Source organism: Dioscorea cayenensis, chromosome 9 (genome assembly GCF_009730915.1).
Source record: "Dioscorea cayenensis subsp. rotundata cultivar TDr96_F1 chromosome 9, TDr96_F1_v2_PseudoChromosome.rev07_lg8_w22 25.fasta, whole genome shotgun sequence".
Classification (NCBI taxonomy): domain Eukaryota; kingdom Viridiplantae; phylum Streptophyta; class Magnoliopsida; order Dioscoreales; family Dioscoreaceae; genus Dioscorea; species Dioscorea cayenensis.
Genome location: NC_052479.1, coordinates 14,793,671 through 14,865,759, shown reverse-complemented (window position 1 = coordinate 14,865,759; position 72,089 = coordinate 14,793,671). Strand labels below are relative to the sequence as shown.

At 42.2% G+C, this 72,089-nt stretch overlaps 2 non-coding genes across 2 annotated transcripts; both read left to right on the top strand.

Moving 5' to 3' along the window:
• The first annotated feature begins 22,798 nt into the window (after window positions 1-22,798).
• On the top strand, window positions 22,799-22,906 carry LOC120269580. Its single transcript, XR_005539229.1, has one exon. It is a non-coding gene; the product is annotated as a small nucleolar RNA R71 (small nucleolar RNA).
• Window positions 22,907-45,571: 22,665 nt separating this feature from the next.
• LOC120269722 lies at window positions 45,572-45,678 on the top strand. The gene has a single exon (XR_005539362.1). It is a non-coding gene; the product is annotated as a small nucleolar RNA R71 (small nucleolar RNA).
• Window positions 45,679-72,089: the final 26,411 nt, after the last annotated feature.

The following is a 72,089-nucleotide window of genomic DNA, read 5'->3' as shown; positions in this document are numbered from 1 at the left end:
AAGTCCAAAAGATAGTACTGAAACTGAAAGATGAAAAATATAAACACAAAGTAAAGCAAAGACGCATCAAGCATCAGTGTCCTCTATGACTGGCACTACTGCTGTAGCTAAATCAATTGGTGCCGGTGGATCTACTGGTGGTGCTGGAGATGCCGAAGTGATCCGAGGTCTGATAATGAACAGTGACATCATATCTCGCTCTAATAACTGCTATAGAATGGCAAGATGGGACATCACCTCTGCTTGGTTCGTGGCTTGTAGTGTATGAACCTTAGTCAAATGACTCTGGAATACCCCATACCCCCACAACACTCTCGAGCCTTTCAAAATGATCATGGGCTCGAGGTGGAGAGAAAATGTGCACTGGAGGTGGCTCCTGTGCTGGGGGAGGCAAATCTGCATCCATCGGCATAGGATGAGGCTTGGGGGTCAGCTAAAGAAGTCAGTTAAGCATGAATTTGATGAGTATAGGGTTCTACACAGGCGTGGAGGGCAAGCCAAGCTCTTATTTGGCCTTATTGGGTACTCTTCCAGCCCACACGGGCATGTGAACAAGCCATGCGCCCGTGTGGGCCCATTCTGAGCTGGGAAAAGGTGCCACGCGGCCGTGTGGGCCGGCCACACGCCCGCGTGGAAGCATGGCCGCGCTGCTGGCCAGCCCATGCGGCCGCGTGGGTGGCCAACCATTGCCAAAAAGCCATTGTTAGGCTCCAACACTTCCAAATATTTGCCATCCATGCATTCTAGACTGTTTATACAAGATTTTCCATGAAAAACAACACTTATAAACAAATAAAACTCCATGGATTGGTACAATAAGGGCATGGAGAAGATAGGAGAAAATGAAGTTTACCGGAGCAAATCGGTGAAGGAAACTTGATACAAATGCCGGCAAAATACGTCAAAACCTCCAAAAAGTTGAAGAAAATTAGTTTGTGTGCTCAAAAGTTCAGATTCTTGAAGATGGAGAAGTGGAAGATGAAGGATTTTGGTGATGATGATAATGAACAGTGACCCCTCACGTTCTTATAAGCCACATGGGGGTGAGGAAATTCCACATCCCCGCGTGGGTACTGTACACGGCCACGTGGAAATTACACGTGACCGTGTAAGCTACAAATTTCTGTGAATAGGCCACGCAAGGCTCCAAACTTCAAATTAACACTAATTCTTCAACTATAAACATGAATTACACCCTAAACCATGCCACATACACGAAAATCAATTTAAATCACCAAAAATTTTCATGAAAACTCCAATACCAACAAAAATTCATCAAAGCACCCACTCATGAATTTATTACTGCATAAATGAAAATCTAAACTTGAAAACATTTTAAAACTTGGGTTGCCTCCAAAAAAGCGTTTGTTTTACGTCACTGAGCTTGACGTACCTTTTCCTTACCTTATGGAGGCTTGAAAAGAGTGTGTTCCTCCCGACTAGTTATTGCATAGCTACTTCCTTTAAAACAAAAATCTAGTTGTCGGGGTGGAATATTAATTGGAGAGTCCAATCATCTTATTTCTGACCTCTAAGGAAACAATTTGGGTTGGGAATTGTCCAAGCTTAGCACAGGTGGGCCTATTGGATGGTTTCAATCTCCTGCCCACATCTTTTCCCTTCCCAAAACCTCTTTCTTGCGTTGTATTAGTTGATCAGTCCCAAAGAGAGATGCTTATTCCATTACCTTATTATTTGCTTCTTCTTGTATATTTTCAACTTGAGAAGAGCATGACACTAGCAAATCCCCTTGAAAATTTTCTCACTCACATGCACAATCTTCATTCACACAATACAAAATCTCAAAATTGTATTCAACTTCTTTCTTTTCAATTTCTGCACCAATGTACTCCATACGCCAAACTTCTTCAATTTTTTCCATCATCTCATCATGTCCCAGAGGCACTTGCCTTGCTTGTTCAAATCCTTCTTTTTCCTTAGCAAGCATGTCCAAGATCTCTCCTAATTGACGCTCAAGGTTTTTGATGGAGATCTTGTGACAACTTAATGTGGCCTCAATATTTTGGAAATGAGCATTAGTTGATTTAATAAATCTCAGTAACTCTCTTTCCAACCGAAGTACATCCTCTTCAACTTTCTCATCCCATTGAAGTTCTTCTTGAGGTGCTTCCCATTATTGTCCATCAATATCCCATAAGAGATTTGGGTAGCTCCTTCGAGTTGGATGATATGTGGTGCGACATAGATTGTATTATTGATGAACACTAACAAGTCAATCAATTTTTTTCTAGTAGCGACATCAACTTTGTCAACATAATTCTATAAGTGAATCAATCATCATTCAAGTTCCATGCTAGAAAACGTAAATAAGACAAAAATAAAAACAAAAATAGAACGATTGGAAGAAGATAGAGTGAAATACATAAAAACAAAATAAAAATTGATGAGAATGATGGAAGATAAATAAAGTGTTGAATAGACAAAATACAAAAAAAAGATAAGTGGCTAGAGCAACAAAGTCTTAGCGTTCCTAGTATCCTGTTCACCGGCAACAGCGCCCAAAACTTGAGATGTCCAAATATGTGTGTAAACCACAAGTGCACGGGTGTCGAAGTAATAAAATACCCTGTTAGTAGGATAGTTGAATCCACAGGGAACAGGGCTACTAGTACTAACTTCTTCTCTACTTTCTAGCCTAATGATAAATGGAAAGGTGTGGTGATTTAATGTGTGAAGAAATGAATACGGGAGACGAATATGGAAGGGTGAAATGGAGGTAGAATCTCAATCAATAAAGATGAGGTACCCGGGCAATGCTCCCCCTAGGATATAACATGAAATTCAAGATTCACTAAATGCTTCTAAGCCTAGTCTAATGAGTCGAGGTAATCCAAGAACAACTGGCCCATACCTCCAAGCCACTGGTACTAGTCCCCTACAAGGTCCCGGTGGAGAAATCACTCAATCTTAACACCTCACACCCCATATGATCGCAGTACGCTGTAGGGACACCTAATAGTAAAACTAATTCCTAAAAATAGATCCAACCCTAATTCCCGGTGAAAAATCCCTAACCCCCTACAAGGTCCCTATGCAGAAATCTCTCAAACTCACGCCTCACACCAAATATGGTTGCATAGAGTCTAGGGAATACGGAGATAGGAAACACTCAATCGAAAGGGAAAGGGGACTCTCCACTATCTCATGACTCACCCTCTCAACCCTCTTTAACATTGAAGTTCTAACTCTAATGGAGACCTCTCTCTCATCAAAGTAACAAATCATGCATATACAATCAACCACAAGGATCAATAAAACATGAAAGCAATGCGAACATAAGATTAAAACTCAAATCAACTAGGGTTAACTAGAAACATAAAGCAAATCAATACAAAATAATAGATACTGGGGTTCACATGGCCAAGTACTTTTCACAAAACGCGGTCCTTGAATTGAACTAGAACTCCCAACGTTGTGTCTTTATAGCCTATCTTTGCTTCCTTTTTACTCTTCAAGGCATTCACAACCTATATGCATAAAAGAACACCAAATACACAATATGAGACATAAACCATGGTAAAAATGATAGTCAATGCTTGTAAAACATATATAAAAATATGCCTACTCAAGCACTTATCAATCATCTCCATGAGTCTCATCATCTCTAGGCCTAGGGGTGATGGTACAATCATCTTCTCTGCCCCTCTGATTGCGTCCAACAGACCCATCCCAATGATGAACATAGTGATGTACGGACTTTAGAAGTGGACTCTAACCCAGTGAGAATGCACCTTGCATGTGACCCGCAAGTGCACGGGTTTGTCAAAGTGATAAATCCCAATTGAGTGGGGTATCGTATCCACATGGAGTAGGGAGTAAAAATACTAAAATTGTTACTTAACCAAGCAAAAATGAATAATGATTGGTTCAATAAAGTGTAATGTAAGCAAAACCAAAAGAAACAAGAACGAGTGGCCCAAGTAAGTGAGAGGAAAGACAATTGATAGAAGTGGGGTATTCTGATAATGCTCTCCCTAGGACTAATGTTTCAAGTGCAAGACCTACTATCATGCTTCCTAACTAATGCTTAATGAGTCATGGGAATCCTGAAGTACACGGTGCCAAATCTAAGGTCAACCGTGACTAGCTCTACACTATGTCCTGGCGGAGAAATCTCTTAGTCTAAATACCTCACACTATGCAAAGTTGCATGGAGTTCTAGGGATTCCAAGTGATAAACCCTATTCCTATGTGTAGATCTAACCCTTTGGTCCAGGCGAAAGACACCTAGTCACAATTAAGCCCAAGATACTAAAGTCGCTTCAATGCTTCACTCTATTGCTTGCGTAACAAAGCCCCAACGGAGTTCATCCTTTAGTTCTTTACTCTATTATAACCGCAAAGAACTCTAGGTATTAGAGGCATAATAAATCACACTAGAGGGGAAAAGGGACGCTTCACTACCTCTCGACTCACCCTCTCAACCCTCTCCAATCTAGCTTTGTCTAACACTCATGGCGTGTCACCCATCCACAAAGGTTACTAAGATGAACTCTCAACCTTAGTGTCACTCTAAGAGAGAAACCATTCAACAAGCATTCAGGATTGAAACTCAATTAAAAACATCAATTTAGGAAGGCATAATAAAAGGACAAAGAAACATTAACATCCTAGGGTTTACAAAATCTAAGTACCCACTAGGAGGTTTAGCTCTTCATGGAGCAAGATACAATCAATAATGAAATCAAAAGTAAAAATAATTAATCCATAGGAAAACCCCCTTGGTATTTGTATCGATGGTTTTGTGGAGTAGTCTCTTCTTCTCCAAAGGTTCCCTTATCCGGCTGACAACACCCCTTGCATGTTACCCACAAGTGCAAGAGTTTGTCGAGTAATAAATTGACCGGTGAGTGGGGTATCGTATCCACAGGGAGTAGGGAGTAAAAATATTTAAATTACTACTTAACCAAGTGAAAATGAACAATGATTGTGTTGATAAGGTGTGGTGTAAACAAAGAGAAAAAAATAAATAAGAAAAAAAGAAGCACAAGTATGTGAGACATAAGGTAATCGATAGAAGTGGGAATTTCACGGATCTTGTTCAAAAGCTTAAGATAATCATTTCAAGTGCTAAACCAACTATTATGCTTCCTAACTAATGCATTAATGAGTCGTGGAGATCCTAAGATAGATGGTCCCCAATTCTAAGGTCAACCATGACTAACTCTACACCAAGTTCCGGTGGAGAAATCGACCAATCTCATAACCTCACACTATGTACAGTTTCAAGACGCTCTAGGGATTCAAAGTGATAAACCGCATTCCTATGTATAGACCTAAAACTTTGGTCTAGGCAGAAGGTCCCTAGTCACAATTAAGCCCTAGGTGCTAAAATCACTTCAACACTTCACTCCGTTGCCTTTGCAACTAAGCCCTAGTGGAAGGTTATACCTTAGCCCGTTCACTCTACTATGACCACAAAGAACTCTTGGAATGTGGAGGTAGAGTAAATCAAATCGAAGATGAAAGGGGATGCTCCGCTACATCTCGACTCACCCTCTCAATCCTCCCCAATCTAGCATTGTCTAATCCCTCATCTTTGTGTTACCCATCCACAAAGGTTACTAATATAGACTCTCAACCCTAGTGTCACTCTAAAGGGAGAAATCATTCAACAAGCATTAAAGGATGGAACTCAATTAAACCATCAATTAAAGGAAAGCATAATAAAAGGTTTCAAGAAAACAATAGCATCCTAAGGTTCACAAATTAAAGTACAAACTAGGGGTTTAGCTCTCCATGGAGCTAGTTACAATCAATAATGAAATCGAATGTAAAAATAAGTAATCCATAGAAAAAGCCCCTTCGATTGTTTGTGTCGATGTTCTTGTGGACTTGTTGAGTCTTCTTGATGGGTTCACTTGTCCGGCCTAGGGCACACATCGCCCGCATCTATCTTTGGCGAGCTCCACCAATAACCTTCTTCCAAGCGAATCATGATATTGAATCATTCAAACCACTCCTAATATGTGCCAAAAGCCTCTAAAAACCCTAGCTGACGGGCTCCAAAAGATGGAGAAAAGTGGAAGAGAAGAGGTGAAAAAGATCCCTAAAATCCAGTTGAATCAGTTTGCTTAAATAGGGCTGAAATCGAGCACCCACATGCCCTTGTGGATGTTTCCCATGGGCACTGTGGAATATCCCACGGGCATGGGGAATTTCCACACACCGTGTGGATTCTCTGGAAATCTCATTTTTTTGGGTGGTACGTGAACAATCTTGCTATAGTAGTCGGCCGAGCGGCTCCCCAATTCCACACTCTTCATCGAGGCAGACATAAGCGGGCACTGCGTTTATGCTTTGTAGATCCTGCGTCTTCTTCAATCAAAAAGCTTCATTGGTGGAGATCTTGTCACCAATGCACGAGTTAGGATATGCAAATGTGATTGCCTTTGTGCCCCTCAATCCATTGTAATGACTTGAATTCATGGAGGTTGGCACACATTCACGTATCTTTGAGTCCCACTTGTGTCTTCATGTTTGTTCCTTCCAATCCTTTGTCTTCTTTCTTCAATACATAGCTTCACAACCTTATATGCATCAAAATTAACAAAATTGCAAAAGTATTAACACTAAAACCTGATAAAAGTAATGCTCATCATAAGGAAAGAACACTTCGCATTCTTATCACACAAGCATTTATCACCGACCTAGGGCACACCTCACGGATCGGTGCCGAGAAAAACTCCCCAACAACCTTCTTCCAAGAAAAGTGCGGTTAGTCGAATCCGTAGGACCACTCTAAAGACTTGCCTAAAAGCCTCACGAAAACCCCAAGCCGATGACTTCTCAAAAGATGGAGAAAGAGTTGGAAGAAGGGTGAAAGATTCTTTCAAAAAATTGGGCTAAATCGCGGCTTAAATAGGGCTAGAATAGTGCATCTACACGCAAGTGGATTCTCAACATGGGCCTGTATAATTTCCGCATGAGCATGGGGAATTTCCACACGGCCGTGTGGATTCTCTTGAAACCCAGATTTTTCTTCGGCTATGAGCGATGGCTAGCTGCAGTATATTACCACAATGATTTACTGCAGTACCCTACTATAGTACTCTGCCAAGACACTCCCAATTCCACACTTTTCATTGGGGCAACATACCGAGCACATGTTTATGTCATAGATCGCAGCCCTTATTCAATCAAAGGCCTCATTGGTGAAGATCTTGCTATCAATGCACAAGTCGGGATACGCAAATGTGACTACCTTCGTGCCCCTTCAACTCATTGTAATGACTTCAACACCTGGAGGTTGGCACACATTCACGTATCTTAGTCCCCCACTTGTGTCTTGTGCCTTGCTGTCAGATCCTTCAACTTCCACTTCAGCTAGATTCGGTGGTTCTTACACAGGTTCTTTACCCCTTCTTCTAAGTGTACGTTCAAGTTCCGGATCACCTTCAATTAGTATCGAAGGGTTCCCTCGGGTCATAACCTGGAGCTGTGCCAAAAGAAAGAAAACAAAATTAGAATGATAATAGGATAAGAAGATATGAAATAGAATGAATGAATAGCTAAGATAGCAAAGTGCAAAGTATCTCTAAACCCCTATTCCCTGGCAATGATGCCAAAAACTTGACAACACCCATTACGTGTGACCCACAAGAGAGCAGGGTTTATCGAGTAATAAATCCCGGTGAGTGGGGTATCGTATCCACGAGGGGAGTAAAGAGTAAAAAAATTCTTAAATTGCTACTTAACCACGTGAAAGTGAACAATGATAGTGTTGATAAAATGTAAAGAAAACAAAGATTAAAAGAAACAGAATTGAGAGGCAAAAGTAAGTGAGAGGTAAGGCAATTGATAGAGGTGGGGTACTCGGGCAATGCTCCCCCTAAATTAATGTTTGCAATGCTCAATGAGTCGTCAAAATATTTAAGCACATGGTCCTAAATCTATGGTCAACCGTGACTAACTCTACACTATGTTCCGGCGGAGAAATTACTCAGTCTTAACACCTCACATAGTGTAAAGTTGCATGGAGTTCTAGGAATCAAGTGATAAACCCTCTTCCTATGTATAGACCTAACCCTTTGTCGAGTGAAAGGCCTCTTGTTACATCTAAGCCCTAGAAACTAGACTCACTTCAATGCTTCACTTTGTTGCTTGTACAACTAAGCCCCAGGAGTTCATCCTCTAGAACTTCATTCTATTGTGACTGCCAAAAAAACTCAAGAAAATGGAGGTAGGATAAATCACACAGGAGAGGGAAAGGGGATGCTTCGCTGCTTCTCGACTCACCCTCTCAACCTTCTCCAATCAAGCAATGTCTAACCCTTGTCTTTGTGTCACTCATCTACAATGGTCACCAAGATGGAGTGTTAACCCTAGTGTCACTCTGGGGAGAAATCACTCCACAAGCACTCAAGCTTGGAACTCAATTGAAACATCAATTAAGGAAAGTATAATAAAAGATCAATGAAATAATAACATCCTAGGGTTTACAAAATCCAAGTACCCTATACGGGATTTAGCCCTCCATGGAGCACAATACAATCAACAATGAAATCAAAAGTAAAAACAAGTGTTCCATAAGAAAACCCCCTCGGTAGTCGTGTCGATAGTCTTGTAGAGTAGCCAAGTCTTCTCCAAAGGTCCCCTTGTCCAACCTAGGGACACTTCGCCGGATCTATGACAATGAAAGCTCCCCCAATAACCTTCTTCCAAGTGAATCGTGGTGTCAAATCCCTCAAACCACTCCAAAGACTCACCAAAAGCCTCTCCAAACCCCTAGCGGACTGACCTTCGCAAGCGATGGAGAAAAGTAGAGAGAAGAGGGAAAAAAATAAGCATCAAAAATCGGGGATCTGAATCACAGCTTAAATATAGTTAGAATCGGGTATCCACACACCCCTGTTGATTCTCTGGAAATCTTGTTTTCAACCGCCTATAAATAATTCTTTGCTACAATGCTTACTACAATTTTTGTTCACGGTACCACCTCTACTGATTACTCGGCCAGAGACACTCCCAATTTCACACTTTTTCATCAAGGCAACATAAAGCGGGCACATGTTTATGTCGTAGATCACACCTCTTCTTCAATTAAAGGTTTCGATGATGAAGATCTTGTTATCAATGCACAGGTTGGGATATACAAATGTGATTGCCTTTGTGCCCCTCAACTCATTATAATGATTTGAATTCATGGAGGTTGGCACATATTCATGTATCCTGGAGTCCCATTTGTGTCTTCGTGCTTGTTCTTTACAAGATTCAACCAAATAGTGTGTTTATGATCTAATTTTGGCTTCTTTTCTCAATACTTAGCTTCACAACTCTACATGCACAGAAGAACACAAATACACATGTATTAGCGCTCAAACACTGCTAAAAAGTAATGCTCATCATAAGGAAAAGAATACTTAGCATTCTTATCACACAAGAACTTATCATACTCCAATACACTTAAGCTTTTTGGTTGTCCTTAAGCAAAAGAAATACACATTAAAATATAGAAGAAGGAAATATTGAAAGTGCTCGGCCTTAGGGTTCACTAAAACATGCAAGGAGAGCATTCTACAAGTAAGGAAAATTTTAACACTAAATACGAAAAATCAATGCTCAAGCAAAAACTCAAATAAAAAAAGACAACAAACTCGAAATCGTGTAAGTGTGTGTAAATTCACTCAATTAAACCCAAAGTATACTCCTCAAAGTCCTAGGTATAATTGACTTATTTAGATATAAAACATAACAAAATACAAAGATGGTAGTAGCTTCACATCCTCTAAAGGTAGCCCTTTTCCCCAATGCCGCTTAAGGTGGCTTTCACACTTTCAAGATGGTAGCTCTTTCTACGGGTGGTAGCTTTCACTCATCCTATGAGATAGACTCTTTCTCTCATTAGAGCATAACTAGTATCCGACTTATGAGAGTAGTCTGGATACAACATAGGGTGGTAGCTCTTTCCACCCCTAATGCACAAATAAAAAAATCAGCGGAATTAATAAAAGAAGTAACTCTAATTATTCCCTTTAACATTAATCTTGAGTTTCCAAAAGATTTTAAAGAGCGAGTAGTGCAACAAGTGTCATTCAGGCAAAATTTCCTAGAAATTCAAGTAAAAATTAGAGCATGGGAATATTCAATGTTAAAAATTTCTCCTAAACTCAAGAATACAATCATTACAATAAGGGTGAACCGCCATTGGCTATGTGAGCATGTATGTAAATCAAAACTTATGTAAAAGATATGTGCAACGTGAACTCTGACCCACACTTAAGTTGTACATTGTCCCCAATGTACACATGGAAGCTCACTAATAGTGTATATCAATCAAGAATATATGTAGGGAGAAGCAATCGAACAATACTCCTTTTGACTCCTAGTATTGAATTTGATTAGAGCTAAATCATTAGGGATTAATGTTCCAATGGGTTATGAAGGACACTGACGCCAAGTGCCAATACACCTTGGCCATGTCCATGACTAGTTCTCGATTCCTATACTGACAAGACCATATGCACACTACACAAGGGGGTTCAGTGAAGCTCAAGAAAATAAAAATAACTCGAGTATATAAAAGATAGAGCAATGAATACAACTCGAGAGAGAACATAAAAGACATACTGAGAGGAAAATCCTTTCTAAGTAGTGCAAGTCTAACAACAATACAAACTAAGATAATAAGAAAAAAATAAAGAACAACACATCAAACCTTGGTATCATGATACAGCTCTACTATTGGATAATCAAAAGGTGCGAGTGGATCTAGTGATGGTGATTTTGGTGGGGCCGTAGAGGGTCGAGTTCTCGAGAACAAATGATGAGAGCAACGTCTCGCTCAAGAATCTGTTGTAGTGTATCAAAACATGCCATAAACTCTTTTGTCCCTCTTGGGCACTGTGTATCCTACCTCAGTGATATTTGTCTATAGCATCCCCACCGTACTATCAAGCCCTCTTAAAATGATCATAGGCTCGAGATGATGAAAACATGAATAATGGGGGTGGCTCCTCTACCACAGGAGGTACCTCGGTCTCCATCGGTGTCGGGTGAGGGCTTGGGAGTAGGTGAGAACTCTCAACAATATCATCTTCTCCCTCTGCTACATCTAAGGTAGGTGTAATCGAGCATACACTACGGGCTGGAGTCTGCGAACCATCCTCATCACCCTCAGCGTCACTATAACCGAGGGAGGCAGGGTATACTCACCTTCTCGATGCCTCGATTCGCGTCCGAGGAGGCCCATAGCCATAACGATGATCGTGATGTAGGGGCCAGAAAATCACTCGTAATCTGCCATACTTCCCCTAATATCGTATATACTCTACGATGATATGTCCCAGATGGATCAGTGTGCTATGAACCATCAAATAAAAGATCTGAGCTCGCGCACCTCGTGAGCAATCTCGTCACCCACGGCCGTCCACCGACTGCTCATAACCGCGTGCGAAATATCGATATCTTTGGTTGCGAAAAGCACGTGCCCTTGGACACTTGGTTCATACTGGCCCTAACCGCATAGTAGTCCATACGCTCTTTGGGGGGTCAAGGTGCTCGGATAATCAATAGGCAGCCCGAGGCGTACTCCTTAGTATACAGTGAATGCCTCCTCATACAATCCCAGCCGGGTCAAAAACTATATCACACTAGTGATCCCCAGTGCTCTGAACTGTACAGCGTCGCTGATCAGTGCTTGTGCGATAAGAATACCAAGTGTTCTTTCCTTGTGTTGAGCATTACTTTTCTTGGATTTTAACACTAATATATGTGTATTTATATTACTTTCATGCAAGTAGGGTTGTGAGGGCGAATATGAAAGAAAAAGAAGCTAATGTGGGTACGTAAATGCACAAATTTTTGAGTAAATCTTATTTAAGTTCAAGCATAAAGACATAGGTCGGGTTCAAGATGCTTTGGAATGTGTGCCAACCTTCTTAGTATTCAAGCTAGTACAACTATTTGGAGAGTACAAGGACAGTCAGCATTCAAGCATTCCGACTTGTGCATATAGAACAAGATCTCCACCAACATGTCTATTATTGAAGAAAGCAAAGCGATCCATGATCTAAGCGATGCCCCGTTTAGTTACCTCGATGAAAGCATGGATTCGGGAGTATTTTTGGGCTAGTATTGTAGTAGGTACTATAGCAAAAATTGTAGCAAGAATCTTGTCACCGACTTGTTCATGCTGGCCGAGAAAAATAGGAAAATAGAGAATCCACACGGGCATGTGGAAATTCCACAAGCCCGAGTATGAAAATTCACAGGGCGCTGCAGGGCGTGTGGATTCCTAATTCTAGCCCTTTAAAAGCTGATTTCAGCCTTGATTTGAGTATTCCTTTCTCCATCTTTTTCCCCAACTTAAGAGGGAGCTGAGGCTAGGGTTTTGAGAGGTATTGGCTAGGGCTTTGGAGAGGTTTTACGGCTCCGACATTGTGGGCTGTTTGGAGGAAGGTTAGTGGGAGAGCTTTCGTTGGCACCGATCCGGTGAGGTATATCCTAGGCCAGACAAAGGGACCATTGTCATGAGTAGAAGACTCTCCACAATACCATCGCCATGACTAATGAGGGGTTTTTTTTTATGGATTCTTTGTTTTTACATTTGATTTCATTGATTGTATCTAGCTCCATGGAGAGCTAAACCCCTAGTGGGTACTTGGGTATTTGTGAACCCTAGGATGTATTTGTTTCATTGAATCTCTTTATTATGCTTTTAATTAATTGATGTTATTGTGAGTTCCAATCTTGTATGCTTGATTGTATGAATACTCCCCTAGAGAGAAACTACGGTTGAGGAGTTCTTCTTGGTAAGTCTTGTGAGTGGTGACACACCATGAGAGTTAGACAAAGCTAGATTGGAGGGGTGAGTCGAGAGGTAGCGGAGTGTCCCATTTCCCCTCCGGTGTGATCGATCCCTACCTCCACATTCCAAGAGTTCTTTATGGCCATAGTAGGTGAGCGGGCTGAGGGATGACCTTCCAGCTGTGAGCTTAGTTGCGGTCTATGCAGTGAAGCCCGAAGTGATTTTAGCATCTAGGGCTTAACTGTGGCTAGGGATCTTTCACCTAGACCAAAGGTTAGGTCTATACATAGGAATAGGATTTATCATTTGGGATCACTAGAGCTCATTGTAATTCTATATGAGTGCGAGGTGTTGAGATTGTTCGATTTCTCCTCGGGGACATGTATAGAGTTAGGCATGGTTAACTTTAGATTTGGGACTATGGAATTAAGGATTTCCATGGCTCACTATTGCATTAATTAGGAAGCATAATAGAGGTTTCTTGCACTTGAAATGATTGTCCTAGGCGGAACAATATCCGGGTACCCCATCTTTATCGATTGCCTTACCTTCTCCTTTACTTATGCTCTATTTCTCGTTATTTTTACGTTTGAGAATTGAATATTGTCACACATATCACTATTCATCTTCCACATTAGTTAAGAAACACTTAAGTATCTTTATTTCCCTACTCTCTCGGGGATCACGATACCCACTCATACGGGATTATTTCTTCGACACCCGTGCACTTTCGCTATTCGCGCATATTCGGACGTGTCAAGTTTTTAGGCGCCCAGTTACCGGGGAGTAGGCGTTCGAGAGATACTTTACACTTTGTTTTTCTTAGCTATTTGACAAGGTCCCCTTCGTATGTCACTATCCTGCAAGTACGGGTTTGTCGAAGTAATAATCCCGGGTGGCGGGGTCGAATCCACAGGGAGTAGGGAGTGAAAGTACTTAATTTGGTTCTTAGCTATATGGAAGATCAATAGTGATTAGTGTGAAATTTATTCAATTCTCAACAATCAAAAAGCAACAAGTGAGAGAGCAAGAATAAAGAAGAGGGCAAGGCAATGCGATAAAGATGGGGATCCTCGGATGATGCTTCACCTAGGATAATCGTTTCAAGTGCAAGAACTCTCTATTATACTTCTAATCAATGCCATGGTGAGTCATGGAAATCACTTACATACATAGTCCCAAATCTAAGGGGCAACTATGCCTAACTTTATACATGTCCGGAGGAGAAATCGAACAATCTTAACACCTCGCACTTTGCATAGAGTTGCAATGAGCTCTAGGGATTCCAATGGATAAATCTCTTCCTAAAAGTAGACCTAACCCTTTGAGTGCGGGCGGAAGATCACTAGCCACAATTAAAGCCCTAGATACTAAGATCCTCTCAATGCTTCACTCCATAGCGCAGCTGTAAGTAGGCCCCAGTGAGGAGGTTCATCCCTTAGACCATTCACTCTATTATGGCTGCAAAGAACTCGAGGAGCGGAGGTAGAATCTATCACGTCGAAGGGAAGGGGGACGCACTGCCTCTTGACTCACCCTCTCAACCCCTCTCAGACCTAGCTTTGTTTAATCGGCTCATGGTGTGTCACTCGCTCATAAGGTTACCAACAAGAACTCTCAACCCCTAGTGTCACTCTGGGGAAATGTTCGCTACAATCAAGCATTCAAGGTTGGAACTCACAATAAACTATCAATTTATTGAAAGCATAATAAAAGAAGTTCATTAAAGCGAATACATGCTGGGGTTCTGATACCAAGTACCCACTAGAGGTTTAGCTCTCTGTGAAGCTTAGTGCAATCAAAGAAAGTGAATGTAAAAGCAATGAATCCATAAAGAAAAACCCCTCGATGAGTGCGTGTCGATGGTCTTGTGGAGAGTCCTCTACTCGTCGTCCAAGGATTCCCTTCGTCCCGGGTATAGGGATCACGCCTCGAGCGAAGCTCCCCTACCAACCTTCTTCCTAATGGAATAGCGATGTCGAGCCATAGAACTTCTCCAAAAACCTTGGCCAATACCACTCGAAACCCTAGCCAAAAGCCCTCTACGCAAAGTTGGGGAAAAAGATGGAGAAAAGAATACCAAAATCAGAGCTGAATCGGCTTTAAATAGAGTGGAATCCGAGCAAGTCCATGGGCGTGTATGATGTCTGCACGCCTCTATAGAATTTCCACCGCAGGCGTGGATAATTTCCACACGCCCGTGTGGATTCTCATTCTCGATTTCTCGGCGGTCGTGAACAATCTTTGCTACGATGAATTGCTATGTTTTCTCTGGGTGCTCTGCTCTGACCTTCAACTGAATGACTTCCCAATTCCATACTTTCATTGGGAGTAGCATCAAACAAGCACCGCGTTTCGTCAGTGAATCACTTGCTTCTTAAATGATGTACATGTTGGTGGATCTCTTGTTCTTATATGCATAAGTCGAATGCTCGAGTGTGGCTGCCTTTGTGCCCCTCAAATAAATGTGCTCACTCGAATCACGAGGGAGGTTGGCACACACCCTAGCATCTCACACCTAACCTATGTCTTCGTGTTTTGAACCTTAGCAAGATTTCCTCCAAAATAGGTGTATTATGATCCACATTGGCCTATTTCCTTCATACTCGGCCTCACAACCCTACCTGCATTAAAGTAACATAAAAACACACATATTAATGGAAAAACCTGAGAAAACTAATGCTCAACATAAGGAACGAACGCTTCGCATTCATATCACACAAGCACTTATCAAACTCCCCCACACTTAAGCTTTTTGCTTGTCCTCAAGCAAACATTAAAACGATACGATGCCTCAATGAAGAAAATATTGAGAAGTGCTTGGCCTTAGGGATTTCACCAAAAGTATACAAAGATAGCATTCTACAAGTAAGGAAAATTTCAACACTAAATACGAAAAATCAATGCTCTAGCTAAAAACTTGAATCAAAAAGGATAACAAATCCAAATTTTGTGTAAGTGTGTGAACTCACTCAAAACACCCCAAGTTATACTCCTCAAAGTTCTAAGTGCAAGGGACTTGTTATCTACACAAGTGATAAAAATTATAAAAAGATGGTAGTAGCTTCACACATCCTCTAAAGGTAGCCCTTTTCCAGCGGCGGCGGGTGGCTTTTCACACTTTCGGGGTGGTAGCTCTTTCTGCCGGGTGGTAGCTTTTCACTCATCCTATGAGATAGCTCTTTCTCTCATTAGGGCATAACTAGTATCCGACTTGTGAGTAGCTTCATACTTCATAGGTGGTAGCTCTTTCCACCCAACAAATACAAATAAACAAAAACTATTTTTGTTCCTTCTTTTTCATTTTTCCATTTTTATTTTTTTATTTTTATTTTTATTATTATTTTTTATTTTTTTCCAAAAGTAAACCTAACTAGTCCCTTTAACATCAAACATGAGTTTCCAATAGAGTTCAAAGAGTGAGTAGCTAAGTGTAAATCGGGCAAAAATTCCTAAAAATTCAAGCAAGAACTAGAGCATGAAAAACATTCAATGTTAACAATTCTCCTAGACTTAAGAATACAAACATTGCAACAAAAGGTGAACCGCCATTGGCTATGTGAGCATATATCAATCAAGAACAATAGACAAAGATGATCGCATAATGAAACTCCCCCACACTTAAGTTGTACATTGTCCTCGATGTACGCGTGCAAACTTCACTCAAAATGCGCTATGAACTCTCATGTGGGGTGCCTAAAAGAGTCCTCGATTTTGTAGGACGAATGATGAGGCAACGTCTTGCTCTAGGATCTCGTTTGTAATATGTCAAAAGCAGCGCCATGAACTCTATGTCTTGAGTGGCTGCGTAGCCCTAATCTCGGCAACCTCAGCTCGGACCACTTCTATAGCATTCTCGAGCCTCTCAAAGTGATCATTGGCTCGAGAAGGTGAAAAAGCTTATCTGCCCTGGGGGGTGGTTCTTCGGCCGTTGGAGGTGCCTCGGGTCTCCATCGATGTGTCTTTGAGGCTCGGGGGGCGGGCTGAGATGCTCCGGCGTCATCACCCTCATCCTCAGCTATCTCTGAGGTTGGTAGAACTAATGCAAAAACCCATGTCAGAACCCTGTGGACCATACCATCAACCGCATCGTCTCTAGACCCAGGGGAGCAGGTACACTCGTCTTCTCGGTCCCGCGAATCGAATCCAAGAGACCCATGCCCAGTACTAATCTCGTAATGTAAGGACCCGAGAAGATCGCTCCCAGTCTAGTGTACTGTCCCTGGTGTCTGATGTAATCAGCTAAGATGTGTCCTAAGTAGATCAGTACGCACTCTACCATCAAGTACAAGTACAGCAGCTCCTGGCGGCTCAAGACACCAGTACTATCGCCATGGCCATTTACCGACCTACTCATGATTGCGTCCAAATATCTGTAGGCAGGTCGGGAAAGCCATGTGGCCTTGGAGACCCCCGGCTCGTACTGACCCTGACTACATATCACTCTGTAAGCTCTCTGCGGGGTTAAGGTTCAAGGATAATCAGTAGGCAACTGTGCATACACCTCTGAATCTGTAAATGCCTCCTCGTATAAGCCAAAATAGTATGGAAAATTGCGTAATGCTCAAACTATGGTGGCATCCAAACAGTCTGAACTAAATGGTGCCCAAACTGTAGAAGCTCGCATATGCTCTATCAAACTCAAACGAGGAGAGCACCCCTAGTGCAAACTCTCGGATAGCTGGCTCTCTAATAGTCAACAACTGCCGCCAACCACCATCTGAAACAAGGTCCTCAACCTCATCAGTGAACTCATCTCCCTGCTGAAGATCTCGTAATATAGTCATGTCTAGGAATCGAGTATGTCCGAAGCGGAGACTCGATAAGCGCTCATAACGGGCCTGATGTTTGGGAATCGCAAATCGCATGCCCTCGGCCTCAGAGGATGACTCACGTGGCCTCTTATCAGCTTGCTTCTTTGTCCTAGTTGCCATGATCTGCCAAATTTAAACAAAATTAGTCAAACAAGTTGATAACACAATACTGCAGAAATCCACACGGTAGTGTGTAATTTCTACACGTCCGTGTGGATTAACGGAGCGTGAGAAACGCATGGCCAGGTATCAACAATCCAAAAATACAACTCAATAATATCTCTAACTTCGTTCTAAAGATAAATCATTGTTCCAATTGAAGAAACGAAGCATTGTTAACCAGATTAATCAATAGAAATCATGAATTGACGAAGAAGATGAAGAAAAAAAATTTACCGATGAGAAGAAGTGATAAATAGAGAGCCGGCCGGAAAACTTGCTAAAATCCCACCAAATTGGCGCAATGGACTCAGAGAATGTTGTGACGGTGTTTTTCAAGTGAAAAAGTCGTGAAGAAGGAGAGAAATTATCCCTTTTTAAAAGCAGGAACTCGCGATTTTTGGCGTTACGTGCATCCACGAGCGTATGGAAATTCCCCACGCCCGTGTGCCTCACTCAAAAAAACTCCACGAGGGACTTATGCACGCACTGCGCTCTCGGGAAAAAAACTCTCAGCGACTTAGAATGATCTCCCACGGGCGTCGAGAAATTATCACGCCCAGTGTGCGGACCCATAGGGGTAGAGCCTTGCGCCCACAGTGGCTTCCACGGACATCCGAGAAAGATATCAAGTCTTCCACATGCCCTGCGGAAATTCCCCACTGGTGTGGACATTCACAAGCCCAATTCACGAGGCGACCTGCGCCCCTATGTTTTTCTCGGGATGGAGGGAACAACACTGCAAGGCTTCGCAGGCGTGTGGAAATTACCCCATGCCCGTGTGTGGTTCCTAAAAGGTCGCCCACGGGGTGAGTCGCAGCGCCTTTGTGCTCTCGGGAAAAAAATTACCCCAACTCTGCGGGGAATTCCCTGCGCCCGTGCGAAAATTACCGCAGTGCGCTAGTCGCATGTGTCATCCACGAGGCGCAGCCACCGCCCCTGTGCCTTCTGGATGAGCTTGCGGTGCACATCCAGGCGTATGGAATTTCCACCGCCCTTGTGTTTTTCTCGGATGACTTAGAAAAACACTGCGAGCTCTGCGAGAACTAGTTTGAACTATGTCTACACTCTCGAGCACTGCCCTATTATGCAAAATTTACCAGATAAAAACACAAAATAGAACACAAATGACCAAACTTCGCCAATTTGTAACAAAACACACAATGAATTCTTTTAAAAACCCACAATAAAATCGTGACACAAATAGTCAAAAATTTCAACACCAACACTTAACAATTTATTCATGCAAACAAACTAAACTAAAATTTATGAAAATAGTAAACACTTGGGTTGCCTCCCAAGAAGCGCTTGTTTAACGTCACTAAAGCTTGGCGTATCTTTCTTACCCTCAGCGGGTTCATGAATGAAAGTTACCCTCTTACCCATAACTTGGAAGCATGATGAGCAAAGTCTCTTCAGGGTAGAGGGTGTACTATCGAGCTTCAGAACCACCTAACAATGGTTACGTCCAACTTTCTTGGCTCATGTACATCTCCAGCAGTCTTGGGGGCATTTTTGGTTGCATCTTGAGCCCTCTTCATTTTTCAGAAGCACCTTCTTCAAGATTCCAGGGGTAGATGTTTCCTCTCCGAGTCGAACAAAAGCATCATTACTTCCTCATTGCTCTCCTCTTGGTTGAACAAACCTTCATACTGAGATCCGGGTTGAACATTTCACGTATATGTTCATCAACAATCTCATCGAGTAGTGTCTAGAAAATACAAAGTGTCATCAAAATCGAGAGAATGCCGCATGGCTACAGCAAGGCGGTAAATGAGCTTATCATCTCCGACTCACAATGTGAGCTCTCCGCCGTCCATGTTAATCAATTCTTTGGAAGTCCATAAGAACAGTGTCCCAAGTATCAAGGGTACATCTGCATCCTCATCGACATCTAGCACTACAAAGTCAACATAAAAAATGTACTTGTCCATCTTGACAAGCACGTCTTCAATGATGCCTCTTGGATGTCGTACAGTTTGGTCCACCAATTGTAAAGTCATCCGAGTAGGCCTAGGTTCTCCCAAGCCTAGCTTTTGGAAGAAAGTGTATGGCATGACGTTGATACTTTGATAAGTGCATGTGTGATATGAATAAGAAGCGTTCATTCCTTATGTTGAGCATTACTTTTCTCAGGTTTTACATTAATATCTGTGTTTTTATGTTACTTTGATGCAGGTAGGGTTGTGAGGCCGAGTATGAAGGAAATAGGCCAATGTGGATCATAATGCACCTATTTTGGAGGAGATCTTGATAAGGTTCAAACGCGAAGACATAGGTCAGGTGTGAGATGCTAGAGTGTGTGCCAACCTCCTCGTATTCGAGTGAGCACATTCATTTGGAGGGACACAAAGGCAGTCACACTCGAACATTCTGATTTATGCTTATAAGAATAAGAGATCCACCAACATGTACATCATTGAAGAAGCAAGTGATTCACGACGTAAACGTGTGCCCGTTTGTGTTACCCCAATGAAAGTATGGAATTCGGGCGTGTGGAAATTATCCACGCCCGTGTGGAAATTCCACAGGGGCGTGTGACATCATACACGCCCGTCCAGTCGCCCGATTCCATCCCTATTTAAAGCCAATTTCAGCCCCGATTTCAGCATTCTTTTCTCCATCTGTTCCCCAACTTGTGAGAGGGTTTCGGCTAGGGTTTCGAGGGGTATTAGCCAAGGTTTTAGAGAGGTTCTATGGTTCCAACATCATGATTCCATTAGGAAGAAGGTTGGTAGGGAAGCTTCGATCGAGGCGTATCCTATAAAGGACGAAGGAATCCTTGGACGACGAGTAGAGGACTTTCCACAAGACCATCGACATGACCATCGAGGGGGTTTTTTTATGGATTCATCGCTTTTACATTCGATTTCTTTGATTGTACTTAGCTCCATGGAGAGCTAAAACCCTAGTGGGTACTTGGGTGATTGTGAACCCTAGGATGTACTCGTTTCATTGAACTTCTTTATTATGCTTTCTATAAATTGATGTTTACTGTGAGTTCCAACCTTAAATGCTTGATTGTATGAACATTTCCCCTAGAGTGACACTAGGGTTGAGAGTTCTTGTTGGTAACATTGTGAGTGAGTGACACACCACGGCGTTAGACAAAAAGCTAGGTTGGAGAGGTTGAGAGGGTGAGTCAGAGAGTGCAGGGGCGTCCCTTTCCCCTCCGGCGTGATAGATTATACCTCCGTTCCTTGAGTTCTTTGCGGCCATAATAGAGTGAATGGTCTAAGGGATGAACCTCCGCTGGGGCGTAGTTACGCGTGGAATGGAGTGAGGTGTTGAGAGGATCTTAGTATCTAAGGCTTAATTGTGGCTAGGGACCTTCTGCCTGGACCAAAGGGTTAGGTTTATAATTAGGAAGGGATTTATCACTTGGAATCCGTAGAGCCCATTGAAACTTTATTCGAGTGCGAGGTTGAGAGGTTACTTAATCTCTCCTCCGGGACATGAAAAGAGTTAGGCAAAGTTGACCTTAGATTTGGGACTATGTATGTAAGGATTTCCACGACTCACCATTGCATCGATTAGGAAGCATAATAGAGAGTTCACGCACTTGAAGCTTGATTTTCCTAGGTGAAGCATCATCCAGTACCCCATCTTTATCGATTGCCTTACCGTTTTCTTTATTCTTGCTCTCTCACTTGTTTCTTTTATTATTGAGAATTGAATCAATTTCACACCAATAATTATTGATCTTCCACATAGCTAAGAACCAAATTAAGTATTTTCATTCCCTACTCCTTGTGGATTGAAACAGCTCACCCGGGATTATTACTTGACAAACCCGTGCACTTGCGGTATATAAGCAAAGGGGTACTTGTCATACTTGCTCTGAATCCTCAATGCCATCTCCTCGGCTAAAGGTGCCGATGTTACGAGAATAATGAAGCTTCACGGGTCTTTCTTTTTTTGTTCGGCATGTTCTTTTGCAACTACCGCCCGAGCATGAAGCATGAAGCACCACTAAAGCACTCTCCTCCAATTTCCTCTTGTTGGTCAATAGGTTTTTCAGGAACTTTGCATACTTAGGCATTTGAGCCAATGCCTCAACAAAAGGGATGTTGATGTGGAGTTGTTTGAACAAACTCAGGAACTTCTTATACTGTTCATCCCCTTGGTCATTCTTCAATCTAGAGGGATAAGGGATTCTTGGCTTGAAAGGTGGGGGTGCCACCTCTTTCTCTTTGTTTGCTCCCTTCTCAACCTCTACAACCTCGGGTGCGTGTTCTTTCGGCTTCTCACTTGGAAGCCTCCCTTCAATCTCACGACCGCTTCTCAAAGCGATCACCTTCACATGTTCTCTCGGGTTGGTTTCCGTGTTACTTGGTAAACTTCCATGTGGCCTTTCGGAAAGAGATTTCGCAATTTGCCCCACTTGATTTTCAAGGTTGTGCAAGAAGGCGGTGTGATTGTGAAGTGTAGCTTCGACAGATTCAAAACCTTGTATTTGCCGATTGGACAAATCTAGCCAAGTGCTTCTCTAAATCCATCATTCGGGTTTCCAAGCCTGAAATTCTGTTTTCCACTTGAGGGGCTTGTTGTTGTTGTTGGAGCCCCGATGGCCACATGGTCTTTTGTGGTCCTTGATTACTCCATGAAAACTTGGGATGATTCTTCCAACCTGAATTATAGGTGTTGGTGTATGGATTTCCTTGAGGTCTCATTCCATTACCTACAAAGTCAACATTCTCAACTGAAGAAACATCACCTATGATGATTGGGCAATCGGAAGGAGAATGTCCTTCACCACAACCGGTACAATTTGTCACGGTCGCAACTCTATTCGAAGCTATAAGGTCTAGCTTCTTACTCAAACTCTCCACAGGGTCGCCAATGAAGTTACGCATCAATTTCATTGAGACCCGGCCACCTTTTTCTTTTTCCCTAGCATTCCCTTTGGTAGCTATTTAACCCCATTTCCTCAATCAATTGGCGAGCCTCGTCGGGGGTCTTGCTACCTAAGGTACCTCCTGCCCGCCGCATCCAAGAGTTGCCTTATACTCGGGTTCAAACCATTGTAGAAGGTTTGAACAATCATCCCTCCGGGAATCCGTGTTGCGGACACTTGCAGGGGAGTTCCTTGAACCTTTCCCATGTCTCAAATAGAGACTCCAATTCCAAGCTGCATAAAGGATGAGATCTCATTCCTAAGCTTTGTTGATTTTCCGGGAGGGAAATAACGGGCTAGAAAAGCTTCTACCATCTCCTCCCATGTAGTGATTGATGCATTAGGTAATGAGTGTAGCCCTTTGCTTTGCTTTCCCCTTTAAGGAAAATGGGAAGGCTCTCAATTTGATGGCATCATCCGTCACACCATTTATCTTCGACATGTCACACACCTCGAGGAAGCTCTCTATGTATTTGTTTGGATCCTCATCGGCCAAACCGTTGAATTGTGCTGGGGACTAGCTGCGACATATGGATGAATGCCAGGCTTTTAGCTCGAAAGTACGAGATGTGATTGGGGGCGCTACAATACTCGATTGTGTCCCCAACACTGAAAGTCTGCCAAAATCGGATAGTGTCCGTTGTTGCTCATTTTGTTCTGCTATTTTGTTAGATCCTTCTACTTCCAAATCAGCTAGATTAGAGTACGTTCTTGTACTGGGGTTCTTTCTCTTTCCTTCGAAGTGTACATTCAAGCTCAGGGTCTCCTTTAATCAATATTGATGGATTCCCATGGGTCATAACCTAGAGCTGCACCAAAAGTAAAGAAAAAGAAAATTAGAATGATGATAGAATAAGAAGATATGAAATAGAATGTGTAGTGAAATAGCTAAGAAAACAAAGTACAAAGTATCTCTAAACGCCTAACTCCCGACAGCGGCGCCAAAAACTTGACAAGGTCCCTTTGCGTATATCCCTAAGTGCGGGTTTGTCGAGTAATAATCCCGGGTGAGCGGGTCGAATCCACGAGGGAGTAGGGGTGAAAATACTTAATTTTTGTTCTTAGCTATGTGGAAGATCAATAATGATTAGTGTGAGAAATTGATTCAATTCTCAACAATAAAAAGCAACAAGTGAGAGAGCAAGAATAAAGAAGAGGGCGAGGCAATCGATAAAGATGGGGTACTCGGATGATGCTTCACCTAGGATAATCATTTCAAGTGCAAGAACTCTCTATTATACTTCCTAATTAATGCCATGGTGAGTCGTGGAAATCCTTACATACATAGTCCGAAATCTAAGGTCAACTTTGCCTAACTCTATACATGTCCCGGAGGAGAAATCGAACAATCTGAACACCTCGCACTGGCATAGAGTTGCAATGAGCTCTAGGGATTCCAAGTGATAAATCTCTTCCTAAAAGTAGACCTAACCATTTGGTCCAGGCGGAAGGTCGCTAGCCACAATTAAGCCCTAGGTACTAAGATCCTCTCAACGCTTCACTCCATTGCACGCGCAACTAGGCCCCAGCGGAGGTTTATCCCTTAGACCACTCACTCTATTATGGGTGCAAAGAACTCGAGGAACCGAGGTAGAATCTATCACGCCGGAGGGGAAAGGGGACGCTCCTGTACCTCTCTACTCATCCTCTCAACCCTCTCCAACCTAGCTTTGTCTAACGCTCGTGGTGTGTCATTCACTCACAAGGTTACCAACAAGAACTCTCAACCCTAGTGTCACTCTAGGGGAAATGTTTATACAATTAAACATTCAAGGTTGGAACTCACAATAAACATCAATTTATTGAAAGCATAATAAAGAAGTTCAATGAAACGAATACATCCTAGGGTTCACAATCATCCAAGCACCCACTAGGGGTTTAGCTCTCCATGGATCTTAGTATAATCAAAGAAATCGAATGTAAAAGCAATGAATCCATAAAGAAACACCCTTGATGGTCGTGTCGATAGTCTTGTGGAGAGTCCTCTACTCGTCGTCCAAGGATTCCTTCGTCCGGTATAGGATACGCCTCGATCGAAGCTCCCCTACCAACCTTCTTCCTAATGGAATCACGATGTCAGAGCCATAGAACTTCTCCAAAACCTTGCCCAATACCCCTCGAAACCCTAGCTAAAGCCCTCTCGCAAGTTGGGGAAAGATGGAGAAAAGAATACCAAAATCGGGGCTGAATTGGCTTTAAATAGGGTTGGAATCGGGCAACTCCACGGGCGTGTATGATGTCACATGCCCCTGTGGAATTTCCACATGGCCATGGATAATTTCCACACGCCCGTGTGGTCATTATTTCCCTCCCGAAAAATCTACAAAGCTTAGGAATGAGATCTCATCCTGTGTAGAATTGGAATTGGAGTCTCTATTTGAGATGTGGGAAAGGTTCAAGGAACTCCTAAGAAAGTGCCCGCAAAGAGGATTCCTGGATTGGATGATTGTTCATACCTTTTACAACGGTCTGAATCTGAGTGCAAGGCAACTCTTGGATGCGACAGTAGGAGGTACCTTAAGTAGCAAGACCCCGGTGAGGCCCGTCAATTAATTGAAAAAATAGGTTTAAACAACTACCAATGGAATGCCAGGGAGAAGAAAAAGGTGGCCGGTCTCCATGAGATAAATGCAGTGACTTCATTGGCTGCTCAAGTGGAATCATTGAGTAAGAAGTTAGATCTTCTAACTTCAAACAGAGTAGTGGCCGTGATTACTTGCACCGGGTGTGGTGGAGGACATGCTCCCTCTGATTGCCCGATATCTATTGTTGATGCATCTTCGGTTGAGAACGTCGATTTTGTAGGTAATAGCATGAGGACTTAAGGGAACCCATACAACAACACCTACAATACTGGTGGGAAGAATAATTCCAATTTCTCGTGGATCAACTAAAGTCAACAAAAGGCCATGGGTCCACTGGGGTTCCAACAACAAGGCCCAAATGCGGAAAACAGAGTTTCAGGTTTGCAGACCCGAATGACCGATTTGGAGAAGGCCTTAACTAGGTTGTGTAATCGTCAAATACAAGGTTTAAATCAGTTGAGGCTACACTTCGCAACCATACCACCTCCTTACATAATCCTGAAAATCAAGTTGGGCAGATTCTGAAATCCTTATCAGAAAGGACATATGGAAGTTTATCGAGCAATATCAAGACCAACCCTAGAGAGCATGTGAAGGCGATCACTTTGAGAAGTGGTCGTGAGGACGATGATAGGCTTTTGAGTAAGAAGCCAAATGAACACACACCCGAGGCTATATAGGTTGAAGCGGGAACAAGCAAAGGGAAGGAGGTGGCACCTCCTGCTTTCAAGCCAAGGATCCCTTATCCCTCTAGACTGAAGAATGGCCAAGGGGATGAACAGTAAAAGAAGTTCCTGAGTTTGTTCAAGCAACACCACATCAATATTCCTTTTGTTGAGGCATTGGCCCAAATGCCTAAGTATGCCAAATTCTTGAAGGACTTGTTGACCAACAAGAGGAAGTTGGAGGAGAGTGCTTCAATGATCTTAGATGCGTCTTGCTCGGCGGTCTTACAAAAGAACATGCCGAACAAGAAGAAAGACCCGGGAAGCTTCATCATTCCATGTAATATCAGCAATCTAGGTGAAAAAATGACATTGGCGGATTCAGGGGCTAGCATCAACGTCATTCCATACACCTTCTTTCAAAGCCTAGGCTTGGACGAGCCTAAACCTACTCGGATGACTTTGCAACTAGCAGACCGAACGGTGAGACATCCGAGAGGCATCATCGAGGACGTGCTTGTCAAGGTGGACAAGTACATTTTTTTGGTTCACTTCTTAGTGCTAGACGTCGATGAGGATGCGGATGTACACTTGATACTTGGGAGGCTGTTTTTGCAGACTTCTAAGGTATTGATTGACATGGACGGCGGAGAGCTAACTTTGAGAGTTGGAGATGACAAGCTCACATACCGCCTTCCTGAACCCATGTGGCATTCTATTGATTTGGATGATGCTTTGTATTTTCTAGATGCTACTGATGACATTGTTGATGAATACATATAGGAAATGCTCAATCCGGATCCATACGAAGGCTTGTTCGACCAAGAGGAGGACAATGATGAGATCATTATGCTTGGTTCGATGGAAGAAGTACCATCTACACCGGCGATCTTGAAGAAGGTGCTTTGGAAATTGAAAAGTCTAGAAGACTTTGGAAATTGAAAAGGGCTAGAAGACGCCACTGAAAACACTCCAAGGCTGTTGGAGACGTGCGTGAACCGAACAATTTTAGTGAACCATTTGAAGGCAGTCTCAAGCAAGACAATTCGCCCTCTACCCTCAAGAGATTTTGCTCATCATGTTTCAAAAACATGGGTAAGAGGGAAACTTTCATCTATGAGCCCCCGTGAGGTAGACAAGGTAAGTTAAGGTAAGTGACGTTAAACAAGCACTTCATGGGAGACAACCCAAATGTTTACTGTTTTCTTATTTTTGTATTTTAGTGTTGCTTGAATAAATTGTTAAGTGTTGGTGTCTTGATGTTTTATGTTTCTGTTGTGTTTTTATCGTGGGTTTTCAAGTTCATTGGTGTTTTCATGTGAATTTGGCGAAGTTTTGGTCATTTGACCTATTTCTCATTTTTTTTCACTCGAATAAAGTTGCAATGAGCTCTAGGGATTCCAAGTGATAAATCTCTTCCTAATTATAAACCTAACCCTTTGGTCCAGGTGGAAGGTCCATAACCATGATTAAGCCCTAGATACTAAGATCAACTCAACACTTCACTCTGTTGCACGCGCAACTAAGCCCCAGCGGAAGGTCATACCTTAAACCATTCACTCTATTATGGCCACAAAGAACTCAAGAAACAGAGGTAGAATCTATCACATCGGAAGGGAAAGGGGACGCTCTTGTACCTCTCGACTCACCCTCTTAACCCTCTCCAACCTAGCTTTGTCTAATGCTCGTGGTGTGTCACTCACTCACAAGGTTACCAACAAGAACTCTCAACCCTAGTGTCAATCTAGGGGAAATGTTCATACAATCAAGCATTCAAGGTTGGAACTCACAACAAACACTAATTAATTGAAAGCATAATAAAGAGATTCAATGAAACAAATACATCCTAGGGTTCACAAATACCCAAGTACCCACTAGGGGTTTAGCTCTCCATGGAGCTAAGTACAATCAAAGAAATAGAATATAAAAGCAATGAATCCATAGAGAAACCCTCTCGATAGTCATGTCGATGGTCTTGTGGAAAGACCTCTACTCGTCGTCTAAAGATTCCCTTGTCCGGTATAGAATACGCCTCGACGGAAGCTCCCCTACCAACCTTCTTCCTAAGGAATGACGATGTTGGAGCCGTAGAACCTCTCCAAAACCTTAGCCAATACCTCTCAAAACCCTAGCCGAAACCCTCTCTCAAGTTGGGGAAAATATGGAGAAAAGAATGCTGAAATCGGGGCTGAATCGGCTTTAAATAGGGCTGAAATCAGGTAAACACATGGGCCTGTGGATTTTACACACGGCCATGTGGAATTTCCACACGGGCGTGTATAATTTCCACATGCCCGTGTGGATTCTCTGAATTCCTATTTTCTCGGCCGGCTGTGAACAGTGCTACTATAGTACTTTAGCTGCAGTGTTTTGCTATAGTAGCTGGCCTAAAATACTTTCCGAGTCCATACTTTTCATCGAGGTAACATAAACGGGCACACGTTTATGCCGTGGATCGCTTTGCTTCTTCAATGATGGATAAGTTGATGGAGATCTTGTTCTATGTGCATAAGTCGGAATGCTTGAGTGTGACTGCCCTTGTGCCCCTCCAAATGGTTGTGCTAACTCAAATACGGGGAGGTTGGCACACACTCTACCATCTCGCACCCGACTCATATCTTCGCGTTTGAACTTTAGCAAGATTTCCTCCAAAATTGGTGTATTGTGATCCACATTGGCTTCTTTCCTTCATAATTGGTTTCACAACCCAACCTGCATAGAAGTAACATAAAAACACACATATTAGTGTAAAAACCCAAGAAAAGTAATGCTCAACATAAGGAAAGAACGCTTCGCATTCATATCGCACAAGCACTTATCAATAATAATGAAGTACTAAGGGGCTCTGGTGATTGTGGATAGAGAACCTCCAAGACGAGAGGATGAAAATGAGGTTGACTCCGAATATGGGAGCCCTGAGGAGTTGAATTCATGCTCCTCAATAGATGATGATGAGTTGGGTCTTATTAGATCTAGGTATTCAGAATTCAATGAGGAATTTTACATGAACAACGTATGAAATGAACTTTAAGCCCAACAGAAAAGATGCAAGGCATTGTGTGAGAGGGGATGTCCTTTTTATCTTTAAGCCTCATTGATAAACATCTAAATGTATGTATTTTATACATATGTGTTTATGACTATTTATGTGTATTAGGATGAATCGATGCCCTTTGTGTGGTTTAATCATTTATATTTTTTTTAGAGGCTCAGAAGAAGCCTAGATGAGCACAAGAATGCATTCGAGAAGAAATCTACACCAAAAACTACGTTTTAGGGCCTCAAGCACTGTAACAACATTGTAACAAGCATTATCACACAAAGGAGTTTGGAAATGGTAAAGCCTTAGGTTTTGTTGATTGGTTTTTTGATGGCTGTGAAGATGCCTGTGATCTGGCTGAAGAACTTTACAGAATTTTTAGTAATATCCCTAAGCTTTTACAGGTTCCTTCACGCCCATGAACAAGGCCGTGAGACTAACCAAAGAATGTCTTTAAAGAGGGGTTAAGACATCATTGAAGGGTCTTTGGTCACCTTTTCTCCACCATCATCATCTAGGGCTTCAACTGGCTCGAGAAGGCAGATATGAGGAGTAAGATCAAAGGTGAGAAGAAGGGTGCTATCAAGGAGATCATCTAGGAGTTCGTTAGTGTCATTCCACCAGATTCACATCACTACCTAGTAGTCAACACATATAAGGGATTTTGTCTATAACTTTGCTCATACTCACTTTATATATTGAGATCTCTTTTTTATTCATGTTGAACTAGACTTCCAAGGTCACCAGGTATCTGGTGAACCTTGGGATGAACTTGCTTGTATGGATATTTGACACACCCCTTGCGTGTGCATACCGCAAGTGCATGGGTTGTCAAAATAATAAAGTACCCTAGTGAGTGGATAGTCGTATCCATATGGAATAGTGCTCAGAAACACAAGTAGTGCTATTTAGCTATAGTGAAGATGATTTAAGAGTAGTGTGAACAATATCAATACAAATAGAAATAAAGTAAAGAAGAAAGAGACACACTAGAATAACTAGAGAGGCAATCGATAGAAAATCGGGCACCCAGGCATTGCTTATCCTAGGACTATTGTTTCAAGTGTAGGATCAATCATTATGTCTCCTATATGATGTCTAATGAGTCATGAAAATCCTAAGATACACGATCCCAAACTTAAGGTAAACCTGACTAACCCTCACACTATGCCCCATCGAAAAAGGATACTCACGACACCTTGCACTTTGTGGAGTTGCATGAAGGTTTAGGGATTCCAAGTGATAAACCCTATTCCCTAATACAGATCTAACCCTTTGGTCCAAGTGAAAGACTCCTAGTCACAATTAAGCTCCAGCACTAACGATTACTTCAACACTTTACTCCGTTGCTCACGCAACTAAGCCCAAGTGGAGTTTGTCTCTTAGCACTTTACTCTATTGTGACACCAAAGAACACTTGAAATGTGGAGGTAGGATAAATTACATCAGAAGGGAAAGGGGACGTTTCGCTATCTCTTGACTCACCCTCTCGATCCTCTCCAACCTAGCTTTGTCTAACACTCATTGTGTGTCACTTATCCACAAGGATTACCAAAATAAATTCTCAACCCTATTGTCACTCTAAGGGAAAATCAATTGAACAAGCATTCAAGGTTGAAACTCAATTAAAAAATCAAATAAAAAAACATAATGAAAGATCAATGAAACAAAATTATCCTAAGGTTTACAAGTCCAAGCACCCACTAGGAGTTTAGCTCTCCATGAAGCAAGATACAATCAATAATGAAATTGATTGTAAAAGCATGGAATTCATAAGTAAAATCCCCTCTTAGTCCGTATTGATGGTCTTGTTGAGTTGCCTCATCCTCCATAAGGGTTCCCTCGTCATGCCTAGGGCACATCTCAACGAATCGATGCTGATGAAAGCTCCCCCAATAACTATTTTCCGAACAAATGTGGTGTTAAAGGCCGTAGAACCACTCCAAAGATCTAGTCAAAGCCTTTCTGTACCCTGGCCGTGTGCACCTCCAAAGATTGGGAAAAGATGAGAAAAAGATCCCTTAAAACGTCTGAAATCACGGCTTTTATAGGAGCTAGAATCGGGCATCCACACGTGCATGTGGAATTTCCACACGCCTGTGCGAATTTCTAGAAGTCGATTTCCTACGAGCTGTGAACAATAACTTCTACAGTACTTTTTCTAGCCAACTTTGCTGTAATAAACTGCTACAATATTTCACCAAAATACTCCGGAATCAACACTTTTCATCAAGGCCACATGAATGGGCACACATCCAAGTTGTAGATCGCGTTGCTTCTTCAATGAAATTACATTAACGAAGATCTTGCTTGTATTACACAAGCCAGAACACATGAGTATGAATGCCTTTGTGCCCCTCCAATTTGTATTATTTCTTGAACACAGTGGAGGTTGGCACACACCCAAATGTCATTGAGCACAACTTGTGTCTTCACGTTTGTTCAATCAAAGAACTTCATCGAAAACTGCATCCACGATCTACTTTTGGTTCCTTTCTTCCACAATTATCTCCACAACTCTAAACGCACAAACAAACACATATACACAAGAATAAGTGATAAAATCTAAGAAAAGTAACGCTGAATGTAAGAAAAAGAATACTTTGTATTACTTATGCACAAGCACTTATCAAACTCTAACACACTTAAGCTTTTGCTTGTCCTCAAGTAAAAATAAAACATTAAAGCATATAAGAAGGAAAACTGGAAGTGCTTGGCCTTAAGGTTATGAAAAGCATGCAAGGGAAGCATTCTACAAGTGAAAAAAAAATTTCAACACCGACTAAGAAAAATCAATGCTCTTGCTAAAAACTTGAATCAAAAAAGGACAACAACCCGATATCGTGTAACTGTGTCTAAACTCACTCAAGACAATTCAACGTATACTCCTCAAAGCTCTAAATAAGAGGGACTTATTTATTTACAAAAAGGAAAGTAAAGGTAGTAGCTTCACACATCATCTAAGATAGCCTTTCCTAAGTGGCCGCTAAGGTGGGTTTCACACTTTTGAGGTGGTAGCTCTTTCTACCGGGGTGGTAGCTTTCACTAATCCCATAAGATAGCTCTTTCTCTCATTATGGCATAACTAGTATCCAACTTATGAGACTAGATTCATACTTTATAGGTCGTAGCCCTTTCCACCCCCAAAACTTCTTTTTTTTTTAATGAAATTAGAACAAGAAACAAACTAATTTAGTCCCTTAAACATTGAACTTGAGTTTTGACAAGTTTTAATGAGTGAGTAGTGAAACAAGTGTCAATCGATCAAAAATACCTAAAAATTCAAGCAAACTAGAGCATGAGAACATTCAATGTTAAAATTTTTCCTGAACTTAAGAATACAGACATTGTAACTAAAGTGAACCGCCATTGGCTACATAAGCATAAACAATGAAAGCATAATTAAAGATCATATGTAATGTGAACTCCATACCCCCCACCCCCCCAACACACACACACACACACACACACTTAAGTTGTACATTGCCCTCAATGTATACATGCAAGCATAATAAAATAAAAAGCAATCAAACCATATATGTGAAGATGGGCAATTGAAACAATACTCCCCTGAACTCCTAATAGTATATTTGATGGAGCTATATTTATTGAGAGTTGAGTTCCAATGGGTTGTGAAGCACACACGACCATGTGAATGTCACATTGACCTTGCCCATGACTAATCCTCAAATAACAGACTCACAAGACCATGTGCACGTATATACAAAGGGGTTCAGTGAAGCTCAACAAAAACAAAATAAACTTGAGTCTATAAAGATATGAAAATGAAATTCAACTCGAAAAACTTAAAATAAAAGATAAACCTAGAGGAAGAATCCTTTCTGAGTAGTACAAGTCCAAAATAATATAGAAATAAAATACGAAAAACACAAGAAACAAAGAAAGATAAAAGATGGCTCAAGCGTTGATGTACTACTATGCAAGTGGATCTGCTACTTTTGTTGATGACGATGCTGGCGTTGTTAGGGCTGGCGATGCTATCGGTGATGCTAGAGGAGTCAGAGGATGATAAGTACTTGCGTGTTAAGAATGTGAAGTGTTCTTTCCTTACAATGAGCAGTAGTTTTATCAGGTTTAAGCGCTAATGCATGTGTATTTGTGCTCTTTTGCGCAGGTAGGGTTGTGAAGCTATGTTTTAAAAAAAAGAAGCCAAAAGTAGATCACGAATGCACTATTTGATGAAATCTTGGAAGGAACAAGCACGAAGACACAAGTTGGGCTCAAAGATACGTGAATATGTGCCAACCACCATGTATTCAAGTAATTACAATGATTTAGAGGGGCACAAGGGCAGTCACATTTACGTATCCCGACTTGTGCATTGATAGTAAGATCTTTACAAATGAACCCGTTATTGAAGAAGAGACATGATCTATGTCATAAACGTGTGCCCGTTTATGTTGCCTCGATGAAAAGTGGATTCGGGAGTGTTTTTGGTGGAGTACTGTAGCAGGTTCCGGTAGGAAAATAATGTAGCAATTCAATGTAGCAGTTACTGTTCACAGCCCGCATAAAATAAAAAATTCAGAGAATCCACACGATCGTGTGGAAATTCCACATGCCCGCATGGAAATTCCACAGGGGCGTGTGGAACATCTATAGGGCCGTGTGGATGCCCGATTCAAGCCTTTTAAAAGCCATGATTTAGCCCTGATTTCTTCATCTTTTCCCCTATTGTTTCTTCCACATTTCCCCATCTTTGGAGGCGCCAACGGCTAGGGTTTGGAGAGGCTTTAGTAAGGCTATGGAGAGGTTTGACGGACTTCGATAGTGCGTTTCCTTAAGAAGAGAGCTCTTGGGGGAGCTTTTGTATTCACCGATCCGATGAGGTGTGCCCTAGGTTTGACGAGGGGACCTTTGAAGAAGAGGCGACCGATCCACAAGACCTTCAACACGAACACAAGGGGGTTTTCATTCATGGATTGCATCTCTTTGCTTTTGATTTCATTATCTATTGTATGTTACTCCATGGAGAGCTAAACACCTAGTGGGTACTTGGATATTTGTGAACCCTAGTATGTATTTGTTTCATTGAACATTTTTATTATGCTTTCAATTAATTGATGCTTTAATTGAGTTCCAATCTTGTATGATTGATTGAGTGAATACTCCCTTAGAGTGACACTATGGTTAAGAGTTCTTGTTGGTAACTCTTATGAGTGAGTGACACACACGAGAGTTAGACAAAGCTAGATTGGAGAGGGTTGAGAGGGTGAGTCGAGAGGTAGCGGAGCATCCCCTATTCCCTCCGGTGTGATTTATTCTACCTCCAATTCCTCGAGTTCTTTGCGGTTATACTAGAGTGAATGGGCTAAGGGATGACCTTCCGCTGGGCTTAGTTGTGAGTGCAATGGAGTGAAGCGTTGAAGTGATTTTAGCATCTAGGGCTTAATTGTGGCTAGGGACCTTCCGCATAGATCAAAGGGTTAGGTCTACATATAGGAAGAGGATTTATCACATGGAATCCCTTGAACTCATTGCAATTCTGTACGAGTGTGAGGTTGAGAAATTGTTCAATTTCTCCTCCGGGACATGTATAGGGTTAGGCATGGTTGACCTTAGATTTGGGACCCTGTATTGAAGGATCTCCACGACTCATTAATACATTACTTAGGAAGCATAATAGAGGGTTTTTGCACTTGAAACAATTGTCCTATACGGAACAATATCCGGGTACCCCATTTATCGTCCATTGCCTCCCTTATCTTTTACTTGTGCCTCCTTTATGTTTTCTTATTTTCATTTACATTGAGTTTGTTTTCACATCACTATCAACATATTTTCATTATAGTTAAATAGCAATCTTGATGCTTCTAAGCACTATTCCTTGTGGATTCGACTACCCTCTCACCTGGGTATTATTACTTTGACACCCGTGCACTTGTGGTTTACACGCATATTCGGTCATGTTAGAGAAGCTCTGGGTCTCATGATAAAGGGTGCTGCTGCGTCTTACTCTAGTAGTTGTTGTAGTCTGTTAAGATGCGGCATCACCTCTATATAGTTTGCAGCCTGACAACGCTCCTTGCGTGTGACACGCAAATGCACGGGTTTGTCAAAGTAATAAATCCCAAGTGAGTGGGGTATCATATCTATATAGAGTAGGGAATCAAAATACCTAAATTGCTACTTAAGCAAGTGAAGATGAATGATGATTGTGTTGATAAGATATGATGTAAACAGAATTAAAAGTAACAGGAATGAGAGGTACAAGTAAGTGAGAGGTAAGCCAATCGATAGAAATGGGATACTCAAACAATGCTCCCACTAAGATTTATGCTTCAAGTGCAAGACCTGCAATTATACTTCCTAATTAATGTTTAACGAGTCGTGAAAATCCTATAGAACAAGGTCCCAAACCTAAGGTCAACTGTCACTAACCTTATACTGTGTCCCAGTAGAGAAATTGCTCAGTCTCAACACCTCACACTGCATAAAGTTGCATGGAGTTCTAGGGATTCCAAGTGATAAACCCTATTCCTATGTGCAGATCTAATACTTTGGTCTAGGCAAAAGACCACTAATTACAATTAAGACCTAGATACTAAGGTCACTTCAATGCTTCACTATATTACTCACGCGACTAAGACCCTGCGGAGTTCATCACTTAGCACTCCACTCTATTGTAACCACAAAGAACTCTAGGAAATTGAGGTAGGATAAATCACACCATAGTGGAAAGGGGACGCTCCACTGCCTCTCGACTCACCCTCTCAACCCTCTCTAATCTAGCTTTGTTTAACCCTCATGGTATGTCAGCAATCTACAAAGATTACCAATATTGACTCTCAATCCTAGTGTCACTCTAACGGAGAAATCATTCAATAAGCATTCAAGATTGGAACTCAAATAAAAGCATCAATTAAGGAAATCACAATGGAAAGTCAAAGAAATAATAACATCCTAGGGTTTACAAAATCCAAGTACCAACTAGGGGGTTTAGCTCTCCATGGAGCACAATTCAATTAACAATGAAATCGAAAGTAAAGATAAGCAATCCATAGGAAATCCTACTTGGTATTCATGTCGATGGTCTTGTGGAGTAGCATCATATTCTCCAAAGGTGCCCTTATCCGGCCTAGGGCATATCTCGTCGGATCAATGCCTACGAAAGCTCCCCCAATAACCTTCTTCCAACCGAAGCGCAGTGCTAAATCCGGAGAACCACTACAAAGACATGCCAAAAGCCTCTCAAAACCCTAGCCAATGGCCTTTCAAAAGATGGAAAAAAGTTGGAGAGAAGGAGGAAAGAAGATTCCCAAAATCGGGCTGAATCACGACTTAAGTAGGGTTGGAATCGGGCATCCATACGCCCCTATGGATCTTCCACATGGGCATGTGGAATTTCCACACAGGCATGGATAATTTCCACACGCCCATGTGGATTCTCAGGAAATCTGATTTTTGGCCGCCTGTGGACAGTAACTTCCACAGTAACTTGTGAAAGTGATTTGCTACAATAACCTGCTATAGTACTCCATCGAAACACTCCCAATTCCACACTTTTCACTGAGGTAACATAAACGGACACACGTTTATGTTGTAGATCACAACTCTTCTTCAATCAAAAGCCTCATTGGTGAAAATCTTTCTATCAGTACACAAGTCAGGATACGCAAATGTGACCACCTTTGTGCCCTCCAACTCATAGTAATGGCTTGAATACATGGAGCTTGGCACACATTCCAGTATCTTAGAGCCCCACTTGTGTCTTCGCATTTGTTCCTTCCAAGATTTCACCAAATAGTTAATTCATGATCTATTTATGGCTTCTTTTCTCAAAACACAGCTTCATAACCATACATGCGCAAAAGAACACAAATACGCATGTATTAGCACTTAAATTTGATAAAAGTAATGCTCATTGTAAAGAAAAAACACTTTGCATTCTTAACACACAAGCATTTATCACAGCCTCTGTAGCGTGAACCTTAACTATCCCTACCCGTAACACCCAACCATACTCTAGAGCCTCTCAAAATGATCCTAGCCTCAAGGTGGAGAAAACACGCACACTAGAGGTGGCTCCTGTGCTATAGGTGGTGCCTCAATCTCCATCTTGCTGTGGCTCAGGAACAGGCTATGACCCTCATGTTGCGTCCCCCTCCCCCTCGGCTATCTCAAGTGGGGGCATGATCATCACATAAACTGCATCCCTGTAACGGTGTCTTATCCCATCAACCGCATGGTCTCGAAGCTGAGGGGAGATGGCTCTATCATCTTCTTGGCCCCTCTGATAGCATTTAATAAACACAACTCCCCCTCGGGTATGACCCTCATGTTGCGTCCCCCTCCCTCGGCTGTCTCAAGTGGGGGCCATGATCATCACATAAACTTCATCCCTATAACGGTGTCTCATCCCATCAACCGCATGGTCTCAAAGCTGAGGGGAGATGCTACTATCGTCTTCTCGGCCACTCTGATAGCATTTAGTAAACCCAACTCTCGCATACTACCCCTTGTGTCACAGATACTCGGCCAGAATGTGTCCTAAATGTAACGGCTTATTCTATACCATGGAGTATAAGTATAATATCTCCTGCCTACTCAAAACTCCAGTACTGTCACCGCGACCATTCACTAATCTGCTCAGGACGTCATGACCGTATCGGTAAGCGAGTTAGTGAAGAAATGTTGCCTTCAAGACTCTTGGCTCATACTGGACCTGTCCACACAATACCGTGTAGGTACGCTGTGCTGTCAGACTGCCTGGATAATCTGTCAGCAACTGCTCATATTCTTCTGTATTAACAAACCCCTCATCATAAAGGCCCAATCGGAGTAAAAAATGTGTGACGCTCATACTGTGATATTATCCAAAGGCTCTGAATTAGATGGTGTCAATGCTCTCGAACTTAAATAGGAGCAATCAAAATCGAATGATGTCAATACCTCCAAAGTCAACATGCGAATAGCCGGCTCTCAAATCGACAATAAAAGCCTCTAACTACCAATGGACAACGACTCCTTAACCTCATCAGCCATCTCGTCCCGCAACTGAATCTTGACAAGGTCCCCTTGCGTATATCCCGCAAGTGCACGGGTTTGTGGAAGTAATAATCCCGGGTGAGCGGGTATCGAATCCACAGGGAGTAGGGAATAAAAATACTTAATTCGATTCTTATCTATGTAAAAGATCAATGATAATGAGTGTGACAATAATTCAATTCTCAACAGTAAAAGCAACAAGTAAGAGAACAAAAGTAAAGAAGGGGGTAAGGCAATCGATAAAAATGGGGTACCTGGATAATGCTCCACCTAGGATAATTGTTTCAAGTGCAAGAACCCTCTATTATGCTTCCTAATCAATGCAATAACTCTATAAATGTCCTGAAGGAGAAATTGAACAATCTCAACACCTCACACTTGCATAGAGTTGCAATGAGCTCTAGGGATTCCAAGTGATAAATCTCTTCCTAATTATATACCTAACCCTTTGGTCCAGGTGGAAGGTCCCTAACCACAATTGAGCCCTAGATACTAAGATCACCTCAACGTTTCACTTCGTTGCACGCGCAACTAAGCCCCAGCGGAGGTTCATCCCTTAAACCATTCACTCTATTATGGCCGCAAAGAACTCGAGAAACGGAGGTAGAATCTATCACGCCGGAGGGGAAAGGGGACGCTCCTGTACCTCTCGACTCACCCTCTCAACCCTCTCCAACCTAGCTTTGTCTAACGCTCGTGGTGTGTCACTCACTCACAAGGTTACCAATAAGAACTCTCAACCCTAGTGTCACTCTAGGGGAAATGTTCATACAATCAAGCGTTCAAGGTTGGAACTCACAATAAATATCAATTTATTGAAAGCATAATATAGAGGTTAAAAGAAACAAATACATCCTAGGGTTCACAATACCCGAGTAACCAGTAGGGGTTTAGCTCTCCATGGAGCTAAGTACAATCAAAGAAATAGAATGTAAAAGAAATGAATCCATAAAGAAACCCCCTCGATAATCGTGTCGATGGTCTTGTGGAAAGTCCTCTACTCTTCGTCCAAGGATTTCCTCGTCCAGTATAGGATACGCCTCGACGGAAGCTCCCCTACCAACCTTCTTCCTAAGGAATGACGATGTTGGAGCCATAGAACCTCTCCAAAACCTTGGGCAATACCCCTTCAAACCCTAGCTGAATCCCTCTCTCAAGTTTGGGAAAAGATGGAGAAAAGAATACAAAAATAGGGGCTAAATCGGCTTTAAATAGGGCTGGAATCGAGCGACTACACGGGCGTGGATGCTCCATGTGCCCGAGCAGAATTACCACACGGGCGTGGATAATTTCCACACGCCTGTGTGGATTCTCTATTTCTCTGGTTTCTGGGCCGGCTGTGAGCAGTGATGCTATAGTATTCGACCTGAATAGCTTCCCAATTCCATACTTTCATCGGGGTAACGCAAACAGGCACACGTTCACATCGTGGATCACTTGCTTCTTCAATGGTGTACACGTTGGTGGAGCTCTTGTTCTATGTGCATAAGTTGGAATGTTCGAATGTGACTGTCTTTGTGCCCCTCCAAATGGATGTGGCCACTCTAATACGAGGAGGTTGGCACACACTCTAGCATCTCACACCTGACCTATGTCTTCGGGTTTGAACCTTAGCAAGATTTCCTCCAAAATTGGTGCATTATGATCCACATTGGCCTATTTCCTTCATACTCGGCCTCACAACCCTACCTGCATAAAAGTAACATAAAAACACACATATTAGTGTAAAAACCCGAGAAAAGTAATGCTCGACATAAGGAATGAACGCTTCGCATTCGTATCGCACAAGCACTTATCAAACTCCCTCACACTTAAGCTTTTGCTTGTCCTCAAGCAAAAAAAATTAAAATGTTATGTGCATCAATGAAAAAAATATTGAAAGTGCTTGGCCTTATGTTCACCAAAATATACAAAGAGAGCATTTTAGAAGTGAGGGAAATTTCAACACTAAATACGAAAAATCAATGCTCTAGCTAAAAACTTGAATCAAAAGGGAAACAAAACCCGAAATCGTGTACGTGTGTGAATTCACTCAAAAATAACCCAAGGTATAATCCTCAAAGTTCTAAGTACAAGGGACTTATTTATCTACAAAAGTGACAACAATTTCAAAGATGGTAGTAGCTTCACACATCCTCTAAGGTAGCCCTTTCCAAAGCGGCCGCAAAGGTGGATTTCACACTTTCGAGGTAGTAGCTCTTTCTACCGGAGTGGTAGCTTTCACTCATCCTATGAGATAGCTCTTTCTCTCATTAGGGCATAACTAGTATCCGACTTATGAGAGTAGCTTCATACTTCATAGGTGGTAGCTCTTTCCACCCAACAAACACAAATAAACAATAAAACTATTTTGTTCCTTCTTTTCATTTTCATCATTTTTTTTTAGAATTTAGCTCAAGAAAATAAACCTAACTAGTCCCTTTAACATCGAAACATGAGTTTCCAATAGAGTTCAAAAAGTGAGTAGTGCACTAAGTGTAAATCGGGCAAAAATTCCTAAAAATTCAAGCAAGAACTAGAGCATGAAAACATTCAATGTTAGAATTTCTCCTAAACTCAATAATACAATACTTGCAACTAAGGTGAACCGCCATTGGCTATGTGAGCATATGACAATCAAGAACAATAGAAAAAGATGTGTGCACTATGAAACTCCCCCACCCCCACACTTAAGTTGTACATTGTCCTCAATGTACACATGCAAGCTCACTCAAAATATACATCCTTCAAAAGCAAATGTGGGGAAGCAATCAATACAATATCCCCTGACTCCTAGTGTTGCGTTTGATGAAGCTAATTCCATGGGAGTAGTGTTCCGACGGGTTGTGAAGCTCACAAGGGCAAGTGCCGAAGCACATTGGCCGTGCCCATGACAAAGTCTCAATTCCCAAGAAGACAAGACCATCTGCACGCATACACGAGGTGGTTCAGTGAAGGTCAATAAAAACAAAATAAATCGAGTGAATATGAGAGATAAAGCAATGACTACAACTCGATGATGCAAAATGAACATAAACTCAAAAGGAGAAACCTTTCTGAGTAAACAAGTCTAAAATAAAATGCAAAGAAAGTAAAAGAAAGAAAGAGTCAAATGTCGGTGTCGCGATAAGACGCCAGTGCTGCTGCTGCTGCTAGTGAAGCACATAGTGGGTCTACCGGGGCCGGGGTAGGGATGAGGATGCTGGAGGAATTGAGAGTCTGGATCTCAGTAGATCTCATAGAAAGTTGAACCGGGCCATAATATCTGTGTACTGAGCCGACTGCATAGCCCGGAGCTCCGCTACCTAAGTCCGAATCTCTCTCACATCGGTCTCCAGCCTCTCAATACGATCATAAGCTCGAGTACCCAGTGCTACAGAAGGTGTGGGAATCTGCTGGACACCCCCCGCAGTATCTCCTTCGCTCCTGGTGCTATCTGCAGTAGTTGTAGCAAGAATATAGACTCTTGGCACAAACCTCCGTACCAACCCCATCATCCTGATCGTATCAAATGCAAGAGGAGTAGGCATACTGTCCTCTCAGCACCACGTAAGGCGTCACCCAAACCCATTTCCAAAATAAGTCTGGTGATATAGGGGCCAGCAAATAATCAACTCACTCTCGTCGAATGACCCTAGTACTGCAAAATATTCGCTAGTATGCACCCCAAGTGAAGTGGTATATTGCGGGCCATGGAGTATAAAAAGAGCAAATCCAGCTTGGTCAAAGCAGCTGTGTTATCTGCTCGACCTATCACGGACCTGCTGATAACTATATGCAAATATCTGTAGCTGAACCAGGATAAGCTAGAGGCCTTCAACAACCCCAGTTCATACTCCCCATGGCTACAAAAAATCCTATACGCATGATATGGAGTCACTGATACTGGAAAATCTGTCGGTAATCGTCCATACTCCACTGTACCTCTGTAAGCGACATCGTATAGGCCTATCTGAATCAAGAACTCAGTGACACTCATGGAGAATGGATATCCGAATGCTGAAACTGTATCACCTCCGTGGTGTCAAATCTCCAGTGCATCAAACGAAACTCAAAAGACGCTAAAACCTCAAGCGTCAATACACGGTAAGCTGGCTCACTGATTGCCAATAGCCTCCTCCAGCTTCCCACTGCTAGCATCTCATCAATTTCATTAGCTAGCTTGTCACCCTGCTGAATATCTTTCAGTACTTGCAAATCCGTGAAACAAGTCTGACCAAACCCGAGTACTGAAAGTTTCTCAAATAGAGCTTGTTGCTCGGGGTTTGAGAAGTCCATGTGTAATGGCTCGGGTGGTGTGAGTATGAGACGCTTAACTTCATTTTTCTTCACGCGAGGTGCCATATCTATAGTACAAAATAAGAAAATGATAAAAGAATCTCAAAAGCAATATACTGCAGAATTCCACACCCGCTTATGGAAATTACCCACGCCCGTGTGGATTTGCAGGGCGTGAAACTCCCGCACGGGTGCACAACAACTCTCAAAAATTCAATTTAAAACCACTTCTAAATGCTTCCTAAACATACACCATGCATGGAAATTCGCAATTAAAGATATTTAATCTGTGAAAAACAAGAGTTGGCGAAGAACAGAGGATAAAAAGGTTACCGAAGAAATGTGGTGAAAACTCTAAAAATCGGTATGATATGTGAAGCAAAATCCTCCAAAACAACTATGAGCGGTCGGACAGATGATTAGAAGTAGTTTTCAGGTGACTGGAAATGAAGAATGAGACGGATCACAAGCTTTGTAAGGAAGAAATCGTGTCTCTTGGAATTCTATGCATCCACACGGGCGTGTGGAAATTCCCCACACTCGTGCGCCTCACTTCAAGAGCACCACAGGGGCGTACACACGTCCCTGTGCTTTCTCAGAAAGCACTCCTTTAACTATGACCGCTCTCGGACGGGCGTGTGGAAAATACCCACGCCCGTGCATCCGACCCACAGGGGAAGACACACGCCACTGTGGCTTCTCTGGACATCTGAGAAAAATACCAAGTGTTATACACGCCCGTGCGGAAATTCCACACGGCCGTGGACATTCACATGCCCAATTCAAAGGGGCAAATGCACGCCCCTGTGTTTTCTCGGGATGGAGAGAACTCCTCTGCAGAGTTTCACATGGGCGTGTTGAAATTACCCACGCCGGTTCATGGTTCACAAGGTTGCTCACAAGGGCGAGTCCACGCCCCTGTGTGCTCTCGTGAAAAATCTGCCCAACTCTGCAGGAATCAACACGCCCGTGCGGAAATTACCCACGGGCGTGTGATAGTCACATGGTCGTTCACAGGGGTAGCCGCACGCCCCTGTTCCTTCTTTGTATGAGCTCACAGTGCAATCCCCATGGGCGTGTAGAAATTCCACACGCCCGTGTGTTTTCTCTGGATGACTTAGAAAAATCTGCAGGCTCTGTAGAAAATTTCTGAACATGATTGCACACTCAGAGCCTGCCCTATTATGCAAATTTTACTAGTGAAAAATATGAAATAGAGCTCAAACGACCAAACTTCGCCAATTCTACATGAAAACAAACGATTAAAATTCAAAGTTCACAAGGAAATCTCAGCACAAGCATCTAATAGATTAAGACACCAACACTTAACTATTTATTCATGCAAACACTAAACTAAAAAAAAACTAGGAAAATAGTAATTGCTTGGGTTGCCTCCCAAGAAGCGCTTGTTTAACGTCACGTAGCTTGACGTATCTTGTCTTACCTCACGGGGGTTCAGGAATGAAATTCGCCCTCTTACCCATGACTTGAAAGCATGATGAGCAAAGTCTCTTAAGGGTAGAGGGTGTATTATCCGGCTTTGGATCGCCTAGCAATGGTTCATCCAACTTTCTTGGTTCATGTACATCTCCAACAATCTTGGAGCGTTTTCGATGGCGTCTCCTAGCCCTCTTCATTTTTCGGAGCACCTTCTTCAATATCCCTGGGGTCCATGTTACTTCTTCAGTCGACCCAAGCATCATTACTTCTTCATTGCTTTCCTCTTGGTCGAACAACCCTTCATATGAATCCGGGTTGAACATTTCCTACATGTATTCATTAACAAGCTCATCAGTAGTATCTAGAAAATACAAAGTGTCATCAAAATCGAGAGAATGCCACATGGCTTCAGCAAGGCGGTAAGTGAGTTTGTCATCTCCAACTCTCAATGTGAGCTCTCCGCCGTCCATGTCAATCAATGCCTTGGAACTCTGCAAGAACGGTCTCCCAAGTATCAAGGGTACATCTGCATCCTCATCGACGTCTACTACTACAAAGTCAACCGGAAAAATGTACTTGTCCACCTTGACAAGCACGTCTTCAATTATACCTCTCGGATGTCGCACCGTTCGGTCCGCCAATTGTAAACTCATCCGAGTTGGCCTAGGCTCTCCCAAGCCTAGCTTTTGGAAAAAAGTGTATGGCATGACGTTGATACTTGCCCCTGAATCCGCAAGTGCCATTTCCTCACCTAAGTTGCCGATGTTACGCCATATGATGAAGTTTCCCAGGTCTTTCTTCTTGTTTGGCATTTTCTTGTGCAGCATCGCCGAGCATGAAGCATCTAGCACCACTGAAGCACTCTCCTCCAACTTCCTCTTGTTAGTCAACAAGTCTTTCATGAACTTCGCATACTTAGGCATTTGAGCTAATGCCCCTACAAAAGGAATGTTCATGTGGAGTTGCTTGAATAAACTCAGGATCTTCTTATACTGTTCATCCCCTTGGTCATTCTTCAATCTAGAGGGATAAGGGATTCTTGGCTTGAAAGGTGGGGATGCCACCTCTTTCTCTTTCTTTGCTCCCTCCTCAACCTCTACAACCTCGGGTGCGTGTTCTTTCGGCTTCTCACTCGGAAGCCTCCCTTCAACCTCACAACCACTTCTCAAAGTGATCGCCTTGACATGTTCTCTAGGGTTGGTTTCCATATTGCTCGGTAAACTTCCATGTGGCCTTTCGGAGAGAGACTTCGCAATTTGCCCCACCTGATTTTCAAGGTTGTGCAAAGAGGCGGTGTGGTTGCGAGTGTAGCCTCGGCTCGATTCAAACCGTGTATTTGCAGATTGAACAAATCTAGCCAAGTGCTTTCTCTAAATCCGTCATTCGGGTCTCCAAGCCTCGAAATTGCTTTTTCCACTTGAGGGGCTTGTTGTTGTTGTTGGAAACCAGGTGGCCCCATAGCCTTTTGTGGTCCTTGATTACTCCATGAAAAGTTGGGATGATTCTTCCAACCTGAATTGTAAGTATTGCTATATGAGTTCCCTTGAGGTCTCATGCCATTACCTACAAAGTCAATGTTTTCCACTGAAGAAACATCACCAATAACGATCGGGCAATTGGAGGGAGCATGTCCTCCACCACAACCGGTGCAATTGGTCACAGCCGCAACTCTATTCGAAGCTATGAGATCTAGCTTCATACTAAGACTCTCTACTTGCGCCGCCAATGAGGTTACCGCATCAATTTCATGGAGACCGGCCACCTTTTTCTTCTCCCTAGCATTCCATTGGTAGCTATTTAACCCTATTTCCTCAATTAATTGACGAGCCTCATCGGGGGTTTTGCTACCTAAGGTTCTCTTGCTGCCGCATCCAAGAGTTGCCTTGTACTCGGGTTCAAACCATTGTAAAAGGTTTGAACAATCATTCACTCCGGGAATCCGTGTTGCAGACACTTTCTCAGGAGCTCCTTCAACCTTTCCCATGTCTCGAATAGAGACTCCAATTCCAACTGAACAAAGGACGAGATCTCATTCCTAAGCTTTGTTGATTTTCCAGGAGGAAAATAATGGGCTAGAAAAGCTTCTACCATCTCCTCCCATGTAGTGATTGATGCTCTAGGTAATGAGTGTAGCCACCGCTTCGCTCTCCCCTTCAAGGAAAATGGGAAGACTCTCAATTTGATGGCATCATCCGTCACCCCATTTATCTTCAGCATATCGCACACCTCAAGAAAGCTCTCTATTTGACTGTTTGGATCCTCATCGGCCAAACCGTTAAATTGTGCAGACTGCTGCAGCATATGGATGAATGCCGGCTTTAGCTTGAAGTTCTGAGCTGTAATCGGGAGACGCACAATACTCGATTGTGTCCCCAACACTGAAAGTCTGGCAAAGTCGGATAGTGTTCACTATAGCTCATTCTGTCCTGCCATGTTTTCAGATTCCTCTCCTTCCAAATCAGCTGAATTATGCTGTTCTTGCACAGGTTCTTTCCCTTTTTTTCTAAGTGTACATTCAAGCTCAGGGTCTCCTTCAATCAATATTGATGGATTCCCTCGGGTCATAACCTGAAGCTGCACCAAAAAGAAAGAAAAAGAAAATTAGAACAATGATAGAATAAGAAGACGTGAAATAGAATGTGTGGTGAAATAGCTAAGAAAACAAAGTGCAAAGTATCTCTAAATGCCTAGCTTCCCAGGCAACGGCGCCAAAAACTTGACAAGGTCCCTTGTGTATATCCCGCAAGTGCACGGGTTTGTCGAAGTAATAATCCCGGGTGAGCGGGTATCGAATCCACAGGGAGTAGGGAATAAAAATACTGAATTCAATTCTTAGCTATATAAAAGATCAATGATAATGAGTGTGACAATGATTCAATTCTCAACAGTAAAAGCAACAAGTAAGAGAGCAAAAGTAAAGAAGGGGGTAAGGCAATCGATAAAGATGTGGTACCCGGATAATGCTCCACATAGGATAATTGTTTCAAGTGCAAGAACCCCCTATTATGCTTCCTAATCAATGCAATGGTGAGTCATGGAAATCCTTAATTACATAGTCCCAAATCTAAGGTCAACTATGCCTAACTCTATACATGTCCCGGAGCAGAAATCGAACAATCTCAACACCTCACACTCGCATAGATTTGCAATGAGCTCTAGGGATTCCAAGTGATAAATCTCTTCCTAATTATAGACCTAACCCTTTGGTCCAGGTGGAAGGTCCCTAACCACAATTGAGCCCTAGATACTAAGATCACCTAAACGCTTCACTCCGTTGCACACGCAACTAATCCCTAGCGGAAGTTCATCCCTTAGACCATTCACTCTATTATGGCCACAAAGATCTCAAGGAACGAAGGTATAATCTATCATGCCGGAGGGGAAAGGCGACGCTCCTGTACCTCTCAACTCACCCTCTCAACCCTCTCCAACCTAGCTTTGTCTAACGCTCGTGCTGTGTCACTCACTCACATGGTTACCAACAAGAACTCTCCACCCTAGTGTCACTCAAGGAGAAATGTTCATACAATCAGGCATTCAAGGTTGGAACTCACAATAAACATCAATTTATTGAAAGCATAATAAAGAGGTTCAAAGAAACAAATACATCCTAGGGTTCACAATACCCGAGTACCCACTAGGGGTTTAACTCTCCATGGAGCTAAGTACAATCAAACAAATAGAATGTAAAAGCAATGAATCCATAAAGAAACCCCCTCGATAGTCGTGTCGATGGTCTTGTGGAAAGTCCTCTACTCGTCGTCCAAGGATTCCCTCGTCCGGTATAGGATACGCCTCGACGGAAGCTCCCCTACCAACCTTCTTCCTAAGGAATGACGATGTTAGAGCCGTAGAACCTCTCCAAAACCTTAGCCAATACCCCTCGAAATCCTAGCCGAAGCCCTCTCTCAAGTTGGGGAAAAGATGGACAAAAGAATACAAAAATCGAGGCTAAATCAGTTTTAAATAGGGCTGGAATCGGGTGACTACATGGGCGTGGATGCTCCACTTGCCCGTACGAAATTTACGACACAGGCGTGGATAATTTCCACATGCCCGTGTGGATTCTCTGCTTCTCTGGTTTCTCGGCCTGCTGTGAGCAGTACAGCTATAGTACTCGACCTGAATAGCTTCCCAATATCATACTTTCATCGGGGTAACGCAAACGGGCACACATTCACATCGTGGATCACTTGCTTCTTCAATGGTGTACACATTGGTGGAGCTCTTGTTCTATGTGTGTAAGTCCGAATGCTCGAATGTGACTGCTTTTGTGCCCCTCCAAATGGATGTGCCCACTCGAATACGAGGAGGTTGGCACACACTATAGCATCTCACACCTGACCTATGTCTTCGCGTTTGAACCTTAGCAAGATTTCCTCCAAAATTGGTGCATTATGATCCACATTGGCCTATTTCCTTCATACTTGGCATCACAACCCTACCTGCATAAAAGTAACATAAAAACACACATATTAGTGTAAAAACCCGAGAAAAGTAATGCTCAATATAAGGAATGAACGCTTCGCATTCGTATCGCACAATCGCTTACCAAATCTCTTTGAGTGCACTCACATCTGTAAATCGAGATTGACTGAACTTGAGCTTTGATAGCCCTTAAACCGAGCCTGATGCTCAGGAATAGCAAACTCCATAAGTTCATGCTCAGGAAAGGGCTCATGTAGACATTTGCTGGTAGCTTCCTTGGTCCTACATGCCATATCTATAAGAATTGAAGAGAAATTGATCAAACTAATTCAAGAAATCAATACTGCAGTGACAATGCCCCTTGCGTGTGACTCGCAAGTGCATAGGTTTGTCAATGTAATAAATCCCAGGTGAATGGGTATCGTATCCACAGGGAGTAGGGAATATAAATACCAACATTTCTATGTAACTAAGTGAAGCCAGAATAATGATTTTGTTGATTAAATGTAATGAAAGTAAGAATAAAAGAAACAAGAAAGAGAGGAGCACAAATAGATGAGAGGTAAGGCAATAGACAGAAGTGGGGTACTCGGATATTGTTCCACCTAGGAAAATTGTTTAAAGTGCAAAATCAACTATTATATCTCGTATTTGACACTTAAAGAGTCATGGAATTCCCTAAACACACTGTCCCAAACCTAAGGTCAACTGTGGCTAACTCTACATTATGTCTTGGCGGACAAATAAATCAATCTCAACACCTCACACTGTGTAGAGTTACAAGACACTTTAGGTATTCCAAGTGATAAACCCTATTCCAAATGTATAGATCTAATTTTTTGGTCGAGGCGAAAGATCCCAAGTTGGAATTAAGCCTTAGGTGCTAAAGTCACTTTAATGCTTCACTCCGTTGCCTGTGCAATTAAGCCACAGTGGAGGTTATCCCTTAGCCCATTCACTCTACTATGACCGTAAAGAACTCTTGGAACATCAACGTAGGATAAATTCCATCAGAGGGGAAAGGAAATGCTCTACTATCTCTCAACTCACCCTCTCGACCCTCTCTAATCTTTCAATGTCTAACCCTCATGGTGTGTCACTCACTCACAAAAGTTACAAATGTAGACTCTCAACCCTAGTGTCACTCTAAAGGAGAAATCAAGCAACAAGCATTCAAGATTGAAACTCAATTAAAGACATCAATTAAGGAAAACATAATTGAATATTAATAAGACAAATACATCATAGGGTTCACAAACCCAAGTACCCACTAGGGGTATAGCTCTTCATGGAGCTAGTTACAATCAACAATGAAATTGAATGTAAAAGCAAGTAATCCATAGAAATAACACCCTTGGTATTCATGTCAATGGTTTTATGGAATGGCCTCATCTTCTCCAATGGTCCCCTTGTTCGGCCTAAGGTACACCTCGGCAGATCGGTGCTGACGAAGGTTCCCCCAATAACCTTCTTCCAAGCAGAGCGCGGTGTCGAATCCATAGAACAACTCCAAAGACTTGCCAAAACCCCTCAAAACCGTAGCCGATGGCCTCTCAAAAAATATGGAAAAGTTGGAGAGAAGGTTGAAAGATGGATCCCACAATCGGGATGAATCACGGCTTAAATATGGCTAGCATCAGGCATCCACACGCCCCTATGGATTCTCCACACGAGCCTGTGGAATTTCCACACAAGTGTTGGGAATTTCCACACACCCGTGTGGATTATCTGCAAACCTGATTTTCTGCCTGTTGTGAATAGTAATTGCTACAATATATTCCTACGATGATTTGCTATAGTAACCTTCTGAACTACTCCACCAAAACACTCCTAATTCCACACTTCTCATCGAGGTAACATAAACGGGCACACATTTATGCCGTAGATCACGTCTCTTCTTCAATAAATAGGTTCATTAGTAAATATCTTGCTATCATTGCACGAGTTGGGCTACATAAATGTGACTGCCTTCGTGCCCCTCCAACACATTGTAATGGCTTGAATACATGAAGGTTGGCACACATTCAAGTATCTTAGAGCCCCACTTGAGTCTTCACGTTTGTTCCTTCCAAGATTCCATAGAAACCAGAGAAACAGAGAATCCACACGGGCATGTGGAAATTATCCACGCCCGTGTGGAAATTTCGCACGGGCGCGTGTATCGTCCACGCCAATGGAGTTGCCCGATTCCAGCCCTATTTAAAGCCGATTCAGCCCTGATTTTGGTATTCTTTTCTCCATCTTTTCCCCAACTTGCGAGAGGGCTTCGGCTAGGGTTTTGAGGGTTATTGGCCAAGGTTTTGGAGAGGTTCTATGGCTCCAACATCGTGATTCCATTAGGAAAAAGGTTGGTAGGGGAGCTTCGATCGAGGCGTATCCTATACCGGATGAAGGAATTCTTGGACGACGAGTAGAGGACTTTCCACAAGACCATTGACATGACCATCGAGGGGGTTTCTTTATGGATTCATTGCTTTTACATTCGATTTCTTTGATTGTACTTAGCTCCATGGAGTGCTAAACCCCTAGTGGGTACTTGGGTGATTGTGAACCCTAGGATTTATTCGCTTCATTGAACTTCTTTATTATGCTTTCAATAAATTGATGTTTATTGTGAGTTCCAACTTTGAATGCTTGATTGTATGAACATTTACCCTAGAGTAACACTCGGGTTGAGAGTTCTTTTTGGTAACCTTGTGAGTGAGTGACACACTACAAGCGTTACACAAAGCTAGGTTGGAGAGGGTTGAGAGGGTGAGTCGAGAGGTACAGGAGCGTCCCCTTTCCCCTCCGACGTGATAGATTCTACCTCCGTTCCTCGAGTTCTTTGTGGCCATAATAGAGTGAATGGTCTAAGGGATGAACCTCCGCTGGGGCCTAGTTGCGCGTGCAATGGAGTGAAGCGTTGAGATGATCTTAGTATCCAGGGCTTAATTTTGGCTAGGGACTTTCCGCCTGGACCAAAGGGTTAGGTCTATAATTAGGAAGAGATTTATCACTTGGAATCCCTAGAGCTCATTGCAACTCTATGCGAGTGGGAGGTGTTGAGATTGTTCAATTTCTCCTCCGGGACATGTATAGAGTTAGGCATAGTTGACCTTAGATTTGGGACTATGTATGTAAGGATTTCCACGACTTATAATTGCATTGATTAGGAAGCATAATATAGAGTTCTTGCACTTGAAGCGATTATCCTAGGTGAAGCATCATCCAAGTACCCCATCTGAGAATTGAATCATTACCACACTTATCATTGTTGATACTCCACATAGCTAAGAATCGAATTAAGTGTCTTTACTCCCTACTCCCTGTGGATTCGACCATGCTCACCCGGGATTATTACTTCGACAAACCTGTGCACTTGCGGGATATACGCAAGGGGACCTTGTCAAAGGGCATGCTCCGCCACCTCTCGACTCACCCTCTCGACCCTCTCCAATCTAGTTTTGTCTAACCCTCGTGGTGTCTCACTCACTCACAAAGGTTACCAATATGGACTACCAACCCTAGTATCACTCTAAGGGAGGATTCAATCAATCAAGCATTCAAGATTGGAACTTAAATAAAACATCAATTGATAAAAGCATAATAGAAGGTTTAATGAAACAAATACATCCTAGGGTTCACAAATCTAAGTACCCACTAGGGGGTTTAGCTCTCCATGGAGCTAGTCACAATCAATAATGAAATCGAATGTAAAAACAAATAATCCATAAAAAAACCCCTCGATAGTCATAACGATGGTCTTATGGACGAAAGCTCTCCCAATAACCTTTTTCCAAGTGGAGCTCGATGTCGAAGCCAGAAAAACTCTCAAAAAACCCTGCCAATAGCTCTCAAAATTCTAGCCCCAGCCCCCTCTCAAAGTTGGGAAAGAATGAAGAAAAGAATGTTGAAATAGGAGCTGAATCACAGCTTAAATAGAGCTAGAATCGGGCATCTACACTCCCTGTGGATTTGTCACACTGGCCTGTGGAATTTCTCCATGGGCGTGGATAATTTCCACACGCCCATGTGGATTCTCTGGAATTCTCTTTTTCGCCCGGTTGTGAATAATAACATCTACAATAATTTACTACAGTGTTTGCTACAGTACCTTGCTATGGTACTGGCTCAAAACACTCTTGAATCACTTAGTTTCGAGTTATAGAATTAGAAGGATCATTCTTGGCCATTGAAGTAGCACTTAGTAGTTTAAGACTTAGTATTATTTGTAAGTGGAGTGATTAGCATCTAGAGCTGTACTGATTGAAGTGCTTAGGCTAGACCAGATCAGGGCAAATGAGATATAAAATTCACTTACACGGCACAGACATATAAGGGGTGAGACAGGATATTTTTATTATGCTTATTGACTATAACTCAACATCTATGTATCATTATCCATTGCTTTTGGAGTCTTATATTTGCTTGATGCCAGAGGTAATGCATTTAGCCACTTTTCAGTCTCTTTGTTTTTCATGAGTTGATTGCTTGGGGACAAGAAATGCTTAAGTGTGGGGATATTTGATAAGTGTCTAAATGTAGGTGTTTTCATATATATATCGTATTCACTTTGCATGTATTTTGTGAGGTTTGATGCCTGTTTTGCGCTTAATCATCTACTATTTGCTTTGTAGGGCATAAGGAAGCCATAGAGAATAAGAAGATATCATTTATGCGAAAAGACAAGAAAACAGGAATTTCATACCACCCCCCATACTACCCAGCATGGGGGCCGTATGAACTGTTGCAGCGGAATGATTTGGAGTTGTCTGTCCAGATTTCAATACTACCCACTATACGGGGCCATATGCACCCCATTTGAAAAGCGAATCTAGGGTTTTTGAGTGCTATCCGACCCCATACAACCCCTATACGGCTCGTATGTCATGTTGGGTATAAATATTGACTTTTAGGGCAGAACAAAGGGGCTTTTTGCTGAGCTTATTTTGGGAGACCACTTGAGAGGCTTTGGGCGACCTTTGTAAGGAGAAGAAGGGCAAGGAAGCTAGGAGATCATTCAAGGCCAAGGTTCAAGACTCTCAAGGCAAGAAGGCAACATCATTCAAGGGGAGATCTACCACGATTTGAAGGAAGGAGACCCACGGCTAGAGGAAGCGTCATTCGGTATTCCTTTGGTGGGGGAAGCATCATTCGGCATATATTCTACCTCTACCTCCACCATTTCATCTAGGGAGTGTCACTTATGCTTTTCTTTTGTGTTTCACTTGATTATATTGCTTGTTATGGGATGATGACACACTAGACCCCCAAGGGCAACGGGTGTTTGCAAACCTTGGGGGATTTTATTATGTATTTTGGATGATTACTTGTTAATTCCATGCTTTGGTAATTTTGAGATTTAATCCATTGTTTTGATGCTAAGTGCTACACTAAGGAGAAATTAGTAGCTCTTTTATGAGTGATTCATGTTGATGTGACTTGCGCGCATGTACTAGATCATGAATGGATTAGAAGGGGATACTTGTATCATCACGCCAAGAAATCGGGTGTTTGGTAGCCCTCCATGTAGTTTTAAGCCGAAGAAGAGTAGGCTTACTCCTAACTGAGATTTCCTCATACTTAATGCAATTGTTGGAATGTGGATTTGGGAGAAATTCCTATCTATGTTCGTATGGGATTAGGGTTCAATCGCCGAGAAATTGGAGTTGTTCTAATCTTGGAATCTCATGGTCCATTTTACACTTGCATCTTTTATTCATCATCCATGTTTCATGATAACCCCTCAAGGGGATCCGCATCCATAGGCCTTTCCATTACATTGAGTTTCTTGCTTGCTTATTGCTTGTTCTCTCTAATTTGTTGATAATCTTGTTTTAGTTTTAATTGCACCTCCTAGAGTAAATTCCCTCACTAGAGATCTTAGGCTAGATAATAGCTCGAGAAGGAGTAATAGGAGATCCTTAGCCCCGTGGAATATGATCCTCGTGTCTTCACACGAGGTATTACTTGGCGATCCCGTACACTTGTAGGGAAGCAATCAACTACCTTTGTGTCCCTCTAAACCATTGTGCTAGCTTGAATCCATGGAGGTTCTCACACATTCTCGCATTTTGAACCCGACTTATGTCTTCGAGTTTGACTCTTCTCAAGATTTCCTCCAAATAATCCGTTAATGATCTACATTAGCTTCTTTCTTTAACATTCAGCTTCATAACCCTATATGCATGAAAGTAACACAAATGCACAAGTATTAGTGCTAAAGCCTGATAAAAGTAATGCTCATCATAAGGAAAGAACACTTTGCATTCTTATCACACAAGCACTTATCAAACTCCACCACACTTAAGTTTTTGCTTGTCCTCAAGCAAAAATTAAAATTAAAACATTGAAGAATAGTCGAAGGAAATATTGGAAGTGCTTGGTGATAAGTGCTTGAGTAGACATATTTTTATATATGTTTTACATGCATTGAGCATCATTTTTTACCATGGTTTACGTCTCATATTGTGTATTTGGTCTTCTTTTATGCATATAGGTTGTGAATTCCTTGAAGAGTAAAAAGGAAGCAAAGATAGGCCATAAAGACACAATGTTGGGAGTTCTTGTTCAATTCAAGGACCAAGACATGAGAGGAGTTCATAAACACGGAGATGTGTGCCAACTTCAAAGAAAATTCAAGTCAATTCACTAGTTGGAAGGGCACAAAGGAAGCCACATCTTCATGTTCCTTCTCTCTGTGAAGATTGCAAGACCTCTCAAAGATACGTCGATGAAGAAAAGTTTTATAGCCTACCACATGGACGTGTGCCCGGACATGTGGCCTTAAGTGAAGAGTGTTCGGACCGTATTTTGTGAAAAGTAGTAAAGCACTGTAGCAGTTTTACTACAGCAGATCGTAGTAAAAATCATCGCTCACGTGCCCGCTGGAAATTTCCCTCGCAGCCCCACGCGGGCACGTGGAAAATCCACATGGGCACGTGACAGACGTGGTCTAAGGCCTATAAATAGCTATTTTGCCTATTCTTTATCATCTTTTGTGCGGCTCTTGAGGGGTGAGACGGCTAGGGTTTGGAGAGGAGGTCTTTGTGGCTTTGGAGGCGCTTTGTCACCAACTTTGATCAATTCCTCCTCTGTCATAGCATCAAGGAAACCACCGGTGAACCTAGCTTCGAGTGGGTCCTTCAAGATGTCGAAGCTCTCCATCAAGGCCATCGCTTATATATAAGGGGTTTATTTCTATGGTTTTTAATGTACTTTCATTCATTGATGGTGTGTTTTGTATGTTTCTCCATGGAGAGCTAAAACCCTAGAGGGTATTTGGGCATGTGAACCCTAGGATTCTCAACTTTTGTGGATTTGTTTAGTGTTTCTATTTAATCCGAGTTTGATTAAGTTTTAATCTTGATTGTCTAATGCTTGCTTGCCTTATTTATCTTTTGGTTATTTGGTTTGCAAGATTTGTTACCTTGGTGAGAGAGAGGTCTCCATTAGGGTTAGAATCTCAAGATTAAAGAGGGTTGAGAGGGTGAGTCATGAGATAGTGTGCATCCCCTTTCCCCTCCGATTGGTGTATTCTATCTCCGTTCCCTAAGCTCTATGCAACCATATTTGATGTGAGGCGTGAGATTGAGAGATTTCTCCACCGGGACCCTGTAGGGGGTTAGGATCCTTCGATGGGAATTAAGGTTGAATCAATCTTTAGGAATCGGATACACCTCTTGGAATCCCTAGAGTGCTTTGCGGTCATATGTGGTGTGAGGAGTTGAGATTAAGCGATTTCTCCACCGGGACCTCGTAGGGGACTAGTATCGGTGATCGGGAGGCCGAATCCGATTATATTTGGATTTCCATGACTTAACTCACTCTTCATAGAAACACTTTGCTCATTCGGTACCTAATACCTGAATCCTAGGGGGATCATTGCCCGAATACCCCACTTTTACTAATTGAGATCTCTATCCATTTCACCCTTGCATATTCATCTCCGGTATTCATTTCTTCACACATTTGATCACACACCTTTCCATTTATTATTAGGCTAGAAAGTAGAGAAGAAGTTAGTACTAGTAGCCCTGTTCCCTGTGGATTTGACTACCCACTCACCAGGGTAATTATTATTTTCGACACCCGTTCACTTGCATTTTACAGGCATATTCGGATGCGTGTCACTTTGCCTTAAGTTCACCACAGCATACAAAGAGAGCATTCTACAAGTAAGGGAAATTTCAACATTAAATACGAAAAATTAATGCTCTAGCTAAAAACTTGAATCAATAAGGACAACAAACCCAAAATTGTGTAAGTGTGTGTGCAAACTCACTCAAGTCAACCCAAAGTACACTCCTCAAAGTTCTAAGTATAAAGGACTTATTTATCTACACAAACTAACACAAATTAAAATGGTCATAGTAGCTTCACACATCCTCTAAGGTAGCCCTTTCCAAAGCGGCCGCTAAGGTGCCTTTCGCACTTTCGAGGTGGTAGCTCTTTCTACTGGGGTGGTAGCTTTCACTCACCCTATGAGATAGTTCTTTCCCTCATTAGGGAATAACTAGTATCCAACTTATGAGAGTAGCTTCATACTTCATAGGTGGTAGCTCTTTCCACCCAACAAGCACAATTAAACAACAAAACTATTTTATTCTTCCTTTTTCCCTTTTTTTAATTTTTGTTTAAATATCAAAAAGAAACAACTATAACTGGTGCCCTTTTAGCATCGAAACTTGAGTGTCCAAAAAGAGTTTAATGAGCGAGTAATGCAACATGTGTCAACGGCTAAAAAAATTCCTAGAAATTCAAGCAAGAACTAGAGGATGAGAACATTCAAAGTTAAAAAAAGTCTCCTAAACTCAAGAAGACATCATTGTAACTAAGGTGAACCGCCATTATTTGGGCATGTATGCAAATCAAAACTAATATAAAAAGACATGTGCACTATAAAACTTCCCCCACACACACACTTAAGTTGTACATTGTCACCAATGTACACATGCAAGCTCACATATAATGTATATCAATCGAGAGTATATGTGGGAGAAGCAATCAAAATAATACTTCCCTGACTCCTAGTGTTGCATTTGATAAAGCTAAATCCTTGGGAGTGATGTTCTGACGGGTTGTGAAGCACACAAGACCAAGTGCAAAAGCACCTCGGTCGTGTCCATGACTAGTTCTCAATTCCCATACTAACAAGACCATCTGCATGCATACACAAGGGGGTTCAGTGAAGCTCAATAAAGCAAAACTAACTCGGGTAAATAATAGGTAAAGTAATGAATACAACTCGGGACCATAAAATGAAAAATAAAATCATAAGGAAAGTCCTTTCTGAGTATACAAGTCCAAAATAAAATGCAAAAATAATAAAGATGATGAAAATTAATGTCAAGTGTCAATGTCATCAACTGGCGGCTTTGTTGTTGCTGCTGGATAATCGAATGGTGCCACTGGATCAGGTGTTGTTGATACCGGAGGAGTCGGAGGTCGGCTAATCAATAACTGATGTAACTTGTCAAAACGGGCTATCACATCGGTATACTGTGCTGACTATATCGCTCGAATCTCAGTGATCTCAGACCATAATACACTTATAGCACTCTCGAGCCTCTCAATTCGATCATGAGCTCAAGAAGGAGTTAAAATAGGCACTGAGTGCCAGAGTATCTCCTGGGCTGCAAAGGGTACTCCTGTCCCCGTCCGTGCAAACTGAGGCTCGGGAACATGTCGGGAATCCTCCGCTGTATATCTTCAACCCTCAGCAATCTCTGGGTGGGTATAGCTATAATGTCACCAACCCCATCATCCTAATCATATCAAATCCAAGAGGGGAAGGCACGACCGTCCTCTCAGTACCTCATATAGCGTCTAGAAAACCCATCCCCAAGATGACTCAAGTGACGTAAGGACCAGCGAATAATACTCCCACTCTCGCAAACTGGCCATGGTGCCTCAAAACATCTGCCACTATATGCCCCAGGTGAATCAGCATATTGCTGACCATGGAGTACAAATAGAGTACATCCTACCTACTCAAAACAGTTGTGTTGGCAACTCGACAAGACACATACCTGCTAAGGACCGAGTGTAAGTATCTGTAGCTCAGCCAAGATAGGTTGGTAGCCTTGGACACTCCTGGTTCATACTGCCCATGTCCACACAAAACTCGGTATGGTTGCTACGGAGTCGACGTACCCAGGAAATCCATCACTAAGCGTCCATACTCCTCGGTACCTGTGTAAATCTCATCGTACAAGTCCATACGAACCATTAACTCAGTGACACTCACACAAAATTGATGTCTGAATGCTCGGAGCTATATAGCATCCACGATGTTTAAACTCCCATATGAGTGATCAAACTCGAAAGATGCCAACATCTCTAGCGTCATCGCACGGAAAGCTGGCTTTCGGATCGCCAACAATGTTCTCCAGCTCCCCACTACTGGAAATCACGTTTCTCGGCTGGCTATAAATAGTACCTTCTACAGTGAATTACTGTGGAGTTTGCTACAATACTCTGCTATAGTACCATCCTGAAATACTCCCAAATTCATATTCTCATCGAGGTAACGTAAACATGCACATGTTTATGTCGTAGATCATTTTGCTTCTTCAATAAACATCTACATTGGTGGAGATCTTGCTATATATTGATGGAGATCTTCCTATACTGCCTTTGTGCCCCTCCAAATCATTGTGCTGACTTGAATATAAGGAGGTTGGCACACATTCTCTCATCTTGAACCTGACAAATGTCTTCGCATTTGATCCTTCTCAAGATTTCCTCCAAATGGTGCATTCACGATCTGTATTGGCTTCTTTCTCTAATATTTGGCTTCACAATACTATATGCATGAAAGTAACATAAATACACACATATTAGCCCTAAAACCTGATAAAAGTAAAACCCATCATAAGGAAAGAATACTTCATATTCTGATCACATAAGCACTTATCAGATAGCAAAGTGCAAAGTATCTCTAAACGCGTACTCCCTGGCAATAGTACCAAAAACATGACAACGGCCCTTGCGTGTGACCCACAAGTGCACGGGTTTGTCAAAGTAAGAAATCCAGGGTGAGTGGGTATTGTATCCACAGGAAGTAGGGAATAAAAATACCAAGATAGCTATCCAACCAAGTGAAGATAGAATAATGATTTTGTTAATAAAATGTAACGAACGTAAGAATAAAAGAAACAAGAAAGAGAGAAGCACAAATAGATGAGTGGTAAGGCAATTGATAGAAGTGCGGTACTTGGATATTGTTCTACCTAGGATAATTGCTTCTCAAGTGCAAAATAAACTATTATATCTCCTAATTGATGCTTAAAGAGTCGTGAGGTCATCCCTTAGCCCATTCACTCTACTATGACTGCAAAGAACTCTTGGAATGTGGAGGTAGGATAAATCATATCGGGGGAGAAAGGGGACACTCCGCTACCTCTCGACTCACCCTCTCGGCCCTATCCAATCTTACATTGTCTAACCCTCATGGTGTGTCATTCACTCACAAAGGTTACTAATGAAGACTCTCAACCCTAGTGTCACTCTAAGTGAGAAATCATGCAACAAGAATTCAAGATTGAAACTCAATTAAAGATATTAATTAAGGAAAACATAATAGAAGATTAATGAAACAAACACATCATATGGTTTACAAATCCAAGTACCCACTAGGGGTTTAGCTCTCCATGGAACTAGTTACAATCAACAATTAAATCGAATGTAAAAACAATTAATCTGATAAGTGCTTATGTGATAAGAATATGAAGTGTTCTTTCCTTATGATGTGTATTACTTTTAGTAGGTTTAAGCGCTAATACATGTGTATCTTTGTTCTTTTGCGTAGGTAGGGTTGTGAAGCTAAGTATTGAGAAAAGAAGCCAAAAGTAGATTGTAAACGCATTATTTAGTGGAATCTTGGAAGGAACAAACGCGAAGACACAAGTGGGGCTCTAAAATACGTGAATGTGTGCCGACCTGCATCTATTCAAGACATTATAATGAGTTAGAGGGGCACAAAGGCAGTCACATTTGCATGTCCCAACTTGTGCAATGATAGCAAGATCTTCACCAATGAACTCATTTATTGAATAAGCGACGTAATCTATGGCTTAAACGTGTGCCCGTTTATGTTACCTCGATGAAAAACATGGATTCAGCAGTGTTTCTGGCCATTACTGTAGCTGGTTACACTTGCAAAACACTATAGCAATTTAGTGTAGCAGTACTATTCACAACCGGCTGAAAATGAGATTTCTAGAGAATCCACACGGGCGTGTGGAAGTTCGCCATGCCCGTGAGGATGCCCGATTTCAGCCCTTTTAAGGCAGCGATTCAGCCTGATTTCAAGATTCTTTTTTCCATTTTTTATCCATCTTTTGAGGGGCCCGCGGCTAGGGTTTAGAGGTGTTTTGGCAAGGCTTTTGAATTGGATCTTCGGCTTCGACACCACGATTATCTTGGAAGATAGTTATTGGGGAGCTTTCGTAGGCACCGATTCGGTGAGGTGTGCCCTAGGCTTGACAAATTGACCTTTCGAGAGGATGAGCCCACTCTACAAGACCATCGACACAAATACCAAGGAGGTTTTTCTATGGATTATGTGTTTCTACTTTTGATTTCATTATTTATTATATCATGTTCCATGGAGAGCTAAACCCCCTAGTGGGTACTTAGATTTTGTAAACCCTAGGATGTTATTGTTTCATTGTTCTTTATTATGCTTTCCATTGTTGATGTTTCAATTGAGTTCCAATCTTGAATGCTTGTTGAATGAACTTTCCCTAAGAGTGACACTAGGGTTGAGAGTCCAACTTGGTAACCATTGTAGATGAGTGACACACTACGAGGGTTAGACATTGATTGATTGAAGAGGGTTGAGAGGGTGAGTCGAGAGGTAGCATAGCGTCCCGTTCCCATTCGGTGTGATTTAACTTACCTCCATTTCCTTGAGTTCTTTGCTGTCACAATAATGTGAATCTCTAGAGGATGAAATCCATTGTGGCTTAGTTGCATGAGAAACAGAGTGAAGTATTAAAGTGACTCTAGTGTCTGGGGCTTTGATGTGACTAGGGGCCTTTCGCCTGGACCAAAGGGTTAGGTCTATTGACACATCTGAATATGCATGTGAACAACAAGTGCACGGGTGTCGAAGTAATAAAATACCCGGTTAGTCGGGCAATCGAATCCACAGGGAACAGGGCTACTAGTACTAACTTCTTCTCTGTTTTCTAGCCTATTGATAAATGGAAAGGTGTGGTGATCTAATGTGCGAAGAAATGAATACTTGAGATGAATATGCAAGGGTGAAATGGAGGGAGATCTCAATTAGTAAAAGTGTGGTATTCGGGCAATGCTCCCTATAGGATTTAGGTATTAGATACCGAATGAGCAAAGTGTTTCCATGAAGAGTAAGTTAAGTCATGGAAATCCAAATATAATTGGATCCGGTCTCCCGATCGCCGATTCTAGTCCCTTACGAGGTTCCGGTGGAGAAATCACTCAATCACAACACCTCACACCACATATGACCGCAAAGCACTCTACGGATTCTAAGAGTTGTATCCGATTCCTAAAGATTGATCCAACCCTAATTCCCGGTGAAGGATCCTAACCCCCTACAAGGTCCCTGTTGAGAAATTTCTCAATCTCACGCCTCACACCAAATCTGGTTGCATAGAGTTTAGGGAATGGAGATAGAATACACCAATCGGAGGGGAAAGGGAATGCTCACTATCTCATGACTCGCCCTCTAAACCCTCTTCAATCTTGATATTCTAACCCTAATGAAGACCTCTCTCTCACCAAGGTAACAAATCAAGCAAACCAAATAACCAAAAGATCAATAAGGCAAGCAAGCATTAGACAATCAAGATTAAAACTTAATCAAACTCGGATTAAATAGAAACACTAACAAAATCCACAAAAGATGAGAATCCTATGGTTCACAAGCCCAAATACCCTCTAGGGTTTTAGCTCTCCATGGAGCAACATACAAAACACACCATCAATGAATGAAAGTACATTAAAACCATAGAAATAAACCCTCTTATATATGAACTGATGGCTTCATGGAGAGCTTCGACATCATGAAGGACCCAGTCCGAAGCTAGGTTCACCGGTGGCTTTCTTGATACTATGATGGAGGAAGAATCAATCAAAGTTGGTGACGAAGCGCCTCCAAAGCCGCAAAGACCTCCTCTCCAAACCCTAGCCGTCTCACCCCTCAAGGGCCCCGCAAAAGTTGAGAAAAATAGGGCAAAATGGCTATTTATAGGACTTAGATCGTGTCTGTCACGTGCCCCCACGTGCCCATGTGGATTTTCCACACGCCCACGTGGGCTGCAGGAATTTCCACGCGAGCGTGTGAACAGTAATTTTGCTACAGTACTCTCCACAAAACACGATCTAAACACTCTTGTCTTGAGGCCACATGTCCGGGCACACATCCATGTGGTAGGCTATAAAACTTCTCTTCATCAACGTATCTTTGAGAAGTCTTGCAATCTTCACAAAGAGAAGGAACATGAAGATGTGGCTGCCTTTGTGCCCTTCCAACTAGTGAATTGACTTGAATCTTCTTGGAAGTTGGCACACATCTCCACATTTATGAACTCCTCTCGTGTCTTGGTCCTTGAATTGACCAAGAACTCCCAACATTGTGTCTTTATAGCCTATGTTTGCTTCCTTTTTACTCTTCAAGCCATTCACAACCCATATGGAGAAAAGAACACCAAATACACAATATGAGATATAACCCATGGTAAAAATGATGCTCAATGCATGTAAAACATATATAAAAATATGTCTACTCAAGCAATTATCATCTTTACAAATGAAGAGGGTTTATCACTTGGTTTCTCTAACTCCATGCAACTTTACACAGTGTGAGGTGTTGAGACTGAGCGATTTCTACACCGAGACATAGTGTAGAGTTAGTCACGGTTGACCTTTGGTTTGGTACCATGTATTTAAGGATTTCCACGGCTCATTAAGCATCAATTAGGAGATATAATAGTTGGTGTTGCACTTGAAATATTAGTCCTAGGGGGAGCATTGTCCGAGTACCCCACTTCTATCGATTGCCTTTCCTCTCATTTTATTGTCCCTCTCTTTCTTATTTCATTTAGTCTTTTCATATAAACCTTATTCATACCATCACTAATTCATTCTCATCCTAGTTAAATAGCAATAGTTGTGTTTCTATTCACTATTCCCCATGGATATGATACCCACTCACCTGGGATTTATTATTTTGACAAACCCGTCCACTTGTGGGTCACACGCAAGGGTTGTTGTCAAGTTTTTGGCACCATTGCTGGGGAATAGGCGTTTAGAGACACTTTGCACTTTGCTATTTTAGCTATTTATCTTGCATTCTATTTCATACTTTCTTATTCTTCTATCATTCTCTTTTGTTTTCTTTTGTCATGTCTTACTCTTTCTTGCAAGGAGGTTAAATGATGATTGATTCGCTCATTGCTCTATATACTCAAGTTGAAGCTCTGAGTAAAAAAGTTGATAGAATTGTTACATCACAACAACAGAGCAATCCATGTTACATCACATATCATCCTGTTGAAGTAGGCTATCCAAACCCATTATTGAATAATGATGGACAACATTGGGAAGCACATCAAGGTGATTGTCTAAATAGCGAGCTACTTGGAGAGGATGCACTTCAGTTGTAAAAAGTATTAGCTAATTTTATTGAAGCAATCGATGTCTGACACACGACCGAATATGCGTGTAAAACCGCAAATGCACGGGTGTCGAAGTAATAATTACCCCGGTGAGTGGGTAGTCGAATCCACAAGGAACAGGGCTACTAGTACTAACTTCTTCTCTACTTTCTAACCTAATGACAAATGGAAAGGTGTGGTGATCTAATGTGCGAAGAAATGAATACCAGAGACAAATATGCAAGGGTATTCGAGCAATGCTCCCCCTAGGATTCAGGTATTAGGTACCGAATAAGCAAAGTGTTTCTATGATGAGTAAGTTAAGTCGTGGAAATCCAAATATAATCGGATCCGCCTCCCGATCACCGATACTAGTCCCCTACGAGGTCCCGGTGGAGAAATCGCTCAATCTCAACACCTCACACCAGATATGACTGCAAAGCACTCTAGGGATTCCAAGAGTTTTATCCGATTCCTAAAGATTGATCCAACCCTAATTCCCGGCGAAGGATCCTAACCCCCTACAAGGTCCCGGCGGAGAAATCTCTCAATCTCACGACTCACACCAAATATGGTTGCATAGAGCCTAAGGAACGGAGATAGAATACACTCAATCGGAAGGGAGAGGGGACACTCCACTATCTCATGACTCACCTTCTCAACCCTCTTTAACCTTGAAGTTCTAACTCTAATGGAGACCTCTCTCACATCAATGTAACAAATCATGCAAATCCAATCAACCACAAGGATTAATGAAACAAGCAAGCAATGAGAATACAAGATTAAAACTTAATCAAACTCGGATTAAATAGAAACACTAAGGAAATCCACAAAAGATGAGAATCCTAGGGTTCACAAGCCCAAATACCCTCTAGGGTTTTAGCTCTCCATGGAGCAACATACAAAACACACCATCAATGAATGAAAGTACATTAAAACCATAGAAATAAACCCCCTTATATATGAACTGATGGCCTTGATGGAGAGCTTCGACGTCTTGAAGGACCCACTCCGAAGCTAGGTTCACCAGTGGCTTCCTTGATGCTATGACGGAGGAGGAATCGATCAAAGTTGGTGACGAAGCGCCTCCAAAGCCGCAAAGACCTCCTCTCCAAACCCTAGCCGTCTCACCCCTCAAGAGCCGCACAAAAGATGAGAAAGAATAGGGCAAAACGGCTATTTATAGGCCTTAGATCGCGTCTGTCACGTGCCCTCACGCGCCCGTGTGGATTTTCCACGCGCCCGTGTGGGCTGCAAGAATTTCCACACGGCCGCGCGGAATTTCCACGCGGCCGCGTGAACAGTGATTTTGATACAGCACTGCTACAGCAAAATTGCTACAGTACTTTCACAAAACGCGATCCAAACACTCTTCTCTTAACGCCACATGTCCGGGCACACGTCCATTTGCTAGGCTATAAAACTTTTCTTCATCGACATATCTTTGAGAGGTCTTGCAATCTTCACAAAGAGAAGGAATATGAAGATGTGGCTGCCTTTGTGCCCTTCCAAATAGTGAATTGACTTGAATCTTCTTGGAAGTTGGCACACATCTCCACGTTTATGAACTGCTCTCATGTCTTGGTCATTGAATTGAACAAGAACTCCCAACATTGTGTCTTTATAGCCTATCTTTGCTTCCTTTTTACTCTTCAAGGCATTCACGACCTATATGCATAAAAGAACACCAAATACAAAATATGAGACATAAACCACAGTAAAAATGATGATCAATGCATGTAAAACATATATAAAAATATGTCTACTCAAGCACTTATCAATGTCCATCTCCGAAAATATCGAGACCACATTTAGATGTCATGAAGCCTCCTCTAAAACCCTTGATCATTAATTTGTAGGGATACTTGACACACCCTCTAATGAATAACAAGTATTTGAGCAAGCAATTCAAGTTCCTTATAGAAATGATGTAGTACTGAATGACAATAAAGAAGTAGGACAGAATGTGTATGACGTTGTAGAGAGTGAGTGGATGAAAGAAGAACTTTTCTTTAGAAGTGGGGATTACTTCAATGGGCAGTATGCTTGTGAGCAACGAATGATGCAAGAAGGCTTGGTGAAGAATTATTGCTTTCAAGTTGAAATGGAAGAATAAGCAAACCCTAAGGTAATGGAACAAGCATCTCTCTCTGGGATTGATCAACTCATAAATTGCAAGAAAGAGATTTTGGGTTTGGAAGAAGATGTGGGTGATAGATTGAAGCCATCCAATTCCCACCTGTGCTAAGCTTGGACGATTCCCAACCCAAATTTTTTCCTTGGAGGCCAAAGGTAAGATGGTTGGACTCTCCAACAAATATTCAACCCCGTCAAGTAGATTTTTTGTTTATAGGAAGTAGCTATGCAATGTCTAGTCGGGAGGAACACACAGTTATCAAGCCCCCATAAGGTAAGGAAGAGGTACGTCAAGCTAAGTGACATAAAACAAACGCTTCTTGGGAGGCAACCCAAATTTTAATATTTTTTTAGTTTTTAGTTAGTATTTGCATGAATAAGGCTTTAAGTGTTGGTGTCTTGATTCTTAGATTCTTTTGTTGTGATTTTCATGTGGGCATTGTAGTGTTATCATGTGCCTAATCGTGTGTGGTGAAGAATCTTGGTCATTTGAGCATGTTTTTCATGTTTTCTATGGTTAAAATTGCATTGTTAGGAAGGCTCTGAGTGTATATCTGTGTTCAGGAATTTTCTATAGAGCCTACAAAGTTTTCTAAGTGTCCAGAGGAAACACACGCCCATGTGGAATTTCTGTACGGGTGTGCACTTTCGTTCAGAGGTCATCCAGAGATGGCACGGGGGCATGAACTCGCCCCTTTGAGTGACCTTGTGATGGTCCACACCCGTGCGGAATTTCCCCATGGGCGTGTGTTTCCATGCAGAGACTTAGAGATTTTTCCAGAAAAGATACAGGGGTGTGGACTCACCCCTGTGGATGATTCTGTCAATAAACGCACGGGTGTGGGTAATTTCCACACGCCTGTGTGATTCTAATAAGTTCTTGTGCGATATGAATGCGAAGCGTTCATTCCTTATGTTGAGCATTACTTTTCTCGGGTTTTCAAACTAATATGTGTCTTTTTATGTTACGTTTATGCAGGTAGGATTGTGAGGCCGTTTATGAAGGAAAGAAGCCAATGTGGATTACAATGCACCGATTTTGGAGGAAATCTTGCTAAAGTTCAAACGCGAAGACATAGGTCAAAATGTAGAGTGTGTGACAACCTCCTCGTATTCGAGTTTGGGACATCCATTTGGAGGGGCACAAAGGCAGTCACACTCGAGCATTCCGACTGATGCACATAGAACAAGAGCTTCACCAACTTGCCTATCATTGAAGAAGCAAGTGATCCACGATGTGAACGTGTGCCCGTTTGCGTTACTCCGATGAAAGTATGAATTCGGGAAGCTATTCAGGCCGGATACTGTTGTAGAGAGAACAATAGTTCAGAGAATCCACACGGGCATGTAGAAATTATCCATGCCCGTGTGGAAATTTTGCACGGGCGCATGAAGCATCCACGCCCGTGTCGTTGCCCGATTGTAGCCCTATTTAAAGCCGAAGCAGCCCCAATTTTAGTATTCTTTCCTCCATCTTTTCCCTAACTTGAGAGTGGGCTTCAGCTAGGGTTTTGAGGGGTATTAGCCAAGGTTTTGGAGAGGTTCTATGGCTCCGACATCGTCATTCCTTAGGAAGAAGGTTGGTAGGGGAGCTTCTGTCGAGGCGTATCCTATACCGGACGAGGGAATCCTTGAACAACGAGTAGAGGACTTTCCAGGAGACCATTGACACGACTATCGAGGTTGTTTCTTTATGGATTCATTGCTTTTACATTCTATTTCTTTGATTGTACTTAGCTCCATGGAGAGCTAAACCCTTAGTGGGTACTTGGGTATTGTGAACCCTACGATGTATTTGTTTCATTGAATCTCTTTATTATGCTTTCAATTAATTGATATTTATTGTGAGTTCCAAACATGAATGCTTGACTGTATGAACATTTCGCCTAGAGTGACACTAGGGTTGAGTCTTCTCATTGGTAACCTTGTGAGTGAGTGACACACCATGAGCGTTAGACAAAGCTAGGTTGGAGAGGGTTGAGAGGGTGAGTCGAGAGGTACAGGAGCGTCCCCTTTCCCCTCCGACATGATAGATTCTATCTCCGTTCCTCGAGTTCTTTTCGGCCATAATAGATTGAATGGTCTAAGGGATGAACTTCTGCTGGGGCTTAGTTGCGCGTGCAATGGAGTGAAGCGTTGAGATGATCTTAGTATCTAGGGCTCAATTGTGGTTAGGGACCTTCCACCTGGACCAAAGGGTTAGGTCTATAATTAGGAAGAGATTTATCACTTGGAATGCCTAGAGCTCATTGCAACTCTATGCGAGTGCGAGGTTGAGAGGTTATCTAATCTCTCCTCCGGGACATGTATAGAGTTAGGCATAGTTGACCTTAGATTTGGGACTATGTAATTAAGGATTTCCATAACTCACAATTGCATTGATTAGGAAGCATAATATAGGGTTCTTGCAATTGAAACAATTATCCTTGGTGGAGCATTATCCGAGTACCCCAACTTTATCGATTGCCTTACCCCCTTTCTTTACTTTTGCTCTCTTACTTGTTGTTTTTATTGTTGAGAATTGAATCATTGTAACACTTATCATCATTGATTTTTCACATAGCTAAGAATCGAATTAAGTATTTTCATTCCCTATTCCTTGTGGATTCGATACCCGCTCACCCGGGATTATTATTTCGACAAACCCGTGTACTTGCGAGATATACGCAAGGGGACTTTGTCACATGAGCGTTGAGGTGATCTTCCACTTGGACCAAAGGGTTAGGTCTATACATAGGAATAGGGTTTATCACTTGGAATCCCTAGAGCTCATTCTAATTCTACGCGAGTGCGAGGTTGAGAGGTTATTCAATCTCTTTTATGGGACATGTATAGAGTTAGGCATGGTTGACCTTAGATTTGGGATTATGTAATTATGGATTTCCACCACTCATAGTCGCATCAATTCAGAAGTATAATAGAGGATTCTTGCATTTGAAATGATTGTCCTTGGCGGATCAACATCCGGGTACCCCATCTTTATCGATTGCCTTACCTTCTCCTTTACTTGTGCTCTCTATCTTGTTGCTTTTATTTTCATTATTTCATATTTTGTCACACATATCACTATTCATCTTCTACATTAGTTAAGAAACAACTTAAGTGTCTTTATTCCCTACTCTCTATGGATACGATACCCAGTCATCTGGGATTATTACTTCGACACCCGTGTACTTGCGCTTTACACGCATATTCGGACATGTCAAGTTTTTGGTGCCGTTGCAGTGGAGTAGGCATTTAGAGATAGTTTGCACTTTGTTTTCTTAGCTATTATTCCATTCTATTTCATATCTTCTTTTCTATCATCATTCTGAATTTATTTTCTTTCTTGTGGTTACATAAATGATTGAAATACCCGAGTTATTTGACACTATCACAGCAATGGTTGAAAATGCAAAACAAAAGGTTCAATTGTTTGCAGTACAGGATATACCGTGTAGTTTCTTACAAGAGACATATAATATTTAACAGCCCATAAAAGAATCAGTTGAAGATTATATTGCCATAATTCAATAACAAAACAATGAATTAGATAATGTGTTTAAATTAGTTTTAGAGATCGGCATTGGGATCAAGGGATGATCACTTAGAGGAAAGTCTAGAGAGGGTCCTAGCTCAATTTGATTCATCTTATCATGAACAAAAGTAGGAACCTTTCTCTTTGGGTGTGTCGATGTCAGGAGGAGAGAGTTGTGGAATGGAAGCTTTGTTTACCGTAGAAGGTGAGTCGTGGAAATCCTTAATTACATAGTCCCAAATCTAAGGTCAACTATGCCTAACTCTATACATGTCCTGGAGGAGAGATTAGATAAACTCTCAACCTCGCACTCGAATAGAGTTGCAAAGAGCTCTAGGTATTCCAACTAATAAATCTCTTCCTAATTATAGACCTAACCCTTTCGTCCAAGTGGAAGATCGCTAACTACGATTAAGCCCCAGCGGAGGGTCATCCCTTAGACCATACACTCTATTATGGCCACAAAGAACTCGAGGAACGGAGGTAGAATCTATCACGTCGGACGGGAAAGGGGATGCTCCTGTACCTCTCGACTCACCCTCTAAACCCTTTCCAACCTAGGTTTGTCTAACGCTCGTGGTGTGTCACTCACTCACAAGGTTACCAACAAGAACTCTCAACCCTAGAGTCACTCTAGGGGAAATGTTCATACAATCAAGCATTCAAGGTTGGAACTCACAATAAACATCAATTAATGGAAAGTATAATAAAGAGATTCAATGAAAAGAATACATCCTAGGGTCCACAAATATCCAAGTACCCACTAGGGGTTTAGCTCTCCGTGGAGCTAAGTACAATCAAAGAAATAGAATGTAAAAGCAATGAATCTATAGAGAAATCCCCTCGATGGTCATGTCGATGGTCTTGTGGAAAGTCCTCTACTCATCGTCCAAGGATTCCCTCGTCCGGTATAGGATACACCTCGACGAAAGCTCCCCTACCAACCTTCTTCCTAAGGAATGACGATGTCGGAGCCATAAAACCTCTCCAAAACCTTAGCCATTACCTCTCAAAACATTAGCCGAAGCCCTTTCTCAAGTTGGGGAAAAGATAGAGAAAAAAATGTTGAAATCATGGCTGAATCGGCTTTAAATAGGGTTGGAATCGAGGCACCACATGGGCCTGTGGATTTTACACATGTCCATGTCGATTTCCACACGGGTGTGTATAATTTCCACACGCCCTTGTGGATTCTCTGAATTCCTATTTTCTCTGCCGGCTGTGAACAGTAACTACTAGAGTGTGTGCCAACCTCCTCGTATTTGAGTTAGCACAACCATTTGGAGGGGAACAAGGGAAGTCACACTCAAGCATTCCGACTTATGCACATAGAACAAGATCTCCACCAACTTGTTCGTCATGAAAGAAGCAAAGTGATCCACGACGTGAACGTGTGCCCATTTGCGTCACCTCGATGAAAGTATGGACTCGGGAAGTATTTTAGGCCAGGTAATGTAGCAGAACATTGTAGCAGCATTGTAGTATCACTGTTCAGAGCCGGCCGAGAAGATAGGAATTCAGAGAATCCACACGGGCTTGTGGAAATTATACACGCCAGTGTGCAAATTCCACATGGGCGTGTGAAAAATCCACAGGCCCGTGTGGTCGCCCGATTCCAGCCTTATTTAAAGCCGATTCAGCCCCGATTTCACCATTCTTTTCTCCATCTTCCCCCAACTTTAGAGAGGGTTTCGGCTAGGGTTTTGAGAGATATTGGCTAAGGTTTTGGAGAGGTTCTACGGCTCCGACATTATCATTCCTTAGGAAAAAGGTTGCTAGGGGAGCTTCCGTTGAGGCGTATCCTATGCCGGACGAGGGAATCCTTGGACGACCAGTAGAGGACTTTCCACAAGACCATCGACATGACTATCGAGGAGGTTTCTATATGGATTCATTGTTTTTACATTCTATTTCTTTGATTGTACTTAGCTCCATGGAGAGCTAAACCCCTAGTGGGTACTTGGGTATTTGTGAACCCTAGGATGTATTTGTTTCATTGAATCTCTTTATTATGCTTTCAATTAATTGATGTTTATTGTGAGTTCCAACCTTGAATGCTTGATTCTGTGAACATTTCCCCTAGAGTGACACTAGCGTTGAGAGTTCTTGTTGGTAACCTTGTGAGTGAGTGACACACCACGAGCGTTAGACAAAGCTAGGTTGGAGAAGGTTCAGACGGTGAATCGAGAGGTACAAGAGTGTCCCCTTTCCCCTCCGACGTGATAAATTCTACCTCCGTTCCTCGAGTTCTTTGTGTCCATAATAGAGTGAATGGTCTATGGGATGAACTTCTGCTAGGGCTTAGTTACGCGTGCAATGGAGTGAAGCGTTAAGGTGATCTTAGTATCTAGGGCTTAATTGTGGTTATGGACCTTCCATCTGGACCAAAGATTTAGGTCTATATTTAGGAAGGGATTTATCACTTGGAATGCCTAGAGCTCATTGCAACTCTATGCGAGTGCGAGGTTGAGAGGTTATCTAATCTCTCCTCTGGGACATGTATAGAGTTAGTCATAGTTGACCTTAGATTTGGGACTATGTATTTAAAGATTTCCATGACTCACCATTGCAGTGATTGGGAAGCATAATTGAGGGTTCTTGCACTTGAAACGATTGTCCTAGGCAGAGCATTATCTGAGTACTCCATCTTTATCGATTGCCTTACCTCCCTCTTTACTCATACTCTCTTACTTGTTGTTTTTACTTTTGAGAATTGAATCATTATCACACTTATCACTACTGAT